General features: G+C 39.8%; 6 protein-coding genes and 1 pseudogene across 7 annotated transcripts in view; 4 read left to right on the forward strand and 3 right to left on the reverse strand.

Annotated features, from left to right (window-relative positions):
* The window catches only part of LOC121755995 (26S proteasome regulatory subunit 6A homolog), a 3,967-nt gene extending 3,751 nt beyond the window's left edge, over positions 1-216 (forward strand). The window contains exon 10 of the mRNA XM_042151451.1: positions 1-216. This exon is cut by the window's left edge and continues 199 nt beyond it. The gene's annotated coding sequence lies outside the window, so the exon portion shown is untranslated.
* Positions 217-7,588: 7,372 nt separating this feature from the next.
* LOC121756421 (squamous cell carcinoma antigen recognized by T-cells 3-like) lies at positions 7,589-19,135 on the forward strand. 2 transcript variants are annotated; one of them, XM_042151971.1, is made up of 17 exons: positions 7,589-7,947; positions 8,198-8,331; positions 9,933-9,990; positions 10,346-10,561; positions 11,100-11,372; positions 12,757-12,891; positions 12,981-13,106; positions 13,691-13,735; positions 13,952-14,059; positions 15,357-15,499; positions 15,601-15,724; positions 16,543-16,617; positions 17,343-17,708; positions 17,792-17,884; positions 18,247-18,406; positions 18,768-19,028; positions 19,059-19,135. In XM_042151971.1, the coding sequence occupies exons 1-16, from the start codon at positions 7,717-7,719 to the stop codon at positions 19,001-19,003; spliced, it is 2,523 nt and encodes an 840-aa protein (XP_042007905.1). In that variant the 5' UTR covers positions 7,589-7,716; the 3' UTR covers positions 19,004-19,028; positions 19,059-19,135. The 2 variants fall into 2 exon arrangements, with proteins under 2 accessions (XP_042007905.1, XP_042007904.1); XM_042151970.1 differs by having other exon boundaries at positions 18,768-19,135.
* An 862-nt stretch (positions 19,136-19,997) lies between these two features.
* LOC121754733 lies at positions 19,998-20,946 on the reverse strand. Its single transcript, XM_042150046.1, has 3 exons — positions 20,755-20,946; positions 20,261-20,698; positions 19,998-20,099 (listed from the first exon to the last, which is right to left on the reverse strand). The coding sequence occupies exons 1-3, from the start codon at positions 20,944-20,946 to the stop codon at positions 19,998-20,000; spliced, it is 732 nt and encodes a 243-aa protein (XP_042005980.1).
* A 1,785-nt stretch (positions 20,947-22,731) lies between these two features.
* Positions 22,732-33,281, forward strand: LOC121754734 (annotated as a pseudogene).
* Positions 33,282-48,434: 15,153 nt separating this feature from the next.
* Positions 48,435-50,308, reverse strand: LOC121753625 (zinc-finger homeodomain protein 4-like). Its single transcript, XM_042148848.1, has 3 exons — positions 50,057-50,308; positions 49,365-49,613; positions 48,435-49,277 (listed from the first exon to the last, which is right to left on the reverse strand). The coding sequence occupies exons 2-3, from the start codon at positions 49,550-49,552 to the stop codon at positions 48,692-48,694; spliced, it is 774 nt and encodes a 257-aa protein (XP_042004782.1). The 5' UTR covers positions 49,553-49,613; positions 50,057-50,308; the 3' UTR covers positions 48,435-48,691.
* A 3,158-nt stretch (positions 50,309-53,466) lies between these two features.
* Positions 53,467-59,211, reverse strand: LOC121753973 (protein root UVB sensitive 6-like). The gene is made up of 13 exons (XM_042149285.1): positions 58,559-59,211; positions 58,132-58,230; positions 57,945-58,058; positions 57,338-57,409; positions 57,119-57,229; positions 56,903-57,022; positions 56,132-56,233; positions 55,948-56,020; positions 55,192-55,275; positions 54,981-55,045; positions 54,702-54,803; positions 54,446-54,625; positions 53,467-53,904 (listed from the first exon to the last, which is right to left on the reverse strand). The coding sequence occupies exons 1-13, from the start codon at positions 58,886-58,888 to the stop codon at positions 53,839-53,841; spliced, it is 1,518 nt and encodes a 505-aa protein (XP_042005219.1). The 5' UTR covers positions 58,889-59,211; the 3' UTR covers positions 53,467-53,838.
* A 7,765-nt stretch (positions 59,212-66,976) lies between these two features.
* Positions 66,977-71,272, forward strand: part of LOC121755512 (cullin-associated NEDD8-dissociated protein 1-like) — a 15,229-nt gene continuing 10,933 nt past the window's right edge. The window contains exons 1-7 of the mRNA XM_042150810.1: positions 66,977-67,312; positions 67,426-67,595; positions 68,116-68,326; positions 69,613-69,778; positions 69,884-70,013; positions 70,677-70,791; positions 71,108-71,265. Of these exons, the coding sequence (XP_042006744.1) occupies positions 67,277-67,312; positions 67,426-67,595; positions 68,116-68,326; positions 69,613-69,778; positions 69,884-70,013; positions 70,677-70,791; positions 71,108-71,265 (986 nt within the window). The 5' untranslated portion in view covers positions 66,977-67,276. The remainder of the gene's footprint in view (positions 67,313-67,425; positions 67,596-68,115; positions 68,327-69,612; positions 69,779-69,883; positions 70,014-70,676; positions 70,792-71,107; positions 71,266-71,272) is intronic.

Genomic DNA, 71,272 nt, shown 5'->3' on the forward strand with positions numbered 1-71,272 from the left:
ACTGAGCTGTTCAATTTGAGGCAGTCCATGAAAATTACAAGTGGGTTCCAATGTAAACGTTCGCAGTCGTTTGGTTTCTATGTTAATTTTATCATTTTAAGCTAAATATTAGTTTGCTGCTGACCAGAGTCTGATTATGGACCTGTTTAAATGTTTGAATGATATGGACTTGTCTTCAATTCGCTATTTCTAATTTGGGATGATTTGTTGCTAAAACCATATATGAACAACATCAAGAAATTTCTTAATTGTCCCACTTCAAAATTTTCCGGCGCGCGTGTATTAATTTTGATGAGGCCATGTTTATTACTCCATGAGATTTTAAACAATTTCAAATGCTTAAACACATGCTCTAAAAAGTTTGGAGGAAAAAAAAAGCATTAAGCACCTAAACCCTAAATAATTACCAGAAGCAACAATCGATTTTTGTTTCCATAGATAAGTATTAAAAATAAAAAATAAAAACAATCGTCGTCTATCAATTACTAGGAGTGTTTGAATTGTGACAAAGTCAAGCCAGTTCGAGATGGCTTTAGAGCATCTCCAATGGCGGACGTCCGGTCGGACGTGCGCGACGGGCGACCGGGACGTCCGCCATTGTGGCGTGGGTCGGACGTCCGATTTTTAATTTTTTTTTAATTTTTTTTAAACTCTATATATACGGCTCGTTGAATTTTAGTTCATTCGCACCACTTGTGTTAACAAGTTTCTCTCTCTAATTTTATTACTATGTAATTTTTTTTTCAATCATGTATGTTTTTTTTAAATGAAGTTGTTAATTTTTCCTGTTCGTATTCGTGTTGAAATTTTATTTCCGTAAACGTAAATTGTTTTATTTGTGAATTTGTGATTTTTTTTATTGGAGGAAGTCCTAGTGGGAAGGGCGATGGGAAGGACGGATTGTGAAGGGGATGTCCTAGTGACGTGGCAGTGGGATGGGAAGTCCTATTGACGTGGCGGGAGGTGTTTTCGGGATGTCCTAGTGGATGTCCGAGTGGGACATCCGCCCACTGGAGATGCTCTTAGAAGGTTGAACCTTTATACTACTTGAAGTTATCAAGAAAGAGATCATGAAATTTTATGCAAAATGTGGAATTACCATAGTCGAGACTAATGTGGTATTACAGCATCCGATATTGAGAAGGTTGTATTTAGCACAAGTGGAACGTCCATATAAAAAAGACAAGTTTATTTTACCTTTTACTGATCAAATATTTGATGAATTAACTAATAGTGAATGCTAGTGTTTCCATAACGATTTGTCTGGTATAATCTAGTGGTGATTGCTGATTGCTCGAGAGGACTAGATTACCAAGACATTTACTAGCCCGATGTGGAGGCCATTTTGGTGGGCAGAGAACTGTCTTCAAGTGCTCAAATTGGAACCCTTTTTGGTTGATCTTATGTTCATAATGATATTTATGGTTCAAATTCAAGCATACGCCTGAAAAAACAGAGCAAAAAATAATAATTGTGAAAACACTTTTTTTTTTATTATGGCATTTGATAGAAAAAAAAGAGAGCAATAAATACAGTTGTGTTGATACTAATTTTTTACTTTTATAATCGATGGAGACTTAAATGCTTACGACCCTTATGGTGCACACAACTTAATGCATGCCTCACCTGTTGAAATTGCCAAAATTTCTTTGTCCCACATCGGTGGGTATTAGGGAGTTGGGGGGAGTGGCTTCCAATAAAAGGAGCACTCCTCCCTTATTTGTAATGTACCTCAAATATTGTATTCTCTTCTCCGTCTGAATATAAGCGGGCTCTGCAGAGGGTGCTCGGAGACGTAGGCAATTTGGCCGAACTCCGTTATCAAAGTTTCGGGTGTGTTCTTTCTTTATTATTTATTTTGTTCCGCATTTATTTCTGGCTTTATTTTCTGTTGGGATATTGTATTCAATATTATTTGCGGGTTTGGTAGTAGTGTTTTGTACGGTTCTTTTGGGTGTTTTTATATTGTGATAAATACACCGACTAATAAATTATGTTAGGAATCTGGTATTTAAGAGGGACAGTGTCCTCGCCAATCTTTCCAAAGAATTTATTTGGAGAAGTAATTTTATCGAGTAGACCCCATTGAGTTAACTCTGAAATTACTGAATCGGTTCATTTCACTATTTGAGAGAAAATTACCCGGTTTTCTCAACAAGTGGTATCAGAGCCAAAGGTTCGTCCTTGGTTCTATTTGTTTGTAATATTGAATACTTTATTTTGAGTCTGTAATGGCGGGTAATGATCAAGAAAACAAGGCTAGTTCTTCGTCATCGTGGTCGAGGTTTCCACTGTCAAATATGAAATTGACGGTGGAGATATTTGACGGTACTGGCCATTTTGGTATGTGGCAGGGGGACGTTCTAGACTCTCTTTTCCAGCAAGGTCTTGACATTGCCATTGAAGAAAAGAAACCAGAAGATACAGATGATAAAGATTGGAGTACCATAAATCAGTTAGCTTGTGGAACAATTCGGTCGTGTCTGTCCAGGGAGCAGAAGTATGCTGTCAAGAGTGAGACTTCTGCACATAGATTGTGGAAGACACTGGAGGACAAATTTCTGAAGAAGAGTGGTCAGAATAAGCTCCTTATGAAGAAAAGGTTGTTCCGATTTGAATACCGACCAGGTACCACTATGAATGAACACATTACTTTGTTTAACCAATTAGTAGCAGACCTGCTAAATTTAGATGTAAAATTTGAGGATGAGGATCTGGCATTGATGTTGTTGTCGTCTCTACCTGATGAATTTGAACATCTGGAGACCACATTACTCCACGGTAAAGAGAATGTGTCTTTAGATACTGTATGTTCTGCTTTGTATAGTCATGAATTGCGAAAGGCAGATAAAATGAAAGGCAAAGCAGTTACAGATGAAGCATTAGTGGCAAGAGGTCGTCAACAAGGCCGATCAAAGGAGAGAAGAGGAAGGTCCAAATCGAAAAGGCGAGTTGCCAAAGATGAGTGTGCTTTCTGTTATGAGAAAGGACATTGGAAGAAAGACTGCCCAAAGTTGAAGAAGAAAGAAAAGGCTTCGCAAGATGCAAATGTTGCTGAATGCAAAAATGATGCGGAGTCAGATTGTTCTTTGACGGTTTCACCTTCAACATCGCATCCAGACGAGTGGATATTGGATTCAGGTTGCACCTATCATATGTGTCCCATCAGGGAGTGGTTCTTTGATTTCGAAGAACTTAATGGCGGACTTGTTTACATGGGGAATGACAGTCCATGTAAGACAGCCGGGATAGGCTCAATCAAGCTACGAAATCAGGATGGATCCACTAGAATTTTGAAGGATGTGCGGTACGTGCCCCAGTTGAAGAAGAATCTCATCTCATTGGGGGCCTTAGAATCTAAAGGTCTAGTTGTGATGATGCGAGATGGAATTCTTAAAGCAACTTCAGGAGCATTGGTGATGCTGAAAGGTGTGAGGAAGAACAATTTGTATTACTACCAAGGTAGTACAGTTGTTGGGACAGTAGCAACTGCAACTTCGAGTAATAAGAAGGATGCAGAGGCGACGAAGCTTTGGCATTTGCGATTGGGACATGCTGGTGAGAGATCATTGCAAATTCTCGCCAAGCAAGGATTATTGAAAGGTACGAAGTCTTGCAAATTAGAGTTTTGTGAGCATTGTGTTCTGGGAAAACATCGAAGAGTGAAATTTGGCACTGCAATCCATAATACGAAAGGAATTCTGGATTACGTGCACTCAGATGTGTGGGGACCTGCCAAGACTCCGTCACTTGGAGGTAGACACTATTTTGTCACTTTTGTTGATGATTTTTCCAGGAGAGTTTGGGTGTACACTATGAAGAGCAAAAATGAAGTCCTTGGGATTTTTCTGAAATGGAAAGCTCAAGTTGAAAATCAGATGGGGAGGAAGATCAAGGTTCTCCGATCAGACAACGGTGGAGAATACAAGAGTGATCCTTTCCAAGATGTATGCCAGGAGTGTGGCATAGTTCGGCACTTCACAGTGAGACATACACCACAGCAGAATGGAGTGTCAGAGCGTATGAATCGAACACTAGTGGAGAAAGTTCGTTGTATGCTGTCTAATGCTGGGCTAGACAGAAAATTTTGGGCTGAGGCCATCACATACGCTCAACACATTGTCAATCGTTTGCCATGTTCTGCCATTGATGGCAAGACTCCTTTAGAGGTATGGTCCGGTAAACCTGCAACTGATTATGATTCTTTGCATATTTTTGGTTCTATTGCATATTATCATGTGACTGAATCAAAGTTGGATCCACGTGCAAAGAAGGCTTTGTTTATGGGTTTCAGTGCTGGTGTTAAAGGATATCGGTTATGGTGTTTGGAGTCTAAGAAGACGATTGTAAATAGGGATGTTACCTTTGATGAATCTTCCATGTTGAATAAGGTAAATCCAAATAGTAGTGATACTTCGCAGCAGGTGGAGTATACACCGAAGCAGGTGGAGTTCGAAGAAGTAGTTGTGATCCCAACTACGAACACCACAAATGACTCTCCTATGGAAGAAGAGGAGTCAGATGATGAAGAGGTTCCACCCCAAGAACCTTCGCAGCAATCAGAGCCAATTGCAGTCAGGCGAACGAGGCGGGAAAATAAGAAACCTGCTCGATTTGCGGATATGGTAGCATATGCGCTTCCAGTTGTTGATAATGTTCCATGTATCTTTTCGAAAGCTATTGAAAGTTCAGAAAGCGATGGTTGGAAAGGTGCTTTGGAAGAAGAGATGCAATCTCTTCAGAAGAACAACACGTGGAAGCTGATGCCATTGCCGAAAGGCAGGAAGGCAATTGGATGTAAATAGGTTTTTGCAAAGAAAGAGGGATTTCCTAACAAAGATGATGTTCGCTACAAAGCAAGATTGGTAGCTAAAGGCTACGCCCAGAAGGAGGGAATTGATTACAATGAGGTATTTTCTCCTGTTGTTAAACATTTCTCCATTAGAATTTTGTTGGCTTTGGTAGCGCAGTTGAATTTGGAGCTAGCTCAACTTGATGTGAAGACCGCGTTTTTACACGGTGATCTTAAGGAGGAAATCTATATGGCCCAACCGGAGGGATTCAAGGTTGCTGGTAAAGAAAATTGGGTTTGCAAGTTGAACAAATCGTTGTACGGATTGAAGCAGTCTTCAAGACAGTGGTACAAACGGTTTGACAAGTTTATGAAGGATCAGATGTACACAAGAAGCAAATACGACCACTGTGTGTATTTGCGCAGACTTCAAGATGGTTCCTACATCTACCTACTCTTATACGTTGATGATATGCTGATAGCATCAAAGAGCCAAGTTGAAATTGACAGATTGAAGGCTCAGTTGAGTAAAGAGTTCGAGATGAAGGATTTGGGGGAAGCCAAGAAGATTCTCGGTATGGAGATTACAAGGGATAGAGAGGGAGACAAGCTTTGGCTGACACAGAAGCAGTATTTGACCAAAGTACTACAGCGTTTTGGTGTGAATGATGATTCCAAATCTGTAAGTACCCCACTTGCTCCCCATTTGAAACTTAGTTCTAAGTTATCTCCAAATACGGAAGATGAGCGAGAATATATGGCGAAGGTTCCCTATGCTAACGCAGTTGGAAGCTTGATGTATGCAATGGTGTGTACAAGACCTGACATTTCACAGGCCGTTGGTACTGTGAGCAGATACATGCATGATCCAGGCAAGGGTCATTGGCAAGCTGTGAAATGGATTCTGCGGTATATCAAAGGTACTGTAGATATTGGTTTGTTGTTTGAGCAGGATAAATCACTTGGTCATTTTGCAGTTGGATATTGTGATTCCGACTATGCTGGTGATTTGGATAAGCGAAGATCTACTACGGGCTATTTGTTCACTTTAGCGAGTGCGACAGTTAGTTGGAAGTTTACCTTGCAGTCAACGGTAGCTTTGTCTACGACAGAGGCAGATTACATGGCCATTACTGAAGCTGTGAAGGAGGCAATTTGGCTTCATAGGTTGCTGAAAGAATTAGGTGTTGGTCAGAAACAACTTGAAGTATATTCTGACAGCCAGAGTGCTATTCATTTAGCAAAGAATCAGGTCTTTCATGCAAGGACGAAGCACATTGATGTTCACTATCATTTTGTGCGGGAAATTCTCGAAGAAGAGGAAATTGTCATCAGAAAGGTTCCAACTTTGGAGAATCCTGCAGATATGTTGACCAAGGTGGTGACGAGAGTCAAGTTTGAACATTGTTTGGACTGGGTTAGTATTCTGCGATTTGGAGCTGGCGCTTGACTGCGCCAATATGAAAGCACCGCGAGTCGTCTGTTTGGATGGAGAAGATTTGTGTTCGGTGGGATTTGAAATTTTGTCAAGGTAGAGATTTGTTGAAATTGCCAAAATTTCTTTGTCCCACATCGGTGGGTATTAGGGAGTTGGGGGGAGTGGCTTCCTATAAAAGGAGCACTCCTCCCTCACTTGTAATGTACCTCAAATATTGTATTCTCTTCTCCGTCTGAATATAAGCGGGCTCTGCAGAGGGTGCTCGGAGACATAGGCAATTTGGCCGAACTCCGTTATCAAAGTTTCGGGTGTGTTCTTTCTTTATTATTTATTTTGTTCCGCATTTATTTCTGGCTTTATTTTCTGTTGGGATATTGTATTCAATATTATTTGCGGGTTTGGTAGTAGTGTTTTGTACGGTTCTTTTGGGTGTTTTTATATTGTGATAAATACACCGACTAATAAATTATGTTAGGAATCTGGTATTTAAGAGGGACAGTGTCCTCGCCAGTCTTTCCAAAGAATTTATTTGGAGAAGTAATTTTATCGAGTAGACCCCATTGAGTTAACTCTGAAATTACTGAATCGGTTCATTTCACTATTTGAGAGAAAATTACCCGGTTTTCTCAACATCACCTTCTCCTACTCCCCATAGTCTCCTCCCTTGCTGCGCAGTTGCCGCCATGTCATCCTCTCCTTCCTCACCACCTCCCTCTCCCCTTGTTGTCGTTGTCTTGTCCTTGCCCAACTCATCACCACCATCTCCTACTTCCTTCCTCACAATCATTGTCTCGTCCTCCTCCTCTATCGCCGCATTGCCATTTCATATTTGTTCTTGCGTTCAAAGATAATCGAGAGATATTTAACAAGATGGAGAAATTTAACCTAATTACATAAGCTATTTGAATTCAGGGTCGGAACCTGGATGGGGACCCGCATGAATTGTGAGCTTGCCCAGAGGGCTACTAATAAACAAGTTTTATTATTTTTGATCTTCCTTTAAAATTAAATAATAAAATACGATCGAGAAACAAAAGAATATAATGTACAACTTGTAACCATTTATCACTATGATAAATTATAGTACTAGTACGTAAAATCACATTTGTAAACACTGAAACAAAATTAAAAGTAGTTATTAAAAATATTATGGATTTTGCTTAAATTCTAGCATATCCCACAATTATGAAAATCAGTCATAAAAATCACAAAATTTAACTTTTTTTTTAGTTTTTCCGCAACAAAAAGTTTAGATTTTTTTAATAGTTTTGTTGATTAGATGTGTTTTAAATTGATGATGTAATTGAGTTATTTTTTTTACTAAAATTTTACTCAAATTAGATTACTTTACCATTAAAATTAATCAAATGTATTTCGGGAAAGCTGGACAGATTTTTTCGAAAAAGGAATCGAAGTAAAAGCAGACACTGAATTTGTAGATACTGCTACGCTGAAAATTTCCTCCTGAAGCTTCAATTTTGTGAAAATGGCGGATTCTGAAACCCTAGTTGCTGCTCAATCGACTAGCCTAGAAGAAGACAGCAACACAAACGATGTTTTGATGCCTGACGCTAAGAACCCTACTGAAGGCTCCGACTCCGACTCAGAATCCGAATCGGACTCCGACTCTGAAGATGAATCCCAGGCGAAGGCTCAAATTGAAGCACTAGAAACACAGCTCTACAATAATCCATCGGATTACGATACTCATGTCCAAGTAAACATCATTTCCTGCCGATAACTAGCATACATACTTTTACTCATTTTGTGTGCTTAATTTTTTGTGAATATGCGTACTAGCTTTTCTGTCTGTAAGCTAGAGTTATGCCACGGGGTTTGTTGCAATTGATTGGTGCTAATCTATCATTTTGATGGACCGAGTTTTGTTTAGCCTTCAAATTTGGTCACGCAATCCGGTATGAAGGATAAATGTGCTGATTCTCAGTTTATCTATGTGAATCTTAAAGTATATCAAAGCTCTGCGGAAGCAAGGGGAGTTAGAGAAGCTGAGTCAAGCAAGGGAAGCAATGAGTTCTTTATTCCCACTGACTCCTGATATGTGGCGCAAATGGGCTAAGGATCAAACTACTGTTAGCTCCTCGTGAGTTTATTTATATACTTTTTGTTTGTTTGTTTTGGATCCTTGTCTCAATATTGCAATTTGTCCGATTACTCTTGTCGCTCTAAACTCTAAAATTTTAACTGGTCTCCCGTATAATTTAGTATAGCTATACAAAGAAAGTCAACAGTGTTTTGGCTTACTGAATTATGATAGGTGATATGTTTTAGGTCTGAACATTGCCTAATGCGATATGCTATAATTTTTTGGCCATCAGATCATGTGTTGGCACTCAATGCTTCTAGTATATATTCTTTCTGATAGTTGGTATGGTATAGTTTATGTGACCTCATGATTTTTTTGGTGTTAGAAATATTTGCATACCATGGTAATTAATATAGTACATGGTATATAGACAAAGCAAGTATGGCTTATCATTTCACAAAAGTGGATGTGTTTGTAAAGTATAGAATATGAGCACAAAATTTCGATTTAAAATAATTAACAATTGGAATTATGTATGTCACGCAAAATAGTGCACACCCAAGTGTCACACGAGTTTTTATAAAAGTGAGTTTGTGTTTTGTGAGTGGAGAAAGAGCCCCACTTTGCTGTTTTTTATGTACTTCCTCCGTCCTTCAAAAACAACAACTATTTCCATTTTGGTCTGCCCCTTAAAGTTATGCACTTCTAATGAGGTGGGACCTATTCTCCACTAACAATAGTTTAAATCACTTTTTCTTTCTATTTCTCGTACTTTATCAATTGTGCATTAAAATCTGTGTCGTTTCAAAGGTTGCTATTTTAATAGATGAAGGGAGTATCAGTTAATAATTTAATATATAGATAATGGTGGGGCATATTTGATAGTTTTGTAAAAGTGTACTCCCTCCGTCCCAAAGAAGATGACCCCTTCCTTGGGCGGCACGGGAATTTATGCAAGTTTGTTTTGTGTGTGAAGTGGTGAGAGTAAAGTAAGAGGGAAGGAATAAAGTAGAGATAAAGGTGTTTCCATTTTTAGTAATGGGTCATCTCGGTTTGAACAAACAAAAAAGAAAAGTGGGTCATCTTTAATGGGACGGAGAAGTACAAAAATGAGGCTAAAGTGTAGATGCATTGTGTCTAAAGCACTGAAAATGGAACGTTAAAAAAGCGTGCACTATTTTGGGGGACACCCTAAAATGGAAAAATGTGCAATGTTTTGTGGAAGAGTATAACTTTAATATTCTCCTATAGGAAATAGTTGTTTTCTCTCCTAGTGGATATTGCAATTTTCTTGATTCCGCCACACTTTTTTACTCACTGTTGTTGAGTAATTTATTTAATATCTTGATATTGCTTGTATTCTGTTGTTGATGATCAGTTAAATGTAATATTATGAGGATGTACACAATTTTCTGAACAGTGATATGGGCAATCTAACCTTTAGCTACGTTAACAATGAGTGATAAGTGATTGCTCTGTACCCGAGTATATGAAATTGCATTCTCTCTTGCCTTTTCCCCTCTCCCTCTCCGCTCATGTATTTTTTTGTACACCTAAATCTTTATTAACGTATGTCAGAATCATGTTTCATGTTTTATGTTGCGACTATTGTTGGACACACTGTCACGTTATTATGTGATAAAATAATTCCTTTGCAGGCTAGAAGCACTCCCTCAGATCGAAAAGCTGTATGAACGAGGAGTCTCTGATTATATGGTATGATCTTGTATTATACCTGAAAACCTAACTAAAGAGTAAAGATTACAGTTTACTAATCTCCATGACAATCAGATTAAATTCTGTTCACAAGTGAAAAACATATCCACTTTTTTCCGTACTTCCTTTAGTTATTGGTGATCACAAGCTTCAAAGTGCGACTTTTACTAATATCAAGCTGAACAACATAAAATATTATAACAGCCAAGGTGATCTTATGGAAATTGAACTGTTTCACTTAAAAAATGCTCTCTATATATTTGTACATATGTATAGTCATGTGCATTTCTTTAAAAGCATTTTGCAGTTTGCCATCTAGTATCTAGTAATAAAGAGTTGAATCTTCTTTGTGCAGTCTGTTGACCTTTGGTGTGACTACTTAAATTTTGTACAAGAACATGATCCTTCCGTCAAAGAATGTTCTGCCGTGGGCATCTCGAAAGCAAGAAATCTATTTGAGCGTGCACTTACTGCTGCTGGCTTGCATGTTGACGGAGGTCACCACATATGGGAGCTGTACAGAGAATTTGAACAAGCGATTATTTTTACTATTGACGAAACTGACTCTGCGGTTAGAGACTGTTATCCATTTCTTACACCATTTAATGAGTTTTCTGTAAATAATGTTCTCCCTGTGGTACTTATAACTGCGCTGTATGTGTCGCTGGAATCTAGTTGGTCACTTTGTGGTATTAGAAATGCTTGTCCTTATGTCATCCTTGCCTACTCATAGTCTACTAATGGATATTGGGGACAAGGAGGTCAATACAATTATAGGTGTAGTTATTTCATTTTCATTTTCTATGTAGAGACAAGCTTCTCTTGATATAGATGCTGATGCAGTTTAATTTTTTGAATGGCTGTTCCTTAATACAATCATATGTTTGGTAATCAAAAGATTTCCCATTTTATTGTCAGAAGTTACTTTGCTAATTTCTGTCTAAGGCCTTTGATTAGATTTTATGAAATCTGTGTTTGTGCTTATTTTTAAGCTCTTTCAGCCAATTTTTGTTTCTAATCAGAAATAGTATGTTCTTTGTTGTTAACTGGTATGTCACTTTTGACTTTGTATAAGTTTCCGTAGTTAATAGTGGCTGCTTATATTGCAGGCAAAAGAAAAGCAGATCCAGCGCGTGCGAAATTTATTTCATCGTCAGTTGTCTATTCCCCATACCGACCTAAAATCAACACTTGCTGCTTACCAGGCCTGGGAAGCTGATCAAGGGCGTCTCAGTAATGCTAACAATAAAGAGTTAGATGACCTTCCATCTCATGTTGTCTCTGTATATCAGAAGGCATTGGAGATGCTGTATGACCGAGCTCATCTAGAAGAAAATATTTCCAAGAGCAATACAGATTCTGAAAAACTTCAAGATTTCATGGTACTTACACACTAGAACTCTCTTCTCTCTATCAGAAGGAAATAACTATTCTTTAAACATAAAAAACACGCATCAACCACTTAAAAGGACTGAAGTTCTGCTTGTTCAAAAGATGAGAGATTTATATATTGGTCACGTTGTAGGTTGATGCAAATTGAGATTCACTTACAGATGCAGAAATTTTGTGCTGGTGCTGAAAAATTGTCTAAGGTGCAAATTAAAAACCATTGAGTGCTACTTGTTATAGGACTTTGCCTTATTGGGTGGTGTATGCTATTTTTCATTGAAATGCACTTCTCCTCTTTCTTGGAATAATATTCGTATCACAAAATGGAACATAAATAAGAGAATCAATCGTGTTGTCTTAAGAGTCTTTGACTCTTAGCTGTGTGGCCATTACTGTAAGATGTCCTTTTATCTCTAGTAGTGACCCTTCATAGTCCTTTTCTTTTTAGAGATTGACTTTGTTACTAGGAGTTGCTGTTATGTTAGCATGATTCGAAAGTCATACGTTATAAGATGAAGGGATCTAGGTGTAAGGATCATAAGCTCTTCGAATTTTATTTTAATTTTTGTAAAAAAAGAAAAAAAACCCGGCTTATTTGCCTTTGAAGTTCAAACTTCAAACAGACATTTATCCACTCGTTGAGGAAGAAGCGTAATTCTCTTGGTGATATTAGTTGTCCGTCAGCACTTCATATCTTGATGAAATATTTGTAGAATCTAGATGGTAACTATACAGCTGTTTTCATTTCTTTTCATTCCCAGTTCCAATACCCAGTGCACAGAATTTCAGGCTATTATGAAACGAATATTTTAGCATTGGTTCTGACATGATGAATAAGGATTTTTGATTGTGGGTATAGGGCTGAAAGAAGTTTTTGCAAGTGTGTATATTGAGTAAGAATTAATCGAAGCACACGTTATGAGTGTTAAGCCGGCCATAGAACTTTGGACAAAAAGGTATCTGAATGTAAAAAAACAAATTATGTCTTCAGGTTTATATATACATGACTTCTGCTTTAGTTGTTCACCTTTGTGCTCTTCCCAGTAATGAGGTTTTGATTTGAGAGAATGAATCAGGGAAAGAGCTGAATGGGTCTGTTTTAAGTTGGCATCAAATGCCCCAAATAATGGTACACAATTAGTGTCGGGTTTCATGTAGAATACACTTATTTAAATGGTTCCATTTAATAAAGTTGTTTATGTGAATATCTTACCATATTCTAACTGACTCAAAGTTTTGTTTTCACATCTATCATGTTGAAAACTGAAAGTGTTCTAATTCTGATAATAAAATGACCAATTCTTAACACTGTTAAAAGACAGACGTGTATCGTCTGTAGACTAGTTTCAGATTATTAATGATTTTCATACTCTGCAGACTTACTTGAAATTTGAGCACTCATCTGGTGATCCAGCACGTATACAGATCTTGTATGAACGAGCTATAGCCGTGTTTCCTGTATCTGCTGATCTATGGCTTGACTATACACAGTATCTGGATAAAACATTCAAGGTTTTGTACTTCATTTTATGTGGTTGTGTTTTCTCACATTTATGTTTTCTGAGATTGCAATCAATGACATTTGAACTGATGCATTGCAGACTGCCAGAATTGTGAGGGACAGTTATTATAGGGCCACAAGGAACTGTCCTTGGGTGGGTGAATTGTGGGTTCGATACTTGCTTGCCCTGGAACGTTGTCATGCTTCTGAGGAAGAGTTATCAACAGTATGTATCTATTCTAGTCCTTCGATGAGTCTGACACCTAATAAATGATTTTTTAAATCTTTTGTGCTTTAGATTTCTTGTTCAATGTTGTAGGTGCATTTTTAATGCACTGCTTAAGTTGACATTAAAAAATCCTCCTTCTGATTTCTTCTTTTTTTTTGGGGGGGGGGGGGTAGACGTTATTGTTGGAGAATACTCAATTCCATAAGGTCCATAGCTGTGTTGTTTCACAAGATTAGAAATCAACCACTAACTCTGTTATCTTAGACTAGTTTCTTTATGCTACAAAAGAAATGTAGAAATCCAAGAAAACTGCATAATACCTAAGGCATCATGTGTCAGAGACTCATAGGTATCATACTGGAGTTAACATGCAAAGAGAACACATGCATGTTTAAGGTTTAATTTAATTCTGTCTGGTCCTGTTATTTGAAGAATTTTATTTCTCTTTCACTATTTAATTATGTGAACTACTTTTTGTTCCAGTGTGATGTGTAATCTCTAGATCTTCTTCTCTTGCTATTCCTATGCTCCCCTCCCCTCCTTTTCTATTGTGTGCAACATCTTATTTCTCATTATTTCAGGTATTTGAACGATCACTGCTGTGCACTTTTTCAGGATTTGATGAGGTACAAAATTTTAACATATGATTGATTGTTCTGAAAATATGCATTTCAAGTATTGGGAGAGTTACTGAACATGCTTACTATCTGTGGCTCTTCCGAATAATTTGTTCTTAACCGGAAGTGGAGGACATTGGCCTGTGTTTTCAGGCCATTGAGGTCAACTGATTGCTGTTTTCTTGTACTCCGTATTTCTGACTTTGCCTGCACTTTCTGTTTCAGTACCTAAATGTATTCCTCACAAGAGCAGACGGGCTAAGGCGGAGAATGTCTTCATCTACAGCTGTGAAGGATGAAGTGGATTATGCAATTATAAGGGATGTATTTCAGGTATTATATTGTAGACTTATTTTAAGTGTTTTACTGACTATTGCCTTGGGTTTCTAGATCTCTGATTTTTATGTGTTTGTTTATAGTAATTTTGTATTGATGATTAATTTGTAGACATGCTGATGGTCTTAGTATTTTTCCCTTTATTGGTGTAACTAGTCAGTATATCTGAAGTAGAATGACACTGCACACTTGTTTTGTTCTGTTGTTACTTTTGACGAATACTTCCTCCGGCCCACCATAAGCGATTCACATTCCTTTTTGGGACATCCCACCTAAAATGAGTCATTTCCATTTTTAGCACAATATAACACATTTCCTCTTTCTTACTTTATTCTCTCTTCACTTCTCTACTTAATTCTCTCTTTACTTTTCTACTTTATTCTCTCTCATACTTTACTCTTTCTCCACTCAACTCTTGAAATACTCCCTCCGTTCCAACTAAGAAGACACACTTTCCTTTTTAGTTTGTCCCAACAAAGATGACACATTTGTATATTTGTTCACTTTCTCTCTCCAATTAATACACCCAACCACTTTTTTCTCTCTCCAATTAACTACATCAACCAATAACTCCTAAAATCCCGTGCCGACTAAGAAATGTGTCATCTTAGCCGGGACGGAGGGAGTGTCATTTCTTAAATCCCGTGCCCAATAGAAATGCCTCGCTTATGGCGGGACAGGGGGAGTACTATTTTGCAACAGCTAGAGGACTTTGAACCACACCTTATCGCCTCTGAAATCTCTAGATTGAAAGGGTTCACAGGTTTAAATAGAAGCTTTATTCATATTTTATTTACTGCTTCTTGTGCATTAGTCTGGCTGGTTGCTAATTGGTAGGTTTGCAACAAAGCTACCTTACAGGGATCCACTAAATCTATGTCCTTTATCACTACTGTTGATTGGCATTGTTTAATTACTTCCTGATCTTGTCTTCTAGGAGAAATCAAATTCTGTGGCAAGGCTATGCAATAGTTCTTGTATAGTTCATTATTTCTATGGTAATTTATTATTTAAATTTTTGAAGCCCTAGGCTTAAAACATGAGTTGCACATTATCATGCTCCTCATTAAATGTTTATAGATGCCAAGTATCCATGATGGCTGAATAGCCACCAACTACTCTCGTTTCATATTTTGCTTTATTGATTTTGATGTGTGTGTCTAAAAAAGATGTACTGCTTAATGGTATCAGTCTATTTTATGTCAACTGACTATATTGGCAAAATGTGTGCCTTTTACTTTGAAATCTATTAACCCCTGTTTACATACGTTTTTTTTTGTTTTTTGGATCTTAGCGTGCATCAGATTACCTATCCCCACATCTCAAAAACACAGAAAGCTTACTTCGCTTGCACAGTTATTGGGCTCGACTGGAGTTGAAGTATGGAAAAGATTTGACTGCGGCTCGTGGTGTCTGGGAGAGCTTGCTTAAAATATGGTGTTCCCTATATTCTTGCCCTTTCTTGGTTGATTCTTTGATATGTTTATTGTTATTAACAGAGTTATTAAACTATATTTTTCTCTTCTATTATTTTCTAGTGGGTCTATGATGGAAGCTTGGCAAGCTTATGTAGCATGGGAGATTGAGACGGGCAATATAAATGAAGGCAGATCCCTTTACAAGAGATGCTATAGTAAGAGATTCCCTGGAACAGGCTCAGAGGTAGGACTTTGGGTTGACTATTGTTGTAGTTGGTTAGAAGGGCTAAGCCTTTCCTTTGATTTCTCTTGGTGGGTAACGGGAGCTGGTTGATGAAAATTTTTCTCTTTAAGTGTCTTCTACCACTTTTTGGAGCCACCATGTTATCTTGTATCCCACTTAAAAAAAAGAAAAATGATTTTTCTCTGGGGATGTATCTGCTTATTGCTCTCCATAACATCTTCAAAGTTCAAACTTGTCTCTGAAATTCTTAATGACAGCGTTCACTTTTTAAAGGTTTTAGTCATAGTCAGCTTACTGCCTTTGTTATTATATGCTGCAGATGATTAATTTGTTTGAAGAATAGGAAACAGGCTTGTTTATTTTTAAAGCCTTTTAGGCTAGAATTGTATTGTATGTACTTTGTGTGGAAACTGGAAATCTGATGTGAATTGTGCTTTTTTAGTGATAATTGATTAAGCCAATTATTAAACTAGTTAATTGCTTAAAAGGTATGAACCAGACAACATTATTTGGATGCTTGGGTGATAAGATGCATGTAAAACATTTTCCCAATTATTGCACCATTGATGTTGCGGAACTCAACAAGCCCATGCAGCAAGTCTTTCTTTTTGTCCTTTTAAATAATGAGAATGTCCCTTGTTCAACTATTCCTCATACAAGTCAACCCTCACATGAATTAATTGTATCTAATGCCTTCTTGGACTTGACTGATCTCACTTTGCATTGGTTCAGAGTCTTCTTGATGTTTTCAATTGAGATACATGTGATACCTTTGGATTAGATGATACATTCATTTCCTAAAAAACAGAATCATTCAGGATATTTGCCATTCATGGCTGCGCTTTGAGAGAGAATACGGATCACTTGAAGAGTTTGATATTGCTGTTCAAAAGGTAATTTTCTGTCGAAATTTTGTTTCCAATATGCCTTACCTTCTGTTCACTACTTAAGACTACATTTTTAGGCAATACTCGCAATATATAGCCCCTTTACTTAAAGTTTTTCTTTTCACTTGTTATACAATTAACACCTTTCTGACTTGCTCTGCATTATTGCCAATATATATGCAAATAGTCGTGATAAATAATAGGCACGTCATTTTTTAACTGCGTATTTTCTGCATTATTTTATTAGTCAAAGAGGCACATTACATTCGTCAACACTTAATTTCGAATGTGTTCATAGAAGTTATGTGGTGCCAGGCTGTGCCCCTAATTGTCTATGTGGAATTGTGGATCAGTACATTTATTACTGGTATTACGTTGAACTGTCACTAAGCATAATTAATGGGTCAATATTGCCAACTAGAATAAGAAGCCTGTATGTGACACATGTATAGAACTTTAGAGTTTCTGGAGAAACTGAAAGTAAGAAGTCTCTCGTATTGATGTCCATTTGATTATGTCCTGGATTACACATTATTAACCTTAGTGTACCTTTTGTTTGAGTTAGACATGATTATATGAACAATACTTGCTGAAAATAATTTGGGATACCTGCAATTTAGATGTTCAGGCTCTTCATATGAGATGCTTTGAATTTAAGATATTTTATTATTTTACAGTATCCCTTTTAATTATTCCTTCGTGTGTTGCATCCAATGTTAACATTGTTGCAGGTGTCTCCTCGTCTTCAAGAGTTGCAGCTGTTTAGGTCTCAACAGGAGAGCAAAAATGGCATTCCTGCAGCAAATGAGAGAGAAAATCCATCCAAGAAAAGTGCCCGGGAAAAGAGGAAGCCAACTTCACATTTAGTAGAAGAACAGCCACCAGCTAAGCATCACAAAAGTGCGGCTCAGAACTCCAACAAAAAAAATCAGAATGATAAAAGTCAGCCAAGGCAATCAGCTGAACCAAGTGAAGCTGCTGAGTTAAAAAACAAAAATGCAGAACGTGCTAAGAACCAGGAAACAGATAAATCCTCTAAAAAGTCTATCCAATTTAATGATCAATGCACTGCCTTCGTTTCCAATCTGAATCTCCAGGCATGTTGTCTCTTGCTAAGACTTTCTTTTGTAACCAATCATCACTAAATCATGGATCATGATATTCATTACAATACCTGTAGGCAACTGCTGATGATCTGCATAATTTCTTTGCTGATGCTGGTGGAGTTGTTGCAGTTCGATTACTAAAGGACAAATTTACCAGAAAATCAAGAGTAAGTGCTGAGCATTTTATTCCTATTGGGGCAGTAATTAATATGTACAATTTTACATATAGTGGGTTTTAATATTCGTCTTCCTAGGTTTGCGACTTTTTGTTGTTAATGTTTCTATTGGCTACATTGTTCCTCAAAAAACCAAAATTTTCTCTTTGACCAGCTCTGACAAGAATAAAGTCTTGGAGATGCCATTTTCCTTAGAAAGTAAAAAGGAAATTGATTTGATTAATCTTGATGTTGCTCAGTAGTACAATGTAGTGGTTGAGACCCTAAAATCTCTGTTCATTTAGAGTTTGGTCTTGAGATTTGCATTCTATAATTATGTTGGTCCTATTATTTACACCTGTTTCTTCGTGAAGGGGTTGGCATATGTGGATTTCTCAGACGATGCACACCTTGCAGCGGCTTTACAAAAGAACAAACAAATCTTTATGGGCAAGAAGTTAAGCATTTTGAAATCAGATCCTAAGCAAGGCAGGAAGAAAGAAGTTGCTGGGCGCAGTGGCAGAGCAGAACCTGGTAAGTTAATGCATCAGCATGTCTATCTTCAAATTTTGTATCCTACCTTGTGTTAGTCAGTTGTTATTTGAGACAAATCTAAAATATCAATTGCTGTTTGAAGTATTGGTCATCCTGTCAGACGCTAGGTAGTTTCTAGCTGCTGTAATTTATAAAATGTTCTTGTCCAAAAACAAAAAAACAAGTCCAAGGTGATAGTCATGTCAGGCTCGACTAAAATGGTTGTGTAGTGGAAGATTTCCTTTGCTAGACTTATCCCTCATCCAATCTGCTTTGGCATGGATAGCTTGCCTATATCATTTCTGCTTTACTGAAATTCACTACACAATATATGTGAATTCATATTGCTGTTACATTGCAGGCAGAACAGACACACGAGAGACTCCCAAGGGGAAAATGGACATTCAGCCACAGTCTCCCACTTCTGGGCATGATGACGTTCAGCTGAAGGGGAGGAACACATTTGCAGTACCAAGAAATGTGAAACCTCTCGGTTGGAGCAGTCGAAGCGCACCACCATCTGATGCAGCTAGTGAACAGGAGGCCGATAACCCCAAATCTAATGATGAGTTCAGGAAGATGCTAATGAAATCATGAAGGTCAAATAAGCCACTGGCTATGCTTCTTGTAATCGACTAAAAAGTTGGATTACTTGATGATCTTTTTCTAATTGGGTACACGTCGATAATCTTTATTAGTATGATCTGAAGCAGTGTTTCTTCACTAATATATCAGTTTCACAAGTCTTTTCTGATGGTGTCAAGATCGTAATTTTTCAAGAGGGACACACATTTTTGGCTCATTGAACATGGTTGAAATGCATTGGTCGTACACCCTACTAGTTTGTTAGATAACTGATGCAGGGAATGTATGAACTAAGGTCTACTCGTCGATTCACTATTGAATATTGGAAGGGAATGTATTAGAAAACTCGGACGTAGTGATAAAGTGGTAATGCACGAGGGCAAAAGTCTTATAATTCTTAGTAGTCTCCGAACCACGTACATTTAGTGAAAAAAACAAAATTAAAACAAAAACAATACCATCCACATCTCTAAAAACACATTATCCATTGCGCACCTATATACCTGTGACCTATACTTACTATACGTACTTTTCAAGTGCACGTACTTAATAAAACCGTGAAAGGAGTTATTTTTGGTATAACTTGGTTATTACTCCATGCGTCTGCAAATAGGAGTCTCGTTTTTCCATTTTAATCCCTCCGTGAATAGGAGTCTCAGTTCACTTTTATCATAAATGTAATAGAGTCTCACTCCCACCTTCTACTAACTCACTCCACTCACATTTCTTTTAAAACTAATATACACAAGTGAGACTCTTATTCCACTAACTTTTGTTCACCCACTTTTCTTTACATTTCCTAGAGCATCCCCAACCCCATCCCAAATCCATGCCCCAAGTCCTCTAACCCTGCAGGCCCCAACCCGGGCCACAACTATTAAATTGCACTATTCACAACTCCAACCTATTTTACTCGTAAAATAGAATACGTTGAACAATTAAAACCAGGAAAATTCATTGTTCAGTCGAAAAAAAGAAAATTACAAATCCTAAAAAATTTAAAAAACTACTTCTTCATTTGTGTGCAAAGGTATCCTATCATCTCATGGTGCAACTTGACCTCGAACTCCGACATTGTCGAGGTATCCCTCGATGTCAACTCCGTCAACTGGCCCATCCGCAACGTAATACTCATATCCGACATAGAGTCGGATATCTTATCCAGGGAAGGATTGGGCGTCGGCGGCGGCATAGCGGAGTAGCTCGCAGTTGCCTTCCCCTTCGCTTTCCACTTTGCCGCCTTTGTGCCCATCGGACGGCTTTGAGTACCAGGGGATGAGAGGAAGATGTCGTCGTCTGCCCAAAGTGTCTGGCGGCGGAAACTTTGGTTCCCTTCTGCGCCCCACTTGCCGCCAGTTCTGCCCCACCGGTATACTTCGGGCTCTTTTCGACAAGCTTCCAAACGTCGAAGTACTTGAAGTGCTTCTTCCCGTCAGAGAAGAAATCTGCCTTGGCCTTCTCCACGAGGTCCATCTCGTTGTGCCCGCTCGGCCACATCCGAACTACGTTAGTCCACTTGCCATTCCACTTGTTCATCTCCTTCTGGACCCGACCCCAATGCTTGCGTAGCTTCACGTAGCTACGCTCGAACGACCCTCTAGGTCGACCAGCGTTGTACTTCTCTGCAATCAGCTGCCAGAACACTTTGCCGCTCTGCTGGTTGCCGATGATAGCGTCCTCGGAGATGTCGACGAAGTTCTTGGCCAGCTACATTGTCTCCTGCGGATTATACTTCTTCGGCCCCTCCTCATCCGCAACCTTGCCCTGCCCCTCCCTTCAGCGGGCTCTATATCATAGATGTCGTACTCATCAGTGCTAACTGATGATGTTATTTCCATATTGGTAGGCAACCCCGGACTAGGCGTTGCATTTGGGTCGGGAATTGGCGGCACGTGCCAGTTGTTGGAGTTGACGAAATCGTCCATCTGTCGTTGATCGCTGTTAAACCAATCCATATAAGCCGGAAATATTGGAATACAAGAGGAATGAAGTTGAGTTTGTATGGAAGAGTGATAGAATGGAGCACAACAAGTGTATAAATAGGCAAACAAAATAAAAAAAATTTAAATCGAGGGGACTTGCGACCCGGCCCAAAGACATCTAATGCCGGGCCGGGACTCGCTCATTGCGGCACTGGCGTCTTTAACCCTGAGCCAGGCCGGACAGCGGGCGCGGCCCCGGGACTCAACTGCGTCCTCGGGACGGTCCTAGGCCGCAACTCATCGACGTTTAACGCAAGGCCCGGGCCGGGACTCACTCATTGCGGCCCGGCCCCAAGCGTTGGGGATGCTCTTAAAACATGTGACGCCAAGAAATGGGACTCCTAATGACGGACGGAGGGAGTATGATTTTATATGTACTACTTCCTCCCGTCCTTCAGTTTTAGTCCACTTTGTGTTGGAGACGGGTTTTAAGAAATATATAAAAATTTGGATTGAAAAAATTAGTGGAATATGAGTCTCTCTTTTATATATTGATTTATAATAAAATGTGAGTGAAACGAGTTAGTAGAATATGTGGTCTACGTTACAATTATGGTAAAAAGTAAAAGTGGACGATAAATGAGAGATCGAGAAAAATAGCAAAAGTAGACTAAAAATGGGGAATGAAGGAGTAACATTTTTCCTCCATTTGATGAATACCTTGTTTGAACTTGTAACATCCAATAATTGATCACATTAAAGGAGGAAAGGTTAGAGTATACACAATAGGTGGAATAGTCCCAACCAAAAAAAATTTGTCCGCTTAGTCATTATAGCCACAAAAATTTGTTCAGCCACGCCACATCCACACCACAACCACATTTTACACGTTTTTTAATTGTTGGTATATTTTAATTGGACTTGAACAAAATTTGAGAAAAAATATTTGAGATTGGAATGGAATGATAAAAATGAATTGAGAATAGGAATTTTATAGAAATAAATTAAAGAATTAAAAAAAATTGAAAATCAGTGCCGCGGCAGCTCGCAATAGACCGCCGCTCGCCACACGGCGACGCCAAGTACCTGGCGCTCTCTCCCCCGCTGCGGCGCTTGTGCGCCTTACAATAGGGCGTCTGCCCAGCCAGTCCGCCGAGGGGATCTACTGTGGTGGACGAAACTATTTGCTAGAGTAGTGCTTTATGGTTGAAGTAAAGAGGTTGAGAAGCATGATTTTGGAAGTTATTAGTCTCTCACTCGATATGTCACTCAACCATGACTAGTAACTGCTTTTAAATATTGCATTTGAAATTATCTACTATATGTATCAAACTTGGGGTCTATTTATTTGGTATGGATTTTGACCTTGAAAATAACATGTTTCCGTAATCATAAATCCTACATCTGGAATATAAGAATTTGAAAATAACATGTTTCCCTTGAGATTTCTTCAACCAATTCTTGTGGTGGAAATTCGATGTTTTTTTGTGCAAAGTAATTTTGTTTGATGTTTTAATATGTCAATTACTTTTACATTCAATATTAGTAAACCACTTTTCAACTTTTGAAGACCAATAAATACAATAGAATAAACGCATATAGTTAGGATTGGTTGAGATTTAGGATTTAGAAGATATATAAATGAGGTTATACTCAGCACAAAATAAAAAGAACAAACAAAAAAGCCTTCCACAAAGAAAAGAAAATATAAAAATCAAACTTTTGCTCAAATTAAACATACCTTTATCACTCCTCTCTCCTACTTGAAAAGTAGCTCAGTATGTTCCAGAAAACCATAATTAGCCAACATTTCTCCTGTGTGTGTCTCCCTTTTCCTTGCTGACAAATTGACATATACCCTCCTGCCTTCGATCTATTTTCCCATCCACAACATTTCATCTTGTTTTTTCCCTTTCTCTCTACTCTCTCTAAATCCGTAAATCTCACAAATTGTCCTTTAATTAGCTTCTCTCTGGAAAGCTCTGCCACCATGCTTGACAAAGCCACGAAAATCTTGCTGTGGGCCATCCATCTATCCTCCCTCTTCATCACTGCATTCTCAGCCGAAGACGCCATCAACATTGGGCCAATTTTCTCCCTAGGCACCATCAACGGCAACGTGACAAAGATCCGCTGCCGCCGACGTCAACTCCGATTAAACATGCCCACGGTTCACGAATCGGCGGTTCCGGTTCGGAACCGCCGGTTCCGGTTCGGTCGTCTTCGGAACCGGATCCGAACCGTGAGGCTATTTCACGGTTCCGGTTTCGGTTCGAAAAACGGCGGTTCCGGTTCCGGTTCCGGTTCGGAACCGCCGGTTTTCCGGCGGTTTTGGCGGTTCCGGTTTTCGAACCGGCGAAACCGGCGGTTCAATTATTATTATTTTTTTTAAAATTTGAAATTTGGCTTTATACAATAAATTGGAACAAGACAATGCATAATTCAAGCACAAATAAGACGAATAAGGAGGAAATGAAATAAATTTTATTGATTTTGAGTTGTAACGGACAACGATACATTACAATTTACAATACATAAGTATACAATACAATACAACAACATACAACAATATAATATAATTTACAAGTGTCGTCGCCTCGTGGGACTCGGAAGGTAAATAAAAAAAACATGAAATGGGGGGAAAAAGGAAAAATTGAAAAGGGCTTGGGATCAACTTAAACTTTCAAAGTTAAACTTTTCAAATTTAAGTTGAGTTGCCTACGTATCCACAATTTTATTGAGGAATCAAAGCCCACGTAGTTCTCTTACCTTAGGATCAACCATTTTTTCTTGCAAAATGTTGCCCATTTTCTAAGCAAACACATATCAGCACGCCATATACACATTGCTGCATTTCTAATAGGGGCAATTTGATCTTCCAAAGCAATCAATGCATCTCGAACACACATAGTCAGAATATTATTCAAGCATGGAAAAAATTAGCACTAATACATAGTTTGTTCTGATTTTTTCCATGATAGATGCTTGAATAATGTTCTGACCATGTGTGTTCGAGATGCATTGATTGCTTTGGAAGATCAAATTGCCCCTATTAGAAATGTAGCAATGTGTATATGGCGTGCTGATACGTGTTTGCTTAGAAAATGGGCAACATTTTGCAAGAAAAAATGGTTGATTCCGAGAAGAATTGTACTTGAAGATCATTAAAATATATTCCCCATTTGATAAATATCTTATTGGTGAAAAAGTGGGTATCTTTGAGGCAGATGGTACTGGAACACAAATTTATATATGGAATCTGGATGATACTTCAAGATCATATATAAATTTGTGTTCCAGTACCATTTGCCTCAAAGATATCCACTTTTTCACCAATAAGATACTTATCAAATGGGGAATATATTTTAATGATCTTCAAGTACAACTTAGCAGCAACAACGATACATTACAATTACAAATAAAAAAACATGATGGGGGGGAAAAAATAATTGAAAAGGGCTTGAGCTCAACTTAAACTTTCGAAGTTAAACTTTTCAAATTTAAGTTGAGGTGCCTACGTATCCACAATTTTATTGAGGAATCAAAGCCCACGTAGTTCTCTTACCTTGCTTACCTTTTTGGTCGGCTGTGCTCGCCGTTCACCGCCCCCCGTCGACTCATTGCTAATGTTGAGTGCTCTCGCTTCTGACCTCGTCATCACCATCGGAAGAAAATTCTTCACCATCACTCTCTACACGGAAGTCGAAATCCGGCTCTTGTGCTCTCATGTCCGCCTTTGCCCAATCGTCAAGTAACATAGTGGCTTCCATGTTCTTGGCGGAGAGATTGCTCCTTCTGTCGTCTAGGACACAACCGCCGACACTAAAAGCTTGTTCAACGGCGACGGTGGAAGCGGGAACGACGAATATCTCCTTAGCCATGATGGAGAGTATCGGAAACTCTTTGTCATGTGTTCCCCACCAATTAAGGACGTCAATTTGTTGAGTAGGAGGACCTGCATCTTGAAAAATAGAGCGCGATTCCAAATATATATCTAATTCACTAGTCGCTCTAGTCCTATTGGTTGTAGTACCGTATAGATCTTGCAATTGTGATACTACGTCGGGATCAATCATGATATTGGTAAAATCCCCTCCACCAAAATCAAATGTAGACGGACTAGGAGGAGCACGTACCTGGTGAGCGGTGTTATACCGCATTTCATATTCCGCGTAGAGAGAACGAAGTGCACTATCTAACCTTAGTTTGATTTCATCAACATCCGGAATACTTAGTTCGAAGCATTCTCCTCTTGTCAAGCCCATTTCGCGGAGTTGGGAAAAATCCAAAGCGTGCAAACAACCATAGTACATGTCTAAAATTTTATAAACACCATGCAACTTCCACTTTGGATCCAAGCATTTTGCAATCAAAAACACATTTGGAATACCTGAAAAATATTTTAACCATTTTTCAACCATGTAAAACAAAATAGCCTTCAACTCAATGAATTGAGTATTTTTCACACAAGTTTTAAAACCAATTGCCACATACATGCAATGCTCCAAAACGCGCACAGAAGTAGGATAATAAACACCGGATAACTCAACAGTGGCATTTTTGAAAGCGCGGAATAATCGAAATAAATCCATGCTGTGGTCCCAACAAGCGGGTATCAAAATCAAATCAGAAGGAACATGAGGACAACTTCTAAAAAAATCACATAAATACTCAATGTGGTTCAAAGTCGACTCCAACATATCATATGTCGAGTTCCAACGAGTTGAAACATCCAAACGAAAGTTGGTGTACCTGCATTGCTTACCATGACAGTATCTCTTCCAAGCTCTACCAATAGGAGCTTTGTTATGAATCAACTTCACAGCAGTTCTAATAGGATCAACATACTTTTGCCACAAATCGATCGCCTCTTGAACACACAAATTCAAAATATGGGCAATACATCGCACATGAAAATATTTACCATCAATAACAGGAGAACATGCACTGATTAGTTCATCTATGCTAGCAGTGTTAGCGCTAGCATTGTCAAAACCAATAGAAAAAATTTTATTGATCAATTGAAATTCATTCAAAACTTGAATGATCAATTGAGCAATTGCTTGTGCAGTGTGTGGTGCGGGAAATTCCCGAAATGCAATCAAACGTTTGTTTAAAGTCCAACTGTGATCAACGAAATGCACAGTGATGCCCATATACGAATTTTTACAAAAACAATCAGTCCACACATCAGAACAAATAGAAACTTTATGCCCTAAGTTAATAATAAAGGTACCTAATTGCGCCTTCTTTTCCATGCATTGTCGAACAACGGCCCGAGTCATTGAAGTTCGACTCAATTTTCTTGCAGCGGCATTATAAACTTGCCGCATACTCGACTCAAAAGCATCGTTATCAAAAGCATTGAATGGAAAATGTTTCATAACGGCAAATCTAGACATCACATTAAGAGCATTTTTGTGATCATGTTTTAAAAGAGTATTGCTACACGTACCTGATGTTTGGGATGACCCGTCCCACTCCCGGTCCCGACTCCATGTTGAAAGTTGAGTTGAGTTTGGGTTGGAGCGATACCAAACTCGACCGGATGCGCTTTCTCCATGCGACGGGTAAATGTACCGTATCCTCCACCCCTTCGGAATGTGTATACGTTTTCGCAATAGTTGCAATACACATTATAAGTGTTAGGATCGTTACTATCTTGTACCTTCTTGAAATGTTTCACCATGATGTTGGAGGTTAAAGACCTTTCAGCTGGTCTAGGAGGTTGAGGAGGTTGTCCACGACCACGCCGACTCCTTGGTGGTGGTGGGGGTGGCATTTCTTGAACCTCTTCTACCTCCTCCCCCTCCTCCTTCTCGTCGTCATCATCATCATCGTCTTCATCAAGATTCACCGGTGTTGGAATTTGTTGAGAATAGGCACCGGGACCAGGAGCACCACTACCGATACCAACATAAGCATCGCCTTGGTATTGAGAGCGAGAGAGAGCAATAGCATGTGCCACATCTTGCTCTTCTCGAGCCTACAAAATAATATTTGTATTGTAAATACAAAATAAAATTATGAACAATAATGTAATGTAATTCAAAATCAATTAAATTAGTAGATAATAAATATTAACCTGCCACTCATCCATGTTCATTTGAGAAATTTCATCAATAACGGATCTCCGAGATGGCCTCTTGGCCTTTCCCTTTCCCTTATCAACACGACCTTCTCGGGATGAAGACATATTGCTATGTAGAAATGTAGAAATATGGAATAATATTTTTTTTTGTTTTAGCAATTGAGAAAGGAAGACAACTTATAGAACTACGGGAACAAGTATAAGTGTATAACAATGCGTAATAAGAGTAGCACTTGCGTAATTAAATGGAAGCACAATAGCACAAATGAGAAATTGGAGACAAAGAGAGAGAATTGGGAGATTGAAGAGAGAAACTCTTATTAACACAAGAGTGGGGTGAATGTAAATGAGGATAGAGGGGGGTATTTATAGATAAAAATGGGGGGGGGAAATGGAAGAATTCGAATTTGAAATTTGAAAAAAAAAATTGAATTTTCGCAAAAACCGGCAGTTTTGGCGGAAAACCGCCGGAACCGCCGGTTTTCCGGCCAAAACCGCCGGTTTCCGGGCCGGAACCGCCGGTTCGGTCAACGAAACCGTCTGCAAAAGCTGCGTCATGTCGCCTCGTTTCTCGCGCCGCATCCGGAACCCCTGAACCGGCGGTTAACCGCCGGTTTTCACGGTTAACCGCCGGTTAACCGCCCAAAAACCGCCGGAACCGGCCGGTTTTTCAGCTGAAAAGCTACCGCCGGTTGCCCCATCCACATGCCTTGAAATTAACACCCGAACCGGCGGTTCGGCCGGTTAACCGCCGGTTCCGAACCGTCCGGAACCGCCGGTTCGGTCACGGTTTCGGTTCGAAATATCTTGAACCGGAACCGGACCGCAACCTGAATTCCGACGGTTCCGGTTCGGGAAAAAGTCCACGGTTCCGGTTCGGAACCGGAACCGGTGGGCATGTTTAACTCCGATCCCACCATCCTCGGCCCCTCCAAACTCCTCCTCTCCGTCTACGACTCCAACTTCAGCGGCTTCCTCGGCATAATCGGATGTACATCTATATATATATATATATATATATGGTAGTGATCAAGATATAACTAATTTTAAGTGTATAACTAGAGAACAAATCTCAGCCACACAAATAAATGGAACAAATATTATTTATTTTAATAATGTAAAATAGACTAAGGGCATTTTCGGAAATTACTTTATGAAATTCATAAGCTGGAATTGAGAAATTCATCCAATTTCACCGGATCTTCTTCTTCCTCTATCTGCGCCACCGCCACCTCCGCCACCGTAGTCTCCGATTTTGGTGGTGCACGCACTGCTCCGAAGATCCGTCCGGAAATTTCTCCCACGTGACCGGCGACTACGGATCTGGAAATGTCGAATGCGCCGACGCCGTCATGGCGGCGATTCCATTTCAGTTCACTCATTGCTATTGTTATGTGTGACATGTTTTCTGAAGCCATGGTTAGAGGTTGAGAGTTGAAACTTCTTCAGCAAATAGCAGAATGAAATTTCTTATTTTCGTATTATGCATTTGATTGTTAGTCTTTCGGCTTCAGGATGAAGAGGATACATGCCTTATTATGTTGTATCAGTAAAGTTGAAGGAAAGCTCTTACTACATAGCCTGAATATTTGTTTTGGAAATCGACCCAAAATTTATTAGTTTATACATATTATTCTAATATACATAAGGCTTGAATGGTAGGGCTGAAAGTTCCTGAAAGGGCATTGTTCACCACCACTTCCCCCTGATTGGTAGCTATGATTTTACTTAACTCTTGTTTACAAAACACATCACTCTTATAATAAGATTTTACTTCACTCTTGTTTACAAAACACATCACTCTTATTCTGATTTTACTTCACTCTTGTTTACAAAACACATCACTCTTATTATGATTTTACTTCACTCTTGTTTACAAAACACATCACTCTTATTATGATTTTACTTCACTCTTGTTTACAAAACACATCACTCTTATTCTGATTTTACTTCACTCTTGTTTACTAAACACATCACTCTTATTCTGATTTTACTTCACTCTTGTTTACAAAACACATCACTCTTATTCTGATTTTACTTCACTCTTGTTTACAAAACACATCACTCTTATTCTGATTTTACTTCACTCTTGTTCACAAAACACATCACTCTTATTCTGATTTTACTTAACTCTTGTTTACAAAACACATCACGCTTATTCGGATTTTACTTCACTCTTGTTCACAAAACCCATTACTCTTATAATAAGATTTTACTTCACTCTTGTTTACAAAACACATCACTCTTATTCTGATTTTACTTCACCCTTGTTTAGAAAACACATCACTCTTATTCTGATTTTACTTCACTCTTGTTTACAATACACATCACTCTTATTCTGATTTTACTGCACTCTTGTTTACAAAACACATCACTCTTATTCTGATTTTACTTCACTCTTGTTTACAAAACACTTCACTATTAGCATGCTTTTACTTCACTCTTGTTAACAAAACCACTGAAGTGTTTTCTTTCCGCCATTTATTTATGCAAAATTCAACAAAATGTAGATCCCGTAAAATAAATATTGCTGTGGAATTCATTGATCAATCGTAAATATTTGCAAAAAATTCATTTACCAGAGGATGGGGATCAAGAACTGATCCTAACATAACTGTGGATTGATTATATATGGGGTTAAAATTCAAATGATTCTGGTAATATTAAATATTCTTGTTTCATATTATTATTTCCACTAAAAGAAAAAAGAAATAGAAAATGGGAATCCATGTTGCTAAGTTGGTCGGAGTTCCTGGAGGATCGGAGTCATTGGAATTAATCCTACAAAGAGGAGTAAATAATTGAAGAGAAGAAAAAGAAAGCTTAAACAAATAATAATATTGGGCGGAAATAAAAGAGAAAGTAAAAGGTATCTAGCTCTCAGCCCATCCTTCTTCGAGCTGAGGGCGGCGTCGATCGAATTTGGATGCGGCGGCTAGTATAATCTTGGCTAGAACGCCTGAGATCTCCTGCAAGCGCATCAAAATCCGTGGCGTTTTTTGGAGGCCTAGGCCTAGCCACATCAACGCCGCCAAGTACACCCGCAACGGCAGCCGACCGGTGCACGTCTTCATCGCTCTGCTCGCCTCCTGTGCTGCTGATCTCTCCTCGATCCCAAGCTTACGCCACCAGTTGTTGAAAACTCTCTCTGCCTTCACCAACCTCCTCTTCCTTCCGCAAGAGGATGAGGAGTCGTCGGAGTATACTTTGTTGGCCGGGGAAGAGGGAAGAGAAGAAGAGGAGAAGATGCGAACTCGGTTTTTTTTCAAATGAATTGAATTTGCAATGACGTAAACTATTTTTAGTTGTCAATGACCATTATACCCCGCTTTGTTATTATGGAGTAAATTTATGAGAGAAGAAGCTAATTTCTCCTTTAAATTCTAAAATTACATTTATTAATACTAGCCATTTATTTTTTTGATCGTGTGGCTATGATTTGTTCTCTAGTTATTTGATTAAGAGGTGTTTGCCATAGATCACTACCCTATATATATATATAATGTGTTGACATTTTCTGTTAACTTATCATCTGCTTAGTTCCTAGATCATAGTTTGCAGTTTTTACAATAAGAAGAATTCATTCATGCGCTTATGTTTAGAAAATCAAAAAAACAGGATTGCAGTATCTGGAGGCCGACACGGTCGCCATCATCGGCCCACAATCCTCCGGCATGGCCCGCACACCCTCTCACACCTTGCCAACGAGCTTCACGTCCCGATGCTCTCCTTCACCGCATTGGATCCCATCCTCGCCTCCCTCCAGTACCCTTACTTCATCCAAACAGTCCCCAACGACCTCTTCCAAATGGCCGCCATTGCCGACGTCGTCACCTTCTACAGCTTCAGAGAGGTTGTGGCGATCTTCCCCGACGACGAGCAGAGCCGGGGAAGCATCATAGCCCTGTCCGAGAAGCTCGCGGAGAGGCTCTGCCTGATCTTCTACAAAGCTCTGCTCTCCCTTGAATCCCTCGCCACGGCCGACGACGTCATGAAGGAGCTCGTCAAGGTCTCGATTCTCGAGTCTCGCGTTATCATCGTCCACGCTTATGCTGACGTCGGCCTCAAGGTTTTCGACGTGGCCTACAAGCTCGGGATGATGGAGAACGGTTATGTCTGGTTCGCCACGGCCTGGCTGTCGACTGTTCTTGACTCTCTCATTGTCTTTGCAGAGACTTGGCAGTCTCTGCAGGGCGTGCTCGCGGTTAGGCCTCACACCGCGGATTCTGAGAGGAAGAGGGATTTTGTATCGAGGTGGGAGAGGCTTAGCAACGGCTCGGTTGATTTGAATCCGTATGGTTTGTATGCGTACGACACGGTTTGGATGGTCGCTCACGCGATCAAGCCCTTTAGAAACAAAGGAGGTGTGATCTCCTTCTCCAACGACGGAATTTGGAAGGGTGTGGATGGGGAGGCCTTGAATCTCGGGTCGTTGAGCATATTTGAGGGAGGGGAATTGCTGCTTAGGTGCTTGTTGAAGACTAATATCACAGGGCTAACCGGGCGGTTTGCGTTCGATGCTGAGAAATCCGTGATGAGGCCGGCTTTCGACATTTTAAATGTGGTTGGGAGAGGTTACAAGAGGATAGGATATTGGTCTAACTACTCTGGCCTCTCTGTTTTGCCTCCGGAGATTTTGTATAGCAAAGCCCCAAATCGTACGAGTTCGAGCCAGAAGCTGAGGGCCGTGGTCTGGCCAGGGAAAACCACGGTGAAGCCACGGGGGTGGGTGTTCCCTAATAAGGCGAGGCAGCTGAGAGGGGATCCCGGATAGAGTTAGTTACAAGGATTTTGTGTCGAGGGATGAGAACACGAATGAGGTTCGTGGATACTGCATCGACGTGTTTGTTGCTGCGGTCGGGTTGCTGCCTTATGCAGTGCCGTACGAGTTCATATTGGTTGGAGATGGGCAGGCCAATCCTAGCTATAATGAGCTTACACACATGATTGTGTCAAATGTGAGTTTTGTGATATTTGATGATATTTGATATTTTTGTGTTATTAGATATTTGTAACTGTGTGTGTGTAGAGGTTTGATGCAGTTGTTGGAGACATAGCAATCGTGACGAACCATACGAAAACAGTAGATTTCACGCAGCCTTACACTGAGTCCGGGCTGGTGGTGGTGGCTCCGCTACGGAAGCTGAACTCGAGCCCTTGGGCCTTCATGCGGCCTTTCACTCTCTCCATGTGGCTCGTTACGGGCTTGTTTTTCTTGATCATAGGCTTCGTTATTTGGATTCTCGAGCACAAGCTCAACGATGAATTCTGTGGTCCGCCCCGGAAACAACTCATTACTATTCTTTGGTGCCTCCTCCATTCCTTAATTCCCATTCCATACACATACATTACATGATCATATGTTCTTTGTGTTGCTTTGTTTCATTTACACAGGTTTGGATTCTCAACAATGTTCTTTGCACACAGTAGGTTTTTAGGATAAATAAATAAACAAAACATAATAAAAACACGCATTTTATGTCATTTTTTATTATATAACTCCAAGATAGATGAGTTATCTAATTTAATAGTATGTACTACTACCTCCGTCCCCAAAAATTTGTTCCACTTTGACCCGGCACGGGTTTTAAGAAATGTAATGGAAAGTGAGTTGAAAAAGTTAGTGGATTGTAGGACCTGCTTTATATATTAGTTTTATAATAAAATGTGAGTATGAGTGAGTTAGTGGAATATGAGGTCCACTACAAAAAATGGTAAAAGTGAAATGAGACAAATTTTGGGGGACGGACGAAAATGGAAAACTCGGACAAATTTTTAGGAACGGAGGTAGTAATTTTTTTAGGAGAAAACACAGTGAGCACACTGGGACGGATGGTGATCATAATATGGCTGTTCGTAGTGTTGATAACAAGCTCGAGCAACACGGCGAGTCTGACATCGATGCTGACGGTCCAGCAGCTGGCGGCGTCGATCAAAGGAATAGAGTCGTTGGTGAGGAGCAACGACCGCATTGGGATCCAACAAGGCTCATTCACAGAGAACTAATTGATGGAGGAACTCAACATACCAAAGGGGAGGCTGGTGAATCTGAGGACGCCAGAAGAATCGGCGGAGGCACTAAACAGAGGAAGGGTGGCAGCGGTGGTGGATGAGCGTCCCTACGTTGATCTGTTCCTCTCCAAATACTGCATGTTTCACTAGAAGTGGCTGGGGATTTGTAAGTTTCTCTCTCACTCTCCTATTTTCTTCCATCTATAATCACACGACTTACATATTGGAGTACCTCATAAATTGCCAAAAAAAATCTTCAATTTGATCAAATTCTGATTCAACCTGTAAATTTAAGAGCTAGTGTCGTAAAAATATGAACTTTGAATTTATTCATTATCATCCCATGACATAAAAATTGGCGATTCTAACACTGTCGGAGAATGGAGAGCTCAAAAACATACATAACAAATGGCTGAACAAAGGAGCATGCACTCTTTCACACTCCCTTGATTCCGACCAACTTCAACTCAAGAGCTTCTGCCCACTTTTCCTCATTGCATGCTTTCTTGCGCTGCTCCTCTACTGCTGCTCTATCGCCTTCAAGTATAATAAGCACCATCCCGTCTCCACGCTTCTTGTCCTTTGTAGACATGAAGGAAGAGGATGAGCCAAGGACCACGTGGAAGAGAAAGCACTCCCACTCCCAATTGCGTGCTCACACTCACAATTAATTATATGTATATATTGATTGATTTATAGGACTCATTCATGCATTATATGTATGTGTATCAAACTACACTTATTGGACTTTGAAACCCTATATCTATACTATATCTATACTCTTGAGAAGAATATTTTGGAAGTAACAAAAACTCATGGAATTCAAGGAGAAGTTGGGCTACACAACGAATATGATTGGACCGGCCCAACAGTGCCTAGACGATGTATTGGCACTTGGCCCACTGTAATTTACAACAACAAAATAGATCAACTTATATGTATGTATCTCTTCTTGTTATTTAAGAGAAATGATCTTGCTGTGTTATGAAAGCATGGTTAATTGGACCCATACATCGTATGTACGTCATATTACTGCGTATAAGCATACCTACCGAAAATAATTTTGTATATACATTCACCAATCCATGTTAGGATTTATAATTGTTTTTTTTATTTTTTGAGTTAAAATAGTTATCTTGGTTGACTATATATTCTAAATATTTCTTTAAATTCTAGTATTTTGTGATCAATATTCATCATAATTTAATTATAATAATAAATGTTTGTTTTATTGGCTCACTTTGTCTCAAACAATAGTGCACACTGCACACTTTTAACTTTCATTATACACACATTTTCATTATACCCAAATTTTACACACTAATTATACCCAAATTATTATCTATACTATGATAAAATTAACAAAGTGAAATTATTTCTTCACTCGCAAAACATACTAGTATTTATTTTTACTAAACTCCTTATCCAACAAGATGTTAATTACATTATTATTTGGGATTGAACAAAATATTATGAAATACAAAAAAAATTATAGAAGAGATGAACTCATGTGGCATCCTTTCTATGCATATAACCATTTTAAATATTCACGAGACCTCTCCCAGAAAAGAATATTGACTACTGATGGGGTACGAACTAAACAAGCCCAACAGCAGTGACGGCCCATCAGCCCAAAGCCCAAGGAGGAGTATGAGTTCGGCATTACCAAAGAGTTCGGAGGAGTTCGGCATTACCAAAGAGTTCGGCCTCAGCCTACAGCTCGGTAAAAGCCAACCAATCAAGCTCTGCTCTCAGGTCGGCATCAAGCTCTACTCTCAGATCGGCAACCAAAGCAGTTCGATCTCAGTATTCGACCGAACAAGGAGTTAGTGGACCCATGCAGGATTTCCACAACTTCCAACACACCCACTACCACGTGGCGTCAACTCAGGCCACGATCTTAGGCCATGACCTACACGACCTCCACGACCTAGAGTGATGATGTAAGCCACGATCTTAGTTCAATGTATAAATAGAACTTAGATCTGGTAGAAAAGGGTTAGAATCTCTCTAGAGAAATAATCATATAGCAAGTCTGTGTTGTAAGCAGTAATTCGCAGATCAAGCAATACAAACCTGCCCCCATTTCTCCCCGTGGACGTAGATTTACCTCAGTAAATCGAACCACGTAAAATTCTCTGTGTCGTAATTTATTTTTACGAGCATTTATCATCATCAAAAATTCGCGGAATCATCACTGGCGCCGTCTGTGGGAAACAGAGAACAAAATTTGTGATAAAGCGAATTTTTGATCCATTTTTTCCACCCAAAAAATGCATACCAGATCGCAGAGTACCCGTATTCCTGCCCGTGAGAACCAGGAGGAAGCCAATCCATCCCATAGGTCGGGAAAACAGCCTAGGGATAAATCCACCACCAGTTCTCATGGTGGAGGAACAAGCCGCTCCAAAAGCCGTCACACCGAGTCTTCCCAGCAGCCCGATTTGAACGAGGCTGTCAAGCTGTTTTTGGCGGAAAAGCAGGAGGAATTCTTAACCTTCCTGCAAAAAAGCCAAAAGCAGCCGGGGACAAAAACGGCGGATTCTCCCTCTCCCTCCATACGAGACAGTCACTACCGCAGTAGTGTCATGTCTTCCAGAAGAAAGAATCCTCGGTACCGGAATCACAGGAGAACTCCATCTCCTCCATACCGAAGAAATGTCGGGTTCGCCATGTACGGAGTATTGAGGACTCCGTTCTCGGACGATATTACCCGAACTCCCCTTCCACAGAACTACCGAACTCCGTCGATAACCTATGACGGACTCGTGGATCCTCATGACTTCCTGGGACGCTATCAGTATAATATGGCGAACCAAGGTCTCAATGAGGTCCATATGTGCAAGCTGTTCCCCGAGCTGCTCATCGGGAACGCCAGAAGGTGGTTCGACAGCCTTCCTCAAGGCAGCATTAGATCCTACCGAGATCTGATGGATGCTTTCCACAGGAGGTTCTTTCAGAAAGCGGAAGCCCGAAATACTTCGGCTCAGCTGCTTTCTATACGTCAAGGTCGCGACGAAAAGATCAGCGACTTCCTGACGAGATTCCATAAGGAATGCCTACAGGTAGATAATCTCAATGATCTACTTGTCATTTCGGCATTCCAAAATGGAATCCTGCCCGGAGCTCTCTACAGAAAGCTCGTGGAGTGCGGTCCGCAAACAGCTCAAGAGATGTGGGACCTTGCGGACAAGTTTTCTCGTGCCGATGAGGCAGACCGTCGAAAACGGTCTTTAGACAGCTCATCTAGAGAAGACAAAAAGAAGCCCGGTCATAGCGATCAGAGGCATCCTCGCCGAACACCTTCTCCACTAAAGGAGAGATAGCGGTCATCCGAGGTGATCGAAAAAGAGCAAGTGTGTTCGCAGATTGCGCTTAAAAGTGCCGAGCAATCAGTTCGGCACCATCAAGCATAGCAATCACAGCAGCCGGAATCAGAGGCCGGCGAAATGACCGAAGTCACACCGGAGCCGAACTCGATGGTGTACGGCACTGAAGCCGTGATTCCGGTTGAGATCGGCATATCCAGTCCCCGAACTCAATTTCTCCTCAGAAATGAATGGTGACGGACTGAGAGCCGAACTAGATCTTGCCGAAGAAAGAAGAGAATTGGCCTGCCTAAAAGCAGCCAAGTACAAGGAGCAAGTAGCCCGGTATTACAACCAAAGGGTGAAGAAGCTGCAATTTCAAGTGGGAGATCTCGTCTTGAGAAACAACGAAGTAAGCCGAGCAGAAAAGCTGGGCGAACTCGAGCCCACATAGGAAGGTCCATATCGGGTGTCAGAAGTCCTCGGCAAAGGGTCTTAAAAATTGACTCACGCGTCAGGAGCACAAGTACCCCGAACATGGTACGTTTCCAACCTCAAGAAGTTCCATTTGTAAGAGACAGTCCGGTCAGTCAGTCTTATGTGTTTTCTTTGTTTTTTACTTGTTCTTGTCTCTACGTGCGTTGTGTCTGTCTATGTGAGTGTCGTCTCTTACAAATAAAACTGAGGTATCTCGTTCTTCAAAGGCTGATCCCCTTTTTAGAACATACAAGCCAACGATTGTGCGTCAAAGCTTCTAAAGAGGATACAAGACCACAATTCAGCTTAAACAAGCAGTTCGTCTGAAACGAGCTGCAACAAGCCCACGATTGTGCGTCAAAGCTTCTAAAGAGGATACAAGACCACAATTCAGCTTAAACAAGCAGTTCGTCTGAAACGAGCTGCAACAAGCCCACGATTGTGTGTCAAAGCTTCTAAAGAGGATACAAGACCACAATTCAGCTTAAACAAGCAGTTCGTCTGAAACGAGCTGCAACAAGCCCACGATTGTGTGTCAAAGCTTCTAAAGAGGATACAAGACCACAATTCTGCTTAAGAATCAAGCACTTCGTCTGAAACGAACTGCAACAAAAGTCCGATTCTCGCGATAAAACTTGCCTGAATTAGGACAAGGGAAAGTCCAATCCACGCGATAAAACTCGCCGAATTAGGACGACCAAGTTCGGTCAAAGCAGTTTACCTCATAAGACCGAGGACGACCATGTCTAGTCAAAGAGGTTTACTGCATAAGACCACTTCGGTTAACTGGGAAAGTCCGATCCACGCGATAAAACTCGCCGAATTAGGACAAGGGAAAGTTCGATCCCGGCGACGAAAATCGCCAAATTAGAACACAAAGACGAGTCCGGTCAAAGATGTTTATTTCATCAGACCAAAGACGAGTCCGGTCAAAGATGTTTATTGCATCAGACCAAAGACGAGTCCGGTCAAAGATGTTTATTTCATCAGACCAAAGACGAGTCCGGTCAAAGATGTTTATTTCATCAGACCAAAGACGAGTCCGGTCAAAGATGTTTATTTCATCAGACCAAAGACGAGTCCGGTCAAAGATGTTTATTTCATCAGACCAAAGACGAGTCCGGTCAAAGATGTTTATTTCATCAGACCAAAGACGAGTCCGGTCAAAGATGTTTATTTCATCAGACCAAAGACGAGTCCGGTCAAAGATGTTTATTTCATCAGACCAAAGACGAGTCCGGTCAAAGATGTTTATCAGACCAAAGACGAGTCCGGTCAAAGATGTTTATTTCATCAGACCAAAGACGAGTCCGGTCAAAGATGTTTATTTCATCAGACCAAAGACAAGTCCGGTCAAAGAAGTTTACTTCATAAGACCGAGGACAAGTACGATGAAATTTTTTCGCTAAGCTGTAAATATACAGTGTTAGAAGCGAAAACAAAAACAAAATTTCATTTTCAAATCTTGTTCGGCACACAACTCCGCTACCCTACAAGATGGCGTTACGCTATTACAAAGGACTATTCTACTGTCCAGGGTTGCTAAAGTTGAGCCATCTATTCACAAAATCCTCGTGAAGCTGAGTTCGGGCGTTCCAGGCAGCTGCAGAATAAGCAGGTCGACGAGATGCTCTAATCGACCTGCCACCTCTTCTCTGAGCCCGGGAAGCCCTAGCACCTCGGCGGCGAAGAGTCTCTTCACGAAGCATTTGTTGATCTTGCTCACTCATAATCACAGCTCCTCTACGAACTTCAGCCTGTTCTCGTCTTGACGTTTCCGGCTGTTCCAGAGTTCGTTGCTGACTTGGAGTACGGTTTTGAGCAAGTGAATCAAAGGTTTGATCTGGAGTGCGAGCATCTGTTGGCACGATATGCCGAAGGAATCTTTCTATGGAGGGGCGCCGAGAAAGAACAATGTTGTACCGAGAAGCCCAGCGCCGCAATGATGTCACGACTTGTTGGCAAGCCGAGCTCTCCAGCGCATTGTTCCTCCGGAGTACATTATATTCCTCCCACAGTTCGTCAACTCGACTCTGAACATCTGATATGGTCATTCCCCCGCGCACACGGATGTAATCCTCGTACGCAGTCCTCTCAGCAATGGTCGTATTCAGCTCGGCCTCCAGATCATTCTTATCGGACTCTAAGTCCTTATTATCGGCCTCCAGCTTCACTAAACGAGCCAGAAGCTCGTCATTCTTCGTCTGATCGGCTATAGCTCTTTTCTCAGCTTCGTCTAAAGCCGAAGAGTACAGCCGTTTCCAGTGAAGTATCTCCAGCTCCTTGAGAGTTAAGAATACAAAGCAGCTACGTCAGTTCGGCATTTCAGCTTACCGAGCAGGTAGTAAACCACAACAGGAGTAAGAGAGTACGAAAGGCTATACGAAGACACAAGAGCAGAAAGAAGAATTTTTTCATTCATAAGAAAAAATTTTTCTATACAAGGAGGGCTTCAAGGCCATTTTACATAAAGGAAGAAACTAAACTAAGAGAAGGGAGACGAAATCATACTTCGCTAGCTTCGTCTCCACCTTCTCGGTGAGGTTCAGCTTCCTTCTCATCTGCTTCAGCTTCAGCCTCTGCCTCCTTGCTCTCCTCAGCCTGCTCGGCGCCACCGTAGCCGATCTGCTGCGTCTCCTGATCGGCTTCCTTCTCCGGATGCCCGGCTCGCTCGACTTCGGCCTCCCGCTCCAGCGGCTCGGCCTCACCCTCTCCGTTGTAAGTCGAAGCGGGTGAAACGGGTCCCACGGAGGCAAAGATAGCCTCCAGGTTCTCGTCCCGATCAGCTCGACAACTCCGGACTCGGTCTGCAGAAAGCAGGACCGAGGATGAAGCGAGCTCCTCAAGGAGCGGCAGATTCTGAAGCCGAGCTGCTATCTCTCGGCTGTACAGAGGCAGCACGACATCGGCCCCCTGCTCGCCCTTATCGGCAATTAGCCTTACCAGGCTACCGACAAAGGCCGAGAACTGGCTGCTCAAAAAGAGTTTCTCCGTGTAAACACGGAGAGCCTCCCCTTGGGCAACCACGGCAGCAGCATCGCTCCGCTTCGCCTGCTCTCGCTGGATGACGAGCTGGTTTTTTGGCAAACTGAGCTTCATCCTGGGCCGAAATCCTAGCAGCTCTGGCCTTCTCAAATTTAGCCTCAGCCTGTTCGGCCCGATGACAAGCAGCCGCCAACTTCCTCTGCATCTCGGCATAGTCATTGGACGCTTTGGAGAGTTCGACGGCGACGAGCTTGGAGAGCATATCGTTCCTCTGAAAATGGATAAGGAAAAAAGTCAACAGAGGGCACCAAAAATACAGGACAGAAGCCAGGCCAAAGAATCAAGAAGACAATTCACCTCGGCGAAGTCCGTGGGCCATAAAAATGGCTCACAGATATGCTCCGAAGGAGGCGCCAAGACCACGTCTTTCTCTGGCGCTCTCGGGGGCTTCTGGGTCCTCCCCTTCCTACTTGCCGAAGTCGACTCCGGCTTCTTTGGACCCGAAGAGGTCTTTTGCCTCTTCGGATTCTTCTCGGCATCAGGCGCCGAGCTGGTAGCCTTCTCTTTCTCCGGCTCCTCAAGCTCGGAGGACTTTCGGATAGCCTTATTCAGCATGAACACTGCCAAAAAGCAAGAAAACAAGGTTAGTTTTCTTCGTTAAAGCAGTAGAGCATAAAGATAAAGAGAAATCCTCACCCTCGGCCTCTTCGTCCGAAGACGAGATATTGAACACGAGGTCGCCCTTGACGAGCTCAGTTTCCGAATACTGTTTCCTAATCATAGGAATCTTATTGAGCTCGCCCTCGAGCTCGGCCAACGGTTCTAACCGAGGATGGGGAATCACGGACTTCGGCCTTCTCCAAGGAAAGCCCGGAGCCGAAGTCCTATTATAAAAAAAGAAACGGTTTTGCCATTTCGGCCACTTGGTTTTGCAGAAGGCCCTAAAAGGCTGTAAGGGGATCAAGTAAAACCAAGATCCCTTCCTTTTAAACTGGAAAAAATTAAGGATTGCCCTCAGAGACAGATCCTTATCTAGCCTACGCAGTTCGGCAGCAAAAGCCGATAAGTGCCTCCAAGAGTTCGGAGTCACCTGACCTAAAGGGAGTTGAAAAAAATCAAGAAGCTCTACAAAAGGTGGGGGAAGAGGAAAACGAAGCCCGCATTCTAAGCAGGCTTCGTAAACGGTGGCATAACCCTCCGGCGGGTCGTTAGCCCTATGATCATCGTCGGGAACCACCGCCTTCCCCCCAGGTAAAAAATATTTCTCGTGAAGGGATATCACAGTATCCTTACTCAAGATACTGTGAAAATACTCTACGGTCTTCTCCCCGGATTCTTTCCGGCTAGAAGACCCCTTATCCCCTTTCCTACCGCTACCCGACACCGAAGAAGAAGAAGAAGACATTTTTCTTACTTTTTGAAAGTGAAGAAAGTCTGAAGAAGCTCTTGAAAGCGGAAGAAAATTTCTCGAGAAAGAGAGAGTATAGAAGACGCAACAGCAAAGATGTTCAAATGAGGAAGAAAGAGCATATTTATCAGATTCGGCGAAGATTTCAAAATCGTCGCACCGTTTCGAATCCCACCTTTTCAGGATTCAACGGCCGGATTTTACTGTCGCATTTAATGCAGTCACATGCAAGGCACGTCCCCTGACGTCAGCCTCCCCCGTACCTTTATCCAGAATGCCGAAGTGACTCGCTTCGCCGAAGTGATTCACTTCGTCTTTCGGGGGGGGTAGTGATGGGGTACGAACTAAACAAGCCCAACAGCAGTGACGGCCCATCAGCCCAAAGCCCAAGGAGGAGTATGAGTTCGGCATTACCAAAGAGTTCGGAGGAGTTCGGCATTACCAAAGAGTTCGGCCTCAGCCTACAGCTCGGTAAAAGCCAACCAATCAAGCTCTGCTCTCAGGTCGGCATCAAGCTCTACTCTCAGATCGGCAACCAAAGCAGTTCGATCTCAGTATTCGACCGAACAAGGAGTTAGTGGACCCATGCAGGATTTCCACAACTTCCAACACACCCACTACCACGTGGCGTCAACTCAGGCCACGATCTTAGGCCATGACCTACACGACCTCCACGACCTAGAGTGATGATGTAAGCCACGATCTTAGTTCAATGTATAAATAGAACTTAGATCTGGTAGAAAAGGGTTAGAATCTCTCTAGAGAAATAATCATATAGCAAGTCTGTGTTGTAAGCAGTAATTCGCAGATCAAGCAATACAAACCTGCCCCCATTTCTCCCCGTGGACGTAGATTTACCTCAGTAAATCGAACCACGTAAAATTCTCTGTGTCGTAATTTATTTTTACGAGCATTTATCATCATCAAAAATTCGCGGAATCATCAACTACATTAGAATACTACATCAAATTGAATTGAATACAAATTTTAACCAAGGTTTTGTGGTGGGGTATAGAAAATTGAGTGATACTAATATATAAGGATGACATGTATTATACATGATGTATATGTTGTGTAAAAGGAAAGATACTTCTTTATTGTATTTGTCTCTCTAAGTTGCTTTGAATCTAATGCCTTTTGCATCCGACCAATTTTTGGATTGGTACCACACTTAAAAGCACAAAGAATGTTCCAACGGCTACTCCTTGCTTTTTCATTTCTTTCTTTTTCATCCTTTTATTCCTTTTTTTATTGTATGTCTTATTTTTAGTTTACTTTCATTCTTTAGTTAATTTCTTCCTAGACAAAATGAATTACGTAGGAGCTTATAAGTAGACGTTTGACAAAATAAGCTACTAAATTATTATAAGTTGCAAAAATAAGTTCAACATCTTATAAGCTCACGAAAAAATAGGTCTTTAACTCCACCTTTTTCTTCATAAATTTATAAAAACTATTTATTTACAAAAATAACTTTATTGTAGTTTATTACTCCTATTTTACTTCATCTCTTTTCTATATTATCCCTCCCGGACTATAATTTTCTGTCTTTGCTTATAATTCTCTCTCATAAGTTCAATTATCCAAACACTTTCATAACTTATAAACCTATTGAAATGAACTCTCTTTGTCCCATAAAAATACACATGAATTTTAATTTTGGTTAGTCTCATAAAAATAGTCTATTTTCAAAACTTATAAACTCTTGAAATATCTGTATCTTATAAATTCTTCAACACAAACTTGGCTAAACTGCCCAAACACCTCCTTAATATAGTAAAGACGTTACTATTACTATAAGGCTTGTAAAATAAGTTAGGCCAGAATAGTGCAAGAAAGTTGAAAACTAAAAAAACTCTGTTCTTTTCCCCCTTTGTTTGTTGGAGTGGAGGCATTTGCACACAACATAGCTCATGTATTGTCAAAATCAATGAACCATACTTAATTTGTGAAGCATTATGAAATTGACATATACAAATGCTTTTTTTCTTGAAAGACAGACTTGGATCTTTCGCATAGCACTGCTCATTGTTTAATTGTATACCAAACATGTTTCAAAAACTATTTGTTAATTACTACTTACCTGGATTTTTTATCTAGGCTTTCAAACCTAATTAAGAATATTAACCTCTCCATAAATATCAAATGCTTCTTGTCACATTATTTTCACCTAGAGATAGCTCAATTTGATACCTATGTAGGTAAACGTTTGTTTTTACACAAATAGTTACTAGTTCTTTTGTGTGTTTTCAGGAGAAGAATTCACCAAAGTTTTTAAAAAACTTGGCAATGAAGTATATATCTACCTTTACAACTATTTCATAAAATCTTGATTCGAGAAATCTCTAAGCTTCGAAGCTATATGGGTCGACGTCCAATACTTGGAAAAGACGACAAAATTTATACTAGATGTACTAGTTTCCAATCAAAGCCAATTTTTAGTTTCACAAATCAAGAGATGGGGATTTCGATATTTTGGACAGACAAAATTTTAGAGGAATTTAAATTGCCAAGTAAAATTATTACGTTTGCTGGATTTTAAAATCAGATTCCAATTGCAAATTGAGTCAAAGTTTGTAAATTATACCCCAACTATTCATTTTCTCCTTACAACAAAAAAATGCTATATACTGAAAACCAATCCAAATATAGCCATGCACGTTAACTAGGTCAAAGTTTGTGATTTAGATGCCAATTATTTTTTTACATCCAAATTCTTATCTTTACATTTCTTTTACACCCAAATTTTAGTAAAATTAATAGGGCGCTCTTGAGCTATGACACATCGGACTTGGGCCCGCTCTGATACTATATTAGAAATGAGTCACTCACCCCTTAAAATGTCTTATAAGGGGTAGGGTTATCCATACTTATATAGACAAGTTAGGATCATCACCAAGTCAATGTGGGACAAGATTTAAGAGTTTTAACAGGTACGTGATCATTGACATCGATGGATATATGTGTTTCTTCTCCAAATATATAGATTCAAAGTGAAAGAATAAGAATTCTTCATTTTCTCTATTCTTGAAATTTGTGACCATATATATAATTTCTGTGATCGACACCATTTAATTTTTGGGCCCTGTACATGATGTACCATCCATCTCTCTGCAGGGGAATAGTACAAGAAGAAATGTCTAAAATGGATATAAATACTAGACTTAATTCAATATTGAATCTTTAAATCTTTTCATTATCCAGTCTGCATCACTGCATGCTGCAAATTGGTTCATATTTAAAGATGTACGCTTGAATTTGATACGGATCAGTAATGGTAACTTTGCAATACAAACCAAAATATTACTGTCAGTAAATCATCAAGATCTTATAATATTGACTAATATATTATTTTCTAAAAAATAAAGAATTTATATTTGTTAAAAGAGGCCGTGCCCAATGTATGTGTTCTCGGCTTTCTAAGCCTAAGTAGGCGACACCCAATAATTATTTTGAGTTTATTGCTCCCTTCATCCCAGTTTAAGAGTCACATTTTGTCATTTAAGTCCGTCTCAGTTTAAGAGTCACATTTAGAATCTACCATATTTGGACATAAAATTTAACCTCATTATTCTTCAAATTTACACTCAAATGCTATTACTTTCATAAAAATAAAACAAAACAAATTTCTAAACATACAAAAAGTCAAAAGGGTTCCACTTTCCACTATCTCACTTCAATTATTACACACTCCAACAACCACTACTTTACTTCATTTATTACACACTCCACCAATTTCTTAAAATTTGTGCCATAATTAAATCTTACTCTTAAACTGGGACGAAGTGAGTATTAGAATGTCTCTTTTGTGTATGTTTAGATCATTATCTTTTTTACTTTAGTATTTTGTACCACGTCAAAAAATGGAGTATTAGTATATTGTATGATTGTATATAATAATTCTTTTTTATTAAACATATTCTATGTGTATCTAATTATTGTATTAAAATTGAGAGTTGGTCTATGATAATCACAAAATATATAAATTATATAATTAAAATAAGAATCATATTTATTAATATAAAAATTAATTTAATTATGATTTAATTTTATTTAATTGTCCCTGATGTATTTACTAAGAGGGAAAAAGACATCCAAACATTTCTTAGTCTTTAATTTTACTTCGTCCTCCTTTTCTTTTTCTTTTCCTTTCTCGGAGTGGGGGAGAGGATATAAATTGCACATTACACATTTGTATTCAATCTTAAAGGCTATGGAATTACATGCAAGTGAAATAGACAACAAGAATTAAGTTCCAAGACAAAAAACCTAAAGAGCCTTTTTGAATATAGATGGATAAATTATGTGGTGGATTGAGGAATAAAGGAAGGGATAAATGCGGAATAAAGTGAGAGTTGTGATAAGTTAATCCACAATCTACGAAATTATTTACTTTATAGTATAAAGATGCTACACAATAAAATCAAGAATATACCACACCTGGATATTCTATGAATATTTTTTGTAATTTTTTCCACATTCCAATAAATTCTCATCTCCATCTCATGGCTGCATATTTATTGTTTTTTTCTGACAAAACTGGTCCATGAGAAAGACATGAAAATTAATTCATGGTTAACATATGTATGAGTTGAATAAATGAGGACCAAACAAGTAGCTTTTTCCAGACATCTCCAACTTCAATCTCGACATCGTATTATTTGACCCGGACTTCATGTGCTTTTTAGCCTCGTTTTCCGAGCTTAGTTATCCCAAAATTAATTTACACTAACATTTACCATATTTATTGTTCAAATACTAGACCAGGTTTGACTATTGTTATTTTCATGCAACTATACTCTATTTCCTATTGGAATAGAGTAGCGGTAACTTATGTATACCGTTGCTAGTGAACTCAAACCCTATTATGAACATCCGGAATTCCAATATTTTCCATTATAGTATTGGATATTGTTGAGATCTGAATAATTTAATAACGGTGTTTTGAATGATCTCAAAATCCTCAACCTAATAAAATCCCAATTGAGCCAATGGTGTTTATTTCCTAATAGTATATGATTTGATTATTTATTATTTCCATTTGAACTCCCCAAAGAGTTGTTAGTCTTTGAAATTTACCAAATTAACTTTTGATGTAGGCGTGCTACTAAAAAAGTACTATCTAACTTAGATATACTAGTTAGAAAATAATTAAACCCCCATATATCCAATTTAACCTACTCAACCTCAATCATTACAACTCATTCCTTAGGCCATCCGCAACGCCGTCTCTTAACCGTCTCACCTCTTAACTATTCATGGGCCCCACTGTACTTTTAACTCCATCTCTTAACTAAGAGACAGAACCTGCAACCCTCCATTTCTTATCCTTCTCTTAACCATCTCTTAACTTACTATTCATTCAATTTCATTTTTTATTTTTATTTCCAACAAATTCAATTAATAAAAACACATTTCATTAAATAAAATAAAATTACAACATAAAATAAAAATACAACTTAAAATTCAAAAAAATAAAAAAAATACATAATTAAAATCCTAAAAAAATAAAATTTGCATAATTTAAAATACAATTTTATAGAAATTAAAAAACACTACTCCGCCGGCGAATCATCCCCCGAAGGCGATGGCGGTGCACTCAAGCTACCTGGAGGTGGAATACCAATTTGTCTTGCCATATACTCAATTCCGGCAAGATGGGCTTGATATTGTGGAGGCGTTATGCGGGAAGTGTCTGCCATCGTGACGGTCAAGTACATGGACAATAGGGCGTTCGAGCCTGAGCCCGCCTGACTTGATTCGCCTCGGCCTCTCCTCCCTCTAGCCTCCTTCGCCGCCTTCGTCCCTTGCGGCCGACGGCGCCCACGGGAGGACCCCCGGCATCGTCTGTCGTGCCCTCAACCTCCTGCGAGACAACCTCTTGTGCGGCGCTGCCTGAACCGCCCCACTAGACGAGTATTGGCCACCCGTCGTGTGCTTCGTGCGCTTCGAGGTCGAGCCCGAGCTGGACCGGACACCGCCAGCCCACCTTTCCTCGTTTTTGACGGCCTCCCAAACATCGACATGTCTGAATTCTTTGCCGGTATTTTCGAAATAGACTCGCAAAGCCGATCTCAGAATATCGGCTCTCGTGGCTCCGTTTTGGTAATGAGCCACTTCGTTCTTGTAGATGCCGCAGAATTTTTTTACCTCTCTGTCGACTCGGTCAAAGTGAGCGCGGAGCATCTTCAATGTGCATCGGCGGGACCCCTTCGGCTTAATCTCATTGTAGGCCTCGGTGACCTTTTCCCAGAAGCACTTCCGGGTTTGTTGATTCCCGACGATGGGATCGTACGAGACGCTGATTCAGGCATTGTACACAGCCGTCGTGTCCTTGTGGCTGTACGGATGCCGGCCTACGTCCTCCTCCTCCTCGGCCGCCTCCGCCTCTTCCTCCACCGCCTCGTCCTCCTTCCGGAGTGGGTTCATCCGGATAATCCTCCCGAATTTGGGATAATCCCTGCGAACTCCTCGGGGCTGAGGGACGAGCGTATGCATCAACATCAAAATGGGGTGGTTGGTACCCCGCCGGCGTCGACGAACTGGAGCCGGAACCACCCAAGACATTGTACATGCCCCCCAGTTGCCAAACGCGTTGATGTCAAACCTGTCGGAGCCGCCATCGCCATAGTTGTCGTCACCGGACATTTTGTGATGACAATTGGAGAGGTTAGATGAAAATTGGAGAGGAAATGGAGATGATTTGGGAAGAATAGATGTGTATTTGTGTGTGAAATGAGGATGAAATAGGAGTATTTATAGAGTAAAAAAATAAAAAATAATAAAAAGGAAAACGGTTGAAAAATGGTAATATTACAGCTTTCGATTTTTTAAAATTTTTTTTATTAAATTCGAATTTTTTAAAAAAATATTTTATTGCGTCACGTGACGAAGCCCACTCGCGGGCCGGCGAGTGGGCGTCATGCATGGAGCCGGATCGCGCCACGTCGCGCGAGCGCGTGGCGAGACAGCCCGCGATCCGTCTCGGTGGGACGGGCGTCTCAGCGAGACCGGGACGAGACGGGACGCTGCAACGCGTCTCGCCGCCGTCTCGTCTCGGCGCGAGGAGATACGAGCCACCTGCGGGACTCGTTGCGGCTGGCCTTATTTGCGATTCGATGACAAATTCCTAAATCATGGTCGATTTGACATAAACTAAAATGGTAGGTTCCACGTCCCAAATCCTCTTTACATAATTAATTCCAAGACCAAAATGTCACCGTAATAATGCTTCTCAAAATCACCCATAACGCACTTTAATTATGACATTGCTCGAAAAAATATAAAATTATTACAAACTAAAAGATTAAGAAAATTGAAGCACATTAGATCGCCATTATTGTAAAAATCTAGTCCTAAACGCATAAAAGCCGAAATCTAACAGATCCCAATATAATCCCAAATACCAAAACAAGAAAACTGAAAAAAATAAAAGACAAAAGGTAATAACTTTCTGCAAGGAATTAAAAACAGTATCTCTCAGAATCAATTAAGTAGTTAATTAGTCCCTAAACTTTGATCTTGATTGTCAGATTGCAGAGCCTTCTTTGCAAGAGTGTGCTTGTTGTTGTGCATCCACACCTTCAAAACCCTCCTCTTCACACCAACCTCTTGGCAAAACTGCTGCACCACTCCTTCTTCCTGCTTCTGTATCTTCCACCCCACTTTCTCCGCGAAACTCAGCATCTTCTCCTTCTGCTCCTGGCTGAATTTCGTCCGGAACCTCTTCTTCACCATCTGCGGCGCCCTCCCCATCATCATCCCCTCCTGCTCGTCCGACTCCGACGCCATGTTGTACGACATGATCATCTGGTGCGGCCTGGCTGCGGCGGCGTGGTGGTGGTGGTACCCGATGTAGCCCTTGTGGTGGTCCGCCAAGAAGAGCTTCCGCCCGATTCTCGGGTAGCACGAGTCGCAGGAGTCGCCGTCGGATTCCTTGCGGTGGAAGTTGCGGTGGCAGCCGCAGGCGGAGCAGGTGAGGGCCTCCAGCGAGCCGTCGTCACCGCTCGGCATGAACTCGCCGCATCCGTCCGTGGCGTTGCCGCCCATGGACGCCGCGTGGTTCTTCAGACACTCGCGGTATCTGAAAAAAAATATATCTCACATCAGTGCAAGGAGAAAACTGAAAAAGAAAAAAAATTATGAGTATCTCACATCAGTGTAACAGTACCTGATGGGCTTCTTGAAGGGGAGGTGGTCGTCGGAGAGGGGGGGAGCGGCGCCACCTGCGGAGGAAGGGATGATAATGTGGTTGTGGGGTGGGAGGTGGTGATGGTGGTGGATCATCTGGCCATGGCCACCATATGTGCTGTTGAGTGGGAGAGGCATCTCTTCCCCTTCTTCACTTGGAACTTCCATGATTGAACACACTCTCTCACTTACTCTACACCTTGTGGTTTCCTTTTTTGTGCGTGTGTCACTTGTTTGGAGACCAAAAGGACAAACAAATTAGAGGCCTAACAACAATGATTGTACCTTCTAAAGTGATGTGAGCTGACTTCTAATTTTTCCTATGTGCTGTTTTTCTCTTTTTCTCTTTTTCTCTTTTTCAATAACAAATTCTTGATTCAAATTGGTGATAATGGGGGTGTGGTGTTTTTGGAGGACAAACCAAAAACAAGATGTAGTAGTAGTATTATGTTAGTAGGGATGATGGATAGGGCTATGATGGTGAAGAATAAGCAAAATTAAATAACCTGCCTTTCTCTTTCTACACATGTGCTCTAAACATGTTTCTTGGGAAAAGGCTGGAATATAGTAGTTTTACATGAAAGAATAGCGCTGAAATGTTTAGTGAATGGGAAAATAAATATGTAAAGTTGCATACTACTATATGAGGTCCAACAAGTATAACTCACATACCTTCAATTGAATGCAATAATGGAAATGAGAGAAGGGTTTGTTTTGTTAGGGCAAAGCAAATTGGAGTTTAGCTTTGTAGGGTAAGAAGAGGCCTAGGAGGCTTTCATGTAGTGAGAGAAAGAGAGAGGGAGGTTGCACTTTGCATTTCAGGATGGTTTGAGAAAGGAATGAAGCACTAAACAAGAGCTTATAGGAGGAGTAGTAATGGTGTGAGAGCCAAAAAAGAGGCTGAGAGGGACAGTGAGAGCCGTGTAATGGAAAAAAGAAAAAGAAAAGCAAAATTTATTTTGTGCTTTATTATTTGAACAGTGAGGAAGTAAAAATAAAGTGGGGTAGGTTGCTTTGCTTGCACTACTGCCAGGCATCAAGTTTACGCCTCATCGAGAGCAGTGTGTGTGTGTCAGAGAGTTGAGAAGGACAAAGAAAGGTGTGTGTGTGTTCACTGTGTGTATTTATTTGCTTGTGTGTGTGAGAGAGTGAGAGGGAATCCCAAGATGGAATTCTCATGTAAAGAAACGACTTTGAAATTGATCTTAGCAAGATAAAAGCAAAAGTGGAGGAATTGAAGAAGTTAACTTTAGTTGATAATCATGGATACTAATAAACTTGAGATGAACTACATACCAGGTTTGGACCAGGCAAAAGCTGTTGCTAATTTTGCCTTTCTCCTTACACTTGCGTTTTTTGTTAGGTTAAAACTGAATTATGTCTCATGATTTCAACGCCTTACATTTTTGTATCAGATATTATTCCTTTAATTATCGCTCTTACATCAAACACAATAAGGCATAGTAAAATTTTAGTCATTTCCAAAAAAATTAAAAGCTAAAATAAAATCAAGAAATTTCAAAATTCATCAACAGGCAAAGAGGAGCAATTTGGTCATGTATCCCCATTAATAGGTCGAGTATTCCTCTGGTAGCCGGGATTTTTGCGATTTTGGGGAATTCACACCACATAGATGTCATCGAATGTGAAGTATCTTGACTCGTGTATATTTATATATGTGAACAAACCGGAGCAACCGAATACTCGTGGTTGAATGATAAGGGTTAGTGGTATTTTCGCTTACTTAGAGAGGGATTAAAGATAAGTCTTCAGGTTTAGAATTTTTATGGGAAGATTGTTTAGAAGGTGGATAGATGCAACTAGGGCTCAGGCCAAAACTTTGGAGCTTGAGATTCGATGAGCATTGTTTGAGTTATATCAAGAAGGATTTTATTTTTTCCTTCTGCGACCCTATTTTATTTTGGTGTATAAGAGCAAGTGGTTTGATTGACTCCCTTTTTCTTTATCAAAATATTTCATGTGAGAACATACTATCACTGTAATCAAACTTAGAATTTTAATGAATTTCTGGATTTGGATTTGCACAGGAGCGTAGAAGTGGGTAAATTTTTCAAAAATCTCTAATTTATTTTTCAAAAAATATACTCAAGTCATGCGGGTACAATCATCACTAACAAAGAGCAGAAAATATTTAAACCCTTGACTAGGGGTGGGTAGGTACGGTATACCTTACCGAAATCATCATACCGTATACCTTACCGTAAATTCGGTATGCGAAAAAATCATACTTTTATATTACCAAAATTTTCGGTATACCGAACTTCGATATACTTTATTTTCGGTATGAAGAATTTTCATACCGATATCGTACCTCATTTTTGGTATGCCGTACCAAAGTTCGGTATACCATACTTTTGCGGTATACCTTACTTTCAATATCAATGAAAATTGAATATTTGAGTTTTATAATACTATTTATATTTTATAGTAATTTAAATAATATACGGGGTATTAAATACTAGTATATTTTATTCATATTATATTATATTTCACAATAAATTTTATAATTTAAAAATATATAAAATACTTTATATATTATTATATTCAGATTTTACGGTATATACCTTAAATTACGGTATATACCGAATTTCGGTATGCCGCGGTATATAAAAATTCATACCTTTACCTTACCGAAATATTTCGGTAAGGTATCATACCGTACCGAAAATCACGGTATACCAAAAATTCGGTATTTTTAGTATTTTTCGGTACGATAAGGCCGGTATTTCGGTATTTTTCCCCAGCCCTACGCTTGACCCCCTAAAATTGGTGAAGAACCCCAGAATAAGTATTTTCGACATAGAACAAAACTGAAAAAAAAAAAACCTTACTCGTCGTACAGTATTTGAGACTGGTGAAAATTATTTGTATAGGGAGATTATTCTTAAACTGAGCCTTGCATAAAATAAAAAATCAATGAAATACATGATCCATTTAACAAACTCATCATGTACGCATTGATACAATTTTGACATGTACTTCGACAGTACATAAAATACATACATGTGTTCAATATGTACCTACTATCAGTATCTATTGTGTAAAAGTTATTACTCCCATGTGTATATACGTAGTCGGTAGTACAATACTTTTTTCATATAAATTATTCACTTGTTGATATATATCCTTAAAATGAGACACTGATAAAAAAAATACTACTGATCTATTATAATGTACTAGAATTTATCCTGAATAGAACATAATAGTGTGAAAAATTAATTCTAGGCATGCAATTTCACATGTGCCATTAAGAGAGTCATGATATAGTCACAAGTATAATTAATGCAAAGCTACCCACAGAAAGAGTACCAATTATATGTACATCCCGTGGAACTCCTGTGATCATTAATTGGCAGTTATTATTATTTCAGCAAATAAAATCATGTGTCCCCAAACTTAATGAATATCATAAGTTTCGTGGATTCTGAAAACGTACTCGAATTTTAAATAGGGAAATAAAAATCCTACTTGTAGGAATTGCAAAAAGATACGTAGCCTAGCTTACAATGTGGGGCTCGAATTATAACATTTGAAGGGTCGAAGTTGACTTGTGTATTGCGTAGAATTTTCCCGAAATTCTTTATTGTTCATCATCGTCGGTTTAGGTTTAGGGAACACCAAATTCATGATGTAAATTTCTTCAAATTTTGAATTTGAAACGATCCCATTCAAGTAAAACAATTCACAAGAGCATCATCGTTTCAATTCATAAGTTCAGGTATGCATTTGTCCGTCGATTAAAGATGTCGGTGTAGATGATTAGTGGATGCGAGCACTGTTCATTTTGAACTGAGCGTCCCGCTTGTTAATAGATTCATCATACCTCATAGCCTAATGCTGTGCAGATTATGTATCAATAAGACTTCATTTATAATATACAGCATAGTGTAATGGTCACCTTTGCCTACAATATTTTCAACATCCTGTTACCCTTCATAATTCAAAGCAATCAGCTTGTACCACATTATCACCGATCAACAGCAATCTCACCATGAATCAGCCAATTATTTAATTTGATTACATCTAACAAACAGAATATAATGCTAACGAGGCAACTGACAAATCCACAAAACCAAATATACATATCACTATAGGAGTAATTGCATGAATCATACGAGAAGTCATGACATAAAGTATACAAAATGCGCACCTATATAATTAGCTCAACCCACTCTCCTCCAGCTTCACCATATCACGGTGGCTTCATGGCTCTAGACAAATTTACACATTCATCGCCACTAGTAATTTTTGTCAAGAATATTGCATAAAACTATTGTGTTTACATGGAATTGAGTATCCCGGATTCGGCAACAGCACTACCTCTACCTTGCTCATATCCCAAAGATCCAAACATATTCAGCACCATTTTAAGCAAGAAATTGGCTGGATTCCTCTGGGGTCCTTCTTAGAGCTTTTACAGGTCTCAATTAACCTTAACTTGCCAATTCACATAGCCGTGCTCTGCCGGGATTTAGTAGTGATTCAGACATGACCCAACCCTGAGAGAACAAGAAGATATCAGCAACCATGCTTCAAAAATCAAAATAAATTAAAACACATCCTTACAATCATCTCCAAGAAATAGGATTTCAATATTCAGTTCAAAAGAATCGATGGACCACTTCTTGACACTTCATATCATAGTAACATGGTACATCTCTAAGAACCTTAAGGCAAGAGCAGAAAGAGGGCATCAAAACAGTAAAATTTATGTGCAAATTAAAAGTAAATTTCACAAGTAAACAAGAATTGATGAATATTTGCAATTGCATTCAGCTAACACTCATTGATGTAATTATCAGGCACCCTGTAGGGCCCTCAACTCAAAGAATTTTCAGTCTGCAATGGTCAATTTCCAAGTACCTAATATATGTGGAGCCTCTTGGTGAGATCAACTTAAATCTCTAATTTGTTTATCTGACTATACTTCAGGGAATCATATCATCACGCACAAGTTTAGAAGGAAATGGATTCACTGACTTCTTTAAGTATTTCAGAAGATCCATTTTGGTCCTGCTCTATAAATTAGGTGTGCCTTACCTGTTCTTTGACTTTGGTCTTAAAAGGCCCATATAGAGCTGACACCAGCTTGTATGATTCTGCAATATGAGATTGTAGATCACCAAGTGAAGGGGATACAGGTGAAAGATCATCATCTTGTTTTCTCATGGATTGCTGGCTCTGCTTAGAGGATTGAACTATGTGAAGCAGCACATGAGCCTGTAGTAGAATGGCAATTCAGACAAGTATTCTAATATTCATTTAGATTGCAAGATCAACAGATTGAAAATCTTACATGAAAAGCTGCTTTCAGAATATCATCAGACTTTGCTTGATCCTTGAACAAGGCATATATATTGCCCTTTGAAGGATTATAAGTCACTATATAACGCTCTTTCTGCAATACAAGTAAATTTGAATGGTAACTTCAAACTTCTAAGTAAGAAATTATAGCCAAGCCCGAGCATGCACACAAATCAACGATGCATGCACAGGCAAGTTGAAATTAGAAGGCATCCCCAATGAAATTAAAACTTGGCTGGTGGAAATCATTTTCCAGTGACAGGTACTATACCTCAAAAATGGGTTCCAATGCAATATATGAAACAGGGTCTTGGAATGCATCTTTAAACCTAGGTCCTGCAAGAAAAAAATAATTAATTCTCCATCGAAACCTTACTTGCAGTAATAAGCAGGAAAACCACATTTAACTGTGAATGCATGGGGATGCAAGAAGCATGTGTGTGTGCATCTGTCTGTGAGAATGGGAGTGGGAGAAGGGCTACCAAGAACAATAGGTCTATGTTGTTTCCATGGGGGAATGAAAATATTCTCCATCAAATTTCCCTCTTGCAAACTTGGAACGCGCCCTGAGATTGAAGCATAAAACAAATTTCACATGTTTTACCATATTTACAAATATCTTTGTTATTGTACAAGTTAAAGTTTCAATCACAATCAATGGTCCGACTTCAATAATCTTGTTTTGTCTAACATGAAGAAAATAAAAAAAGGGTATTTGCAATGCTGGAAATATAAGAGAACTGAATGGCCGAAAAGAGAAAGAAGTTATTATGTCCCATGAAGTATGATCTGAATGGGAGAGCTACTATGTACCCTTCCCAGGGATGTTTTATATGCATATGAATAAGTACACCCCTTATATGTTTTTAATGGAGTACATATTTATTTGATCATTTTGGTAAATATACTCCTGCAATATCATTTCTTCTTGAGCCCATAAAACTAAGAACCGAACCAAAATCAACTGTGGTTGTGGTTGAGTTTATATATATCAACCGATTCAATCATACTTTTCATTTTTTTGGTTGTTACTGGTCTGATTCTGTGCACCCATATGCTCACCCCTAATAGTAAGGCCTTGTTTTTGTCATCGTTTCCTTCTATCCTACTTAGTCATCGTCCAATATCGATTTTAAGAAGCATTAATTATTCCCATTTATTTAGAAGATAGAGCATTTTGAATGAGAAAGTTGTGCGGTGAGCAAAGAAGAATAGGAGAAACAAGGTAATCATCCAACCCGTCTTAAGAAATGATTCTGCTGCCACAGTGAATCGTGCACGATTTAGTGTATGCAACACTACAGATTTCACCTGGAAAAGTACAACAGCTACAATCAATATTCCATGATAGAGAACATAAGAGTAATTAAGGAATGGAAGAGGATTTGCTGGAGAGGATTTGATATATTAACATCACGGAACCTCTTTATAAGAGCCCAGGATATAACCACATGAGAGCAAACCAAATGCAGCGTACAAGGAAGGGTTTCTTTTAGAAATCATTATTCCAAGTCCAGTTCCAAGCTACATAACAGAGAAACTTGTAATTAGTTAGAACTCAAGTCAGAAAGAGAACTGCTAACGCAAACATCATAAAGAAACATAATGTGGGGTGATATAAAGTAAATATGTACAATTCCCTTACCACCTCCCCCAAGCACACACCTCACCCTCAAACAAATGAACGTTGTGAAAAGCAAAAGGTACCGAAATACAATCATGAGTGATGTTGCAAATTCTCCACACTATAATCTCGTCTAAACAAAATTTTAGTGAAGTGTGATATTGACAATTGATTGAGATGGGATCACATTGCTCAAATCCATACGAGGGCATAGCAAATAATAGAATTTAATTATTTCTATTAATATACGGAGTATTATTTAAAAAGAACCAGATCCGAACAAATGTAAAATATACACCGGTTTCTAGCTAGCCTGATGCCTGAGTGAAATGTTGATGCATATATAGTCAAAATGGAATTACCACAACAATCGAGTGCTGTATTATTAAAAAAAAACAACACAGTAGTATGATGAATTTTTCAGAAGATGCAGTTTGCATAGAATATGTTAACTAACTTATTACAAATTCATGCAACAAATGCATCCTATCAGTTAACTTGGTGATGTGAGGTTATGATGTTGCTTAAGATAATGATTCATGCAATGCAATATGAACAAACAAGCATACCAGATCTGCTATATTTCCAACACATTCTCCCTTCGCAGTGACATCTCCTATATTTTCTCCTTTGGCAAAGGCTTTGTATATTGGCGTTCGGGTCGAAGTTGATGTCACAGCAGCGACATTCTATAAGAAAACAAGAAACATGTGTGAGATTAACTGATTAAGTTTTTCAAGTGCTGCTAGATATTGATGGATTAACTATACAAATATTGATTAAACCTTAGCCACATTGGCAGCACATGCTAATGGAAGAAACAAGTGGGGGACAGCTGCAGTTGCCAACTCCACTCCAGCTCCCAACTCCATAAGGAGATCACCAGCATACCTAAGCTGTATGAAGCTCAAAACATAAGATACTGAAGAGTCAAACTGTTGAACTAATAGAACTTTTAATGATAAATTCTACTCTTTCACCACCAATTTTGATCTATTTGTTACCTGCTTTAAGTCATAGTCAAACTTCTTCCCTTGTCGAGCAAAGAGCATCTTCCCGACGCGCCCAGCACCATCCTATGTATATCACAGATTCTGAAGTTAGCTTCTTATAAACTGGAATTAACAGTTATTATTACCATACCCAGAAATTGACATCTTGCTAAGAAAATGCATTTTAAACGTTAGTATTAGAAATGGGCCACTCACCCCTTAAAAGGCCTTATAAGGGGGAGGGTTATCCACACTTATATAGATTAGATGGGATCTTCACCAAGTCGATGTGGGACAGAATTTAGAGAATTTATCAGTTAGTACACAGATGCTTCTTCAACAGAAGTACCCTGCTCCTGAAATTTCACTTAGTCCTTTTATTTGAAGAGCTATAGTTACAACGTAAATAATGGCATTCATACGATATACAGGTGAAACTCAACTTAAGCTACATAATTGGCATCAGTCTTGAAGCTTCAGATATTAGTAGATACAGACAATGCCATTAAGAGACGGCTTTTAAAAACTCACTAATACCTTTTAGATTCTGTGTAACGTTGATGTTAATGAAAAAAAATTGTTAAACATATAAATTGTTCATCTGACTTGGTATCTGTACCTTGAGAATCCAATTGATAGCTACAGCACCTGGTGCAGATCTATTTCTGGAGACTCCAAGTGAACTTAGGAGGGTTTGTGTGGTGAAAACACCCATGGCACCACCAAAGATGTGCTACAACAAAAAAAAACATCACTATCACCATCTGGAGTGGCTGGATTTGGCTAATTTCTATCAGGAAAAGTACCTTTATCGCTCTCCAAGTCATGTAAGGCACATAGGAAGGCATGACACTGTCTGGAAAACCTTCAGGAACAACGTAAGATCTTATGAATGTTAACAACTCCTGCATGGAAAACAACAGAACTTAAGTAAAGAGACAACTTGATCCGTGATGAAAGATATGGTTTCAAGGATGCAATCTCCATTCCCCACTATGTTTTCTTCATAAATTGCCAGTTGACAAATATTTATAGATGACCTTCCGTTTCACATTAACTACATAGCAATCCCCGCAATTATTGGATGTGAATAAAGTTTGTTAGACTAATATGAATTGAAACCTTGGAAATCTCAATGCTAACTTCAGAAGAATAAAGATTATTAAACTAATGCAAGGAACAGCCAATATGGAAATGAAAGGAAACGAAACGGAAACAAATAATGATACTGACATCAGCAGGGGATAACGGAGTCTGCAAGCAGACAGCACGAATGGAATTCTTCTTCAATCGTTTGGTAGAAACATTCCTAGGGCCGGTGTTGTCATCTGCGAAGTATTGCCAGCGTCTGCCATCAATCTCCTCGCAGCAGATCAACCTCAAGCTGGAATTGAGAAACTGATCGTCGACTAGGCCACCGAAGCTGGAATCCTGGAGCAGCGGGCGGTCGTGAGGCGCCGAGGCAAGGTTGGCGCTGATGCGGAGCGTCTCGCGCACGAGCAGGCGCGTATCGGAGGAGGTCAGGGTTTGCGAGGGGGAATTGGAGGGGTTCTTCAGCTTCATTGCGTCGAGATCAAATTGCGCGACACAAATGTGCGTGCGTTCGTGTTCGTGTTTGTATTGGAGAGGAGGGGGAGAGAATGAGGCTAAATATAGAAATTCGGAAACTATGTTTAGGAGCGGAGAGAGTAATGAGAGAGATTTTGGTGTTGTGATTTTGTACTGTTCTTCTTCTCTTTCCTTCTGTCTCCTGAAGAAGGGAGGAGAGGAGTGATGCACAGGTGGTGTAGGGAGGACGGAGGGGATTTTGATGGGGTGACGAGTGGAGGCACGGAACAAAGCCTCAAACCGAGACGTGGCAGATACTCGCCTACACCGACTCACTACGCGCTGTACTTTCGCTTTTTTTGACGGTGTGTGTGTTTCAGCTATATTAACACAACCGTCCAATAAAAAAAGTGATAAAATATTTTATTTGTACTATGCAGTTGTTTATTTTTATTTCTTCGCTAATTTATAGTAGTACTGAAATTTCAAATAATATCATCCACTTTCAAAATATAAATTCGCATCAAAAAATTGATTGACTTTTACTTATTTTGCAAAAAAAAAAATGGAGGAGCATATTGTAGGTACAAAATAAATAAATATAATTAAGTGAAAAACAAATAAATGCGTAGTACCAGACTTTCATATGTAGCATGGTTTTAGTATTTAATTGAACTAATTTTGTAACTGAGCCCAAAAAGTTGGTCATCTAACTCTAGAAATCAAATGTGCCGCAAATTTCCGTTAATTCTTCAGCGACCCAAATTAATACCAAGATCACCGCATTGTCAGTTTAATTGGCTACTCATATATAGTAATTTCGTTGAAGTAAGTGTATGATAGGTTATAAGACCAACCAAAGTCGATGTGTCTTTAATTTATTACTACTATTCTACTAATATAATTTCTAAATTTAATTTGTTTATATCCTATACGTAAGGGAAGAAGGCCACTGCTTTTTTTATTTAATATCTCGGCATATGTCAATAATTTTGGTAAGGGAAGGGTAATCGAGTCGTGTAGAATCCATTAAAACCTAGTAGTTTGCCTAATTCAATAATTTTGAAGTATAACAGTGTGACAAGAAATTGACTTATGCTAGGATTACACGGCATATCCTAAACGAGGCTAAAAATTATCTCTGAATAGATGTTACACTTGTAAATGGTGCATATTTAGTATGTTAAGTGAAAATAGTAATATATGTTTGAATATATTAATTTAAGAGAGAAAGGGCAATTGAAAAAAAAATGAAAAGAGAAAAATGTGATTATTTTTTAACAGAAAAAATGTGATATTTTTGTTGGATAACAATAAAGAAAATGTAACATCTACTATAAGATGAAATACATCTAAATTTGTAGTCCATTATATTTTTAAATTAATTTAAATTAAATTGATATGTAGTCTAGTTGTTGAATAACATTGTATGGTCCCTCCCTCCCTCCATGATAAAGATGGAGTATCATTTTATCAAAAATAAATGTCCAAGTCAAAGGTCAAATGGTCCCTCATATTTTTTGGAAAAGGCGTAAGGCTTCCGGTAGAGTTGAAGTTGTCGTTGGATCGGAGACGGAACTGCACCAGGTCAAAGGTCGAAGATGATGTTTTCCGATAGAGTTCGGTGGACCGCCGGTGGGGTCGGACGACCCCGCGCCACCCGACCTGGATCCGCCGCTGTGCAAGATACATAAAAAAAAAAAAAAAAAAAGAGGTGACGTGGATGGACGCTCACTTATCGCACATTAAAACACGCCGAACAGACAAGTGACATACTATCATTTTGATATTTTTCCTAAAATATTAAAAAAACTTTAAGTTTTATATTTTCTCTTCATTTAAATAAATTTTTTCACAAAGTATATGTTTTCTTCATTATGATGATTTTAATAAAATTATAATGGCACGTATTAACACAAAAAAACATGAATGGAAAAATGTAATTTGTGTGTATCTTTACCAATTTGCAGTATTAATATCGTTGAAAATGACTTTTATTGTTGAAAATATATATCATATGAGTTCAATATATATAATATGGGTTAGGGGTGTGTTGTATTGCTAACTACAACTAAATTATAGACATTGGATTATTAAATCAAGACACAAGACCATTAATCCACGAATATCAATACGATGCAAAAAAAATACTATCAATTAGGGGTATTAATGTCAATTAACAAAAAGTCAGTTATAACTCACTTTTCTAATATCATTGAAAATGACTTTTATCGTTGAAAATATATATCATATGAGTTCAATATATATAATAAGGGTTAGAGGGGTGTGTTATATTACTGACTCTTTCTTAAATTGTTAATTACAACTAAATTATAGACATTGGATTATTAAATCAAGACATAAGATCATTAATCCACGAATATCAATACGATGCAAAAAAATATCAATTAGGGCTATTAATGTCAATTAACAAAAAAGTCAGTTATAACTCACCTTCAAAAAATATCTCAAAACTTTAAATGATTATAACTATCTCAATTTATATAATTTTTTTACACAAAAATATCAAATTAAAGATAATTTTATAAGGATTATAACGAGATCTCACTTGCATATGTTCCGATGTCAGAATTTGATAATATTTTCGTAAATTTTCATATATTTCGTCAACAGTTTTATGTTGATATAACTAACAAAATATGTCAACTTAATATATGTAAAATGTCAACATAAAACTGTGTTGACATATTCAAAGCATGATGTTGATATGTTTAATTCACTGTGTTGACATTTTGATCAAAAATCCTAAATTTTTAGAATTTTTAGTATTAAAATTTAAAAAATAAATTTACATGTGGCAATTTATAGACCATTAGATCTTTAAAATCTTATGACGTTAAATTAATTGTAGTTAAGAGCACCCGCAACGCTGTGCCGTTCCGGAGGAACGGTTCCGCTGCGGCACGCATTGCAGTCGCCGTTTCGTCGCCATTCCGTGCCGATGCCGTTTCGGGTGTCGTTGCCTCGGCACGCGGCACGACACGGTCCGCCACGCGCCGAGGCGACGTGGCATGCTCTCATTCGACGCGTGACGCCCACTCGCTGCCCCGCGAGTGAGTTTCGCCACTGTGACGCAATAATTCATTTTTTTAAAAAAGAACCGAATAAAAAAAAATTGCAACGGTATTGTTACCGTTTTTTTGTATCCATTTATTATTTATTATTTATTATTTATTTATTTTTAATTTATTTGCTCTATAAATACTCCTATTCCATACTCATTTCACTCACAAACACACATCTATTCCTCTTTATTTCCACCCCAATTTTCATCTCAAATCAACTATGTTTTTCTTCTCCCAAATTTAATCAAACTAATGAATCCTTTTGAACAAATGCGTCAAATATTGGAACAATCACTTGAAGAAGATCCACGACGGGAGGCGGAAGAAGCCGCGCCGCCCCAACGACGCTCCCGTACGTAATCTTGCACAACATGATTGTCCAAGACGAAGGACCCGATGCGGGAAATTGGTTCGACCCTGAATCCCCCCGAAGCTCAACCGCAAGTAGTCCGCCTCGAAGTGAAGCGCATCCGTCTATACAAGAACGGTTATCTATTCGTGCAAGGACACGCGACTCTAGCTCCCACACCCAACTCCAACAGGATCTAATTGAGCACATTTGGGCAAACTTTGGCGGATGAAATTATTAAAATTGTGTACTTTTATTTTTTAGGAAATTATTAAATTATGTTTTTTTACGAATTTTATGTTGTAAGTTTATTTTATTTAATAAAGTGTGTTTGTTTTAATTGAATTGAGCTGGAAATAAAAATAAGAAATGAAAGTGAATGAATAGTAATTTAAGGAATGGATAAAAAACGGAGGGTTGCAGGTTCCGTTCCTTAGTTAAGGAATGGAGTAAAAAAGTACAGTGGGGCCCGCAAATAGTAGTTTATGGAACGATTTAGGAACGGTATAAGAACAGCGTTGTGGATGGCCTAACAATTAAGAGGTGAGTTAGCATTTGATCACACCCGAGTTAGCAGAGTTAGCAACTTAAATAGTTAATACTCCCTATTTTTTTATTGAAAAGGACTTTTATCATCGAAATTAATTTAGCAATGGATCACGCCCACACAGTTAATACTAAGAGCATCTCCAATGCTGGCGGACGTCAAATAGCCGTCAAATAGCCTTCACACTGCCACATCATCAGCACTACAATTCTCCTGCCACATCAGCTTGCCACATCAACTGGACATCAAATAGCCATCAAATAGCCTTCACACTACCTATCCACATCACTAATAACAATTATATAATTTAATTTACAATTGTATCAACATACATAATTTAATTTACGAGACAAATACGGAAATTCGAATAATAATATTAAAATTTAAAAAGTACATTACTTTTAAAAAAAAGTACAACAATTTAAAAAAATTACAAAAAGTAAAAAGTACATTAATTTAAAAAAGTAAAACAAAATCACTCATCGCCGCCGTCCTCGTCTCCGTCGTCGCCCAACGCTTCTTCACTGCCGTCGCCGCCGCCTCCGTCGCCACCTACGCCGCGGCTATTCCCGTCGGTGTCCCTCCTCATCGCCTCCAGTTCTTCACGCTGGCTCTGGAGCAATACGCGAAGAAAATCCTTCACCTCGGGGTCCACCGCCGCTTGGAAGTCGGCTAAGGTCTTCACCATTTGAGCGCGCGTTTGTTGGCGCGCGAAGAATTTGAGCTCCTCGGTAGACCTGCCGAGGGGGGATGCCGAATGGACATCCTGGGAACTCGGTGTGCCCCCCCTCGCAACCTGCTGCGCCCGCCTTTGCCCAACCGGGCGAGGTCGGCGACCGAACGACCGAGGAGTCGGGACCTCCTGGGCCGTCTCGGGGAGGTCTGACGAACCACCGCTGCTGCCGCTATAATCTCCGGTATAGTTCAGTCTCTGCCTCTTCGGCCAGCCAGCGTCGACGCCTGCCCGGAATTTCTCCGACTCGTTGAGCACAACGTAGCAGTTCCAGTAGGTGAACTCATAGTACTTCTTATCCGGATCGGGGTAGGCTCTTTCCGCAATCCTCCTGCAGTCTTCCTCTGTTTGGCCACTGGTCTGCATGCGGAGGGCGTTGGCGTACAAACCCGAAAATCGAGAGACGCCAGCCCTGATTCGGTCCCAGCACTTCCGGACCTCCTCCCCGGTGCACGGTCTCCCTTCAGGGCAAAATGCCCTGTAGGCTGCAGCTATCTTCGCCCACAAGTTGACGATCCTCTGGTTGTTTGAAACGAGAGGATCGTCGCAAACACTCACCCACGCCTTGGCAACCGCAACGTTCTCCGCGTCCGTCCACTTCCTCCGGCCCCGGATTTCGGCGCGGGGCTGCGACGACTCGCCGACCTTCTTCGCCTTGCCCTTCTTCTTACCCCGCCCTACTCCCTGGCTTTGAATGAGAGTTTCAGAAACGTCGTTAATATCAAAACCCAAGTCCGCTAAGGAGAAGGTCTCCGAATACTGTGCATCCGTTGGGGTCGATGTGTGCGAAGAACCGGTGGAAAAATCAAAAGTCGGCCGATAGGCGTTGTCCCCCCCGTGCGTCGCCTGCGACTGTGGAATCATATGTTGCGCCGGTGGCATCATCTGCTGCGCCGGTGGCTGCATGCCGGGTGCCCACCCCGGCATCATCTGCATAGGGGGCTGCATGCCGGGTGCCCACCCCGGAATCATCTGCTGCCACGGGTACACGTTGTAGTACCCGCTCATTGGAGGCCAACCACCTCCCCCAGGAGCCGGGGAAGTATGGGACCCTGCCCCGGGAGTCGGGGCCGTCTGAGACCCTACACCGGGAGGCGGGGGAGTCTGAGACCATCCCCCGGGATTAACTGGAGTACCTTCGTAGTTGTTCTCCATTGCTCGTTATTGATCTTGTACAGAAAGTAAGGTAGAGAGAGAGTACTCGTTAAAACAAGTGGTGCGAATGAAAATGAGGTTCAACGCGCGTATATATTGTGTTTTGCGAAAAAAAAAATAAAAATATTTAAATCCGACGCCGGTTTGGCGCCGATCCGGGAGCCACAATGGCGCCCGTGAGGATCGGCGTGGGAACCGGCGTCAGCGCGGGAATCGGCATGGCGACGCCGATTTTGACGCCGATTTCGCCCACGCCGGTTCCAATGGTTCGGCGTCAAACCGGCGTGGGCGAAAAATCGGCGCTCCGGTGGTGACGCCGACCATTGGAGATGCTCTAATACTCCATGTTTTCGATTGAAAATGACTTTTACAATTCCATTGAAAAATCTCCAATGCTGACGGACGTCAAATAGCCGTCAAATAGCCTTCACACTGCCACATCATCAGCACTACAATTCTCCTGCCACATCAGCTTGCCACATCAACTGGACATCAAATAGCCATCAAATAGCCTTCACACTACCTATCCACATCACTAATAACAATTATATAATTTAATTTACACTTGTATCAACATAATGAATTTAAATTACGAGACAAATACGGAAAATTCGAATAATAATATTAAAATTTTTTTATTACATTAATATAAAAAAAAGTACAATAATTAAAAATATTACATTTAAAAAATTACATAAATTTGCATAAAAACTACCGCCTTGCAGTTCTCAGCGCCCACAACTCTTCAACTAAATCATTTTGCAGTCGAATATGAGCCTCCGTCTGACGCATGTCGGCATGTGCTTGGAGGAGGGCTTCTTCATCGTGCGGTACCCCACCTCGTACGTTGGCGGTGATGACGCCGTGGCTTGGACCTGCTTCATTATCGTCGGTGGCCCAATCAGTCAGTTGTACACCTTCATCTTCGACGATCATGTTGTGCATGATAATACAGGCATACATTATATCAGCAATGCAGTCGACATGCCACAAACGCGTTGGTCCCTTAACTGCAGCCCATCGAGCTTGAAGCACACCAAATGCGCGCTCCACGTCCTTTCGCGCCGACTCCTGCCGCGTCGCAAAGCAGGCCTTCTTCGGCTCTGATGCGCACCGGATCGTCTTCACAAAGACGGGCCACCTAGGGTATATCCCATCCGCCAAGTAGTAGCCCATATCATGCTGGTTGCCGTTGGCGACAAAACTGATGGCCGGACCGACGCCCTGGCACTGCTCGTTGAAAAGGGGCGACGAGTTGAGGACGTTTAGGTCGTTGTTCGAACCGGCTATCCCAAAATACGCATGCCAAATCCACAACCGGTAATCAGCCACGGCCTCGAGGATCATCGTGGGATTTTTTCCCTTGTAGCCGGTCGTGTAAAACCCCTTCCAGGCAGCGGGACAGTTCTTCCATTCCCAATGCATACAATCTATGCTGCCTAGCATTCCCGGGAACCCGTGCTGATCCCCGTGCATCCGCAGCAAATTCCGGCAATCTTCGGGGGTAGGCTTTCGGAGATACTGATCACCGAATACTTCGATCACGCCCTGGCAGAAATACTTCATACATTCGATGGCAGTCGTCTCACCGATGTGGAGGTATTCGTCCCACATGTCTGCCGCGGTGCCGTAGGCCAACTGCCTGATTGCCGCAGTGCACTTTTGAATAGGGGTGTGGCCGGGTCTGCCAACCGCATCGTGCCTGAAGCGGAAATACAGATATCGCTGCTCCAATTCGTTAACAATACGCATAAATAAGTCCCGCCTCATCCTAAAACGACGCCTGAAATGGTTGGCGTCAAAACGCGGCTCCTCTGCGAAGTAATCTGTGAACAGGCGCTGATGTGCAGCGTCATGATCACGATGCACCACTTGTCGACGGTAGAGAGAGAGTACTCGTTAAAACAAGTGGTGCGAATGAAAATGAGGTTCAACGCGCGTATATATAGTGTTTTGCGAAAAAAAAAAAAAATATTTAAACCCGACGCCGGTTTGGCGCCGATCCGGGAGCCACAATGGCGCCCGTGAGGATCGGCGTGGGAACCGGCGTCAGCGCGGGAATCGGCATGGCGACGCCGATTTTGACGCCGATTTCGCCCACGCCGGTTCCAATGGTTCGGCGTCAAACCGGCGTGGGCGAAAAATCGGCGCTCCGGTGGTGACGCCGACCATTGGAGATGCTCTTATCATCGAAATTAATTTATAGCTATAATAATATTCGTTGCAATTTTTTTAGTATTGCTCTAATCAAGCGAAATCACAGTGGAACTCAGACTCAGGTGAAGGAACGGAAAGTCTTTTCGTCCTCTGCTTTCTTCACTCCTTTGAACTCCGAAGCCCTCGCCGCCCACACTCTACACTACATCTCGGTGCATGTTTCTCTCCGAGAATCACCGCCGTGTCAAATCGATTATCATTCCGGAACCCTAGCCATCTGCTGGCTTCTTCGCCGGGGGATCCCCTCTATTTCAAGTGCGCGGCCGCTCCTAGAGAGATAAAGTTTGCGTAAATTGATTACAATCGCACTGCAAACATGGCGAACTTAGCCCTAACTGGAATATTGGAAAAGGTAAACACACCTCATTGCTGATTTTGTCCACTTTTTTTTCCTCTGCCGTGTATGGCAGGCAGGATGTGATTGATTGATATTCTGAATGATTTTGGGGGTGCAACGCAATGCAGATGACTGGGAAGGATAAGGACTACAGATACATGGCAACTTCTGATTTGCTTAACGAGTTGAACAAAGAAGGGTTTAAACTCGATGTTGATCTCGAAGCGAAGCTTTCTAACATTGTCATCCAGCAACTCGATGATGCAGCAGGCGATGTTTCCGGATTAGCTGTCAAGTGGTCTGATCCCACTGCTTGCTTAATTCACTATGTGTTTTGTATTTGCTTCTTAATTTTTTTTATTGATTTTATCTCTGCTAAAATTGTTGTGAAATTTTTTATTATTTTAGGAGTAAATGATTTTACACTCTTGCAGATGATAAAATTTCTATATATACAATAGTTTCTAAGTTTTGGTTCTACTTTTATATTGCATGAATTAGAATGTAATTCTCACTGACCAATGCTTAAATTGTACTGGAGAGATACAGTAGATGCTGTATCATTAGCTACACATAGTAAAATGTCTCTGTTTACTTGGCAACGCAACCATGTGAGTGATACATCTGTTTGTGCAGAATGAGCTTTCACGATTACTTCCATGATATAAATTTAAGAGTTATTTCAAAAGGTTGCCTAACTATTATATTAACTGACTTATCTGCATGGAGATGGAAAAGTAGATCCAGAAGTTTTAGTAGTATGCTATGCTGGTGAGCCATAATCTAATTATATATTGTTATGTTTCTGTAAATCCTAGCCTTGTTCCCTTGGTGAAAAAAATCCACGAGCAGCAGGTTCTTGAGATGACTAATAAGCTTTGTGATAAATTGCTCAATGGGAAAGAGCAAAATCGTGACATTGCCAGCATTGCTGTTAAGACAATTGTTGCTGAAGTTCCTAATGCAACTGTTGCACAATCTGTTCTTGTATCCATTTCTCCCAAGTTGATACGAGGAATAGTCACACAGGTCAGTCTGATATATATTTCTTTAATTTTTCCCTTCTACTTGACTAGCCAAATACCTTCTAAAGCAATCTATATTAGTACTATTTTAAGCTAATCCTGTCATTTCAATTGTGTGAGTTAGTAGAATATGTAGAAGCTGTTTATGCCTGAACTGTATGGCATCATTACTATTGAAACTTGATTGATTTCGCTTCAGATGATAACAGAGGTTTTTGTTCATGACTTCCTTTAATGGTTGGTTTTATATTCCAAATTTTCAATGAAACTGACCCTAACCAAAGAGGAAGTGACCTTCTATAAAAGATCCCCTTTTGTGTGGTGAAGCTTCTTGAAGTAAAATAAGGGTTTAGATATCTAAGTTTTTGCTCACGACCGTTAAACATTAGGATATGTTTAAAATATTACATTTTAAATGACGATCTTCACCAGGGGGAAAGTGCTGAAGATATTTAACATTAAATGGTACTCCTTTCAATTAGGCTAAGCTTATGATGAGGTAGTTGTTGGACAGGAGTCCAGAAGAGCTTCAAAGGTTCAGTATGGGTATAAGTTGCATGATTGGTCATGCTCCACTAGTAAGAATCTCATCACTAAAAAGATCATATTTGTCTTTATATGAGTTAAAACTTAAAAGTAGATGAAAACTATCTAGACTATGAATGCTTTTAAGGGAAAGCCTGCGCACTCTAACCCAAATCTTTTCAACACATGCAATTTCTTTTCCGCCGATGTGTCTGCATTTTGTACTTGAATTCCTTTTATACCCGCTCCTTCAGTTAATTCAATATCTTCTTTATTTGCTTCAAAATTGTTTGGCTATAAATTTTGCAAGAATATGAGGATTTCCTTAAGGTTGTGCAATTCTTGCAGCACTCTGAAGTGAGATTCACGTTTCTCTGATTTTTTTCTCTATAGACTATGTGGATGCTATTAACCTGATTTTTCTACCAAGTTCTGCATTCATCTAGACAAATTCGTTTTATTAGGTTTACCATCTGACTATTGCAAAGTAGATTAGCTACTCTCCTTTACGAAATGCACTAGAATTCAGAGAAAATTAAATGAAGATTAGCTACTCTCCTTTACGAAATGCACTAGAATTCCGAGAAAATTAAATGAAGTTCACATATTTGAATAAAAAACCTTGTTATAAAGCTTGGAAGTGTTCGAACAATCAAATCAAGGGTTTAATTGTATTGTTTTTTTTAATGTCTTATTACAGATTTACTGCAACACGTGCCTTTTATGTTCTCTTTCCAATTAAACTTACTTTATTTCTTTCTCTAGGGGATGGGCACAGAAATCAAATGTGAATGCCTTGATATTTTGTGTGATGTTCTACACAAATACGGCAATCTAATGGCATCCGATCATGAGGTGCTGCTGAGTGCACTTTTGCCCCAGTTGAACACCAATCAGGCCAGTGTGAGAAAGAAGGCTGTTTCATGTATTGGTAGGATTACTGATCCTAGTGTACTCTAGAATAATGTACCCTTTTGTTTCGCATTCTCAAATGAGCTCATGATTGAGATGTTGTAATGTAAAACTTCTGTTGCAGCATCTCTGGCTTCAAGCTTGTCAGATGATTTGCTGGCAAAGGCTACAGTTGAAATTATCCAGCTTTTGAAAAACCAGACAACAAAATCAGAAATTACACGTACAAATATTCAAATGATTGGGGCGTTAAGGTAAGTTGTTGAGCAGTTTCTCCTTTTTTTATTGTTACATGCGTCTATATAACTTTTCTGGCACAACATTTTTTACTACTATACTATGTTCATCGAGTTCTGGTGGATTACATTATTGTTTCAAGCAAGATGTTGCTGCAATTTAGGAGCAAAGTTCTAGTTGCAATAGCTCATCTCTATGTGTAAATCTGCTCAATTCTAGTGGATTAATAAACTAATTCTTAAAGGCTGTTCCTTTACTACATGCTACATTGTAGAAGTGAATGAATTAATTGACAGTTTAATACTCATATAGTGTTAGACTGTTAGTCTGATCTATAATTATTAGCTAGGTTGAATATAGATGCTTTGGTTGGATATATATGCTTTGGTTTACTGGGATTGGGAAATTTTAATAGTGCACATGTTCAGTCTAGGATGGTATAGTGAAGACTGAAGGGGCAGTGGTTGAATCCTTATTTTGGACTATTTATTTGGAACCAGCCTACTTGCTAATGAAGTTGAACTGAAAAGCAGACTGATTTAGAGGAAATTGTCTGTTCTTAATTAGAAATTATTTCCTAAAATGTATCATTGTATTTCAGTGTGACTTTTGTAAACATGCTACCGATTTATGAGGTGTCTCATAGTTAATGATCCTTGATTTTTTTTTTTGTTATGAAGTCGTGCTGTTGGCTATCGTTTTGGTCCACACCTCGGAGATGCTGTTCCTATTTTAATTAACTACTGTAATAATGCATCAGAGAATGACGAAGAGCTTCGTGAGTATAGCTTGCAGGTACTTTGTATATTCTTGTTTTTATTATTATTTATTATTACTCCCTCCGTCCCATAGTAGATGTCACACTTTACTTTTTAGTTTGTCCCACAAAATATGTCACATTTCCTATTTTGGAAAAAGATTCCTCTCACATCAATTATAAAATTATATTTTCTCTCACGACTTAACACACAAACTAACATCTCCTAAAATCTCGTGCCATCTCTCAAGCGTGCCATCTTCTTTGGGACGGAGGGAGTACTATTTTATTATTTTAATCTCCCACTTCTTTATTGTATTTTTCCTTTAAGACATCGTATATGTTCTGATGTAGGCATTAGAGAGTTTTCTACTTAGGTGTCCCAGGGATATCTCTTCCTACTGTGACCAAATCTTACATCTTACTTTGGAATTTCTGAGTCATGATCCAAATTTTACTGATAACATGGAAGAAGACACAGATGATGAGAGTTATGTGGAGGAGGAAGATGAGTATGTT

Source organism: Salvia splendens, chromosome 11 (genome assembly GCF_004379255.2).
Source record: "Salvia splendens isolate huo1 chromosome 11, SspV2, whole genome shotgun sequence".
Classification (NCBI taxonomy): Eukaryota; Viridiplantae; Streptophyta; class Magnoliopsida; order Lamiales; family Lamiaceae; genus Salvia; species Salvia splendens.

Coding starts and splice junctions, on each gene's coding strand:
- LOC121756421 (XM_042151970.1), top strand. CDS start 7,717: ATGGCGGATTCTGAAACCCTAGTTGCTGCTCAATCGACTAGCCTAGAA. Junction 15,725..16,542: donor TCCCTGGAACAGGCTCAGAG/GTAGGACTTTGG, acceptor AGAATCATTCAG/GATATTTGCCATTCATGGCT. Junction 17,885..18,246: donor AATTTACCAGAAAATCAAGA/GTAAGTGCTGAG, acceptor TTCTTCGTGAAG/GGGTTGGCATATGTGGATTT.
- LOC121754733 (XM_042150046.1), bottom strand. CDS start 20,946: ATGGATTGGTTTAACAGCGATCAACGACAGATGGACGATTTCGTCAAC. Junction 20,699..20,754: donor CCGCTGAAGGGAGGGGCAGG/GCAAGGTTGCGG, acceptor GAGACAATGTAG/CTGGCCAAGAACTTCGTCGA. Junction 20,100..20,260: donor CATCTTCCTCTCATCCCCTG/GTACTCAAAGCC, acceptor CGGATGGGCCAG/TTGACGGAGTTGACATCGAG.
- LOC121753625 (XM_042148848.1), bottom strand. CDS start 49,552: ATGGAAGTTCCAAGTGAAGAAGGGGAAGAGATGCCTCTCCCACTCAAC. Junction 49,278..49,364: donor CCCTTCAAGAAGCCCATCAG/GTACTGTTACAC, acceptor ATTTTTTTTCAG/ATACCGCGAGTGTCTGAAGA.
- LOC121753973 (XM_042149285.1), bottom strand. CDS start 58,888: ATGAAGCTGAAGAACCCCTCCAATTCCCCCTCGCAAACCCTGACCTCC. Junction 58,231..58,558: donor CTCCGTTATCCCCTGCTGAT/GTCAGTATCATT, acceptor TTTTCCATGCAG/GAGTTGTTAACATTCATAAG. Junction 55,046..55,191: donor ACATAGACCTATTGTTCTTG/GTAGCCCTTCTC, acceptor TTTTTCTTGCAG/GACCTAGGTTTAAAGATGCA.